Below are 61238 nucleotides of genomic sequence, written 5' to 3'. Positions count from 1 at the left end.
AGCTTTTATTTCAAGGAAAGTAACACTTGAGACCAGAGTAACATCCCCAAAAGGAATGTTATTTTTTTTGCCTGTCTTCATAAAACCATTTTCATTTGAAAACAAAATGATTTTAATTATAATCCTGGCAATCATATTCTGCAAGGCAAAGACCCTTCATTTTAACAGTTCGAACTGATTTGCATATCCAATGTTTATCACATGTAAACAAGACCTAAAGAAAATGGATTGACCAGGTGAGCAAGCTGCTGGGCAAGTCATGCTGCATTCATCAGAAAAGGCAAAGTGATGAGTCATGCCCAGTAGTAAAGTCTGAACCTTGCTTTAAGGGCAATGAACCAATGAGGTATTACACTCTTCCAGTGCAATCACAGCTCACTGAAAACCCATAAACCTTGGATCAGTGCCATTTCAGGCCTGTAGAAATCTTGTGATAAGCTTAATATGGGATTAGTCTTTGACTAGCTTAATGTTCACCATATTATTCAGCTCTAAGAGCGGACAAGGCTGCCAGTTCCATTTCCTTCTCATATGAATGAAGCCTCTTATCTCAAATTTGCCACATTAATCTGTTAATGATTTACATTAGGATGTAATCTGTCATCTTGTTGCGTAATACAAAATTGCATTATAAGTTGTTGACAGGTAATGTTTCACACCAGTTTTTATCAAAGTTTACACATTCCTTGTGAATGGTAGTATAATTTTACTGGATCATAGGTAGTATAGTCTTCTGAGGTTCGCTAGTTTGGCCATACAACCAGAGAGCGAACGCTACCTTCAAACGGAATCTTCTAACCTCTATCACTGTTTTTCCTGAATCTAGCCTCAGGTCACCCTGTCTTTTTTGGCACAGCTACTTCACTTTCAGCTAATGTATTTGCATAAGGAAGGGGAAAGTTGAAACACTACTAACAAGCAAGTTAAAACATTATGAACAGATGCAAAAAAAATCTAAACGCCTAACAACCATGCAAGACATGGCAGACCAAGAAAACGGACTGTCTGACAAATGGTGCTTGAAGCTTTCATTTCTGAGAATTCACAGATGTTTCTGCTTATCCTTCCACTGCGAGAAGACAACTCAAAACTATAGGTCTGAAATGATGTGTAACTGTGAAGAAAGCTGTTACTGAAAAGAGGAAGTAGAACAAAAAAAGACTTCAGCATCAGTAAATTGTTTGGGATAACAGTAAATCTTTGGGTACCGCAGCCAAATGACTTTTTTATTTCTGAAGTGAAAAGAAGAAAACACGATTTCTGCAGCAAAACTATACACAAAAAACTGCAAGTGCTAATTTGAAGTTACTTGATGTTTAGAAGAACTTAAAAAATGCTCTTTTTCTGGCTGCTACACGTCTTGTTCTAAGAATTTTCATTCACTCTTCCAAGCACAATGCTTGTAGTTCAGTGACATTCATGGGCTGATTTGCATGTACAGCATGTCTGAGATCTACCCACAGATTTTCGATCAAGTTATGGGACTATGAGCCATTGCAAAAGCATCTTGGATGATTTGTAGGCATTTATATATATATTTTTGTATCTGTTAATAATGTTTTAACTTCCCTGGTAGTAGTTTTTTTAACTTTCCCCCTCCTGATGCAAATGCATTAGCTGAAAGTGAAGTAGCTGTGCCAAAAAAGACAGGGTGACCTGAGGCTAGATTCAGGAAAAACAGTGATAGAGGTTGTCGCTGTAGACAGTCATGAGCTGGAGGTTAGGGAATCAGCCCTGTGACTAGAAGGTCGCTGGTTCAATCCCCAGAGCTAATGGTACGTGTCTCAGGTGCCCTTGAGCAAGGCACCTAACCCCCTACTGCTCCCTGGGTGCTGTGGGTAGGGCTGCCCACCGCTCCAGGCAAGTGTGCTCATACTCATTAGTGTGTATGTGGTGCTTCACAGATGGGTTAAATGCGGAGGTGAAATTTCCTCGTTGTTGAACTAATAAGGATGACACTGTGTAAAATGTACATAAAAACAGAATTCAGTTATATGCAAATCAAATCATGTAAGCCATATTTACTACAAAGACAATATATGAAATGTTGAAACAAAAAATATTATTGTTTTTTTTGAAAAACATATGCCCATTTTGAATTTGATGCCAGCAACATGTTCCAAAAAAGTTGTAACGGGGGCAGGTTTACCACTGTGTTTCATCACTTCTTCTTTTAAGTGATACTTTTTTTTGATCCCACAAACGGGGAAATTCCACCTCCGCATTGAACCCATCCGTGAAGTGAAACACCACATACACACTAGTGAACACACACACTAGGGGGCAGTGAGCACAGTTGCCCGGAGCGGTGGGCAGCCCTATCCACGGCACCCGGGGAGCAGTTGGGGGTCAGGTGTCTTGCTCAAGGACACCTCAGTCATGGACTGTCAGCCCTGGGGATCGAACTGGCAACCTTCCGGTCACAGGGCCAGATCCCTAACCTCCAGCCCACGACTGCCCCAAATTTATCAACACTATGTAAGCGTTGGGAAAAGGAGGAGACCGACTGCTGTAGTTTTGAAAGTGAAATGTTTTCTCAGTCTTGTTTGATATAGGATTTCAGCTGCTCAAAAGGTTGGGTCTCTTTTTCTATCAGTGGTGACAGGTCTGGACTGTTTTCAGAAGTGTTCCTGAGCCCATGCAGTGATTTCCACTACAGAATCACGTTTGTTTTTAATGCAGTGCCACCTGAGGCCCCAAAAATCACAGCTAGCAAATACTGGTTTTTGGCCTTGTCCCTTGCATACAGAGATTTCTCCAGATTCTCAGAATCTTTTAATGATATTATGTACCATAAATTATGAAAAGTAAAAGTTCTTTGCTATTTTATGTTGAGAAGCATTATTCTTGAATTGTGGCACTGTTTGATCATGCAGTCCTTCACAGAGTGGTCAGTCCCTTCCTCATCTTTACTTCTGAAAGACTCCGCCTATCTGGGATGCTTTCTATACCCTATCATATTATTGACCTGTTGCCAATTAACCATCAGGTGTTACACAACTTTACCAGCCATTTGTTTCTCCTGTCCAAACTTTTTTGGAACATGTTGCTGGCAAATTTAAATTGGGCAATTTGGGGAAAATTAGGAAATTTCTCAGTTTCAACATTTGATGTATTGTCTTTGAAGCATTTTCAATGAAATATAGGGTTTAAATAATTTGCACATCATTGCATTTTGTTTTTATTTACATTTTTCACAGCATCACAACTTTTTTGGAAATGTTTTTTTGAGGCATGTTTTGGATCGCTGTCCTGATGTGGAAACCAGCCTTTTTTAGAGTCAGTTTCTTGACTGACTGTGTTTCAGAGTTTCCTGATATTCTCTTCAATCTACTCATGCAATGTTTCGCAATGTGCCACAGGCTGTCACACAACCTTTGATAATGGCCAAAAGATCCTTTTACTTCATGGGTTCACTGCATGCTAGTTTGACACACTTCAGATGTTGACTTTTGTGATGAGGTTACAGGTAATTGTTTATAATATTTGTCAAAACCTTCATGCAAGTCCTTTGCTTTTGAATTTCTGGCCAGCATATGAATAATTGTACCTGAGAGCTTTGATTTACATGGTTCCCCTTAATCGCCATTTCTCTATGGCATTTTAGAAGGTGGACATTGTGAGCTGGAAGTGGTCTGATATCTTTTCATAGCCCTCCCCTGCTTTGTAGGTATCATTTAGCTTAATTTTTAGATCCTTAGCCAGATGCTTGGAGGATGTTGGTTGAGTGTTAGCACAAGGTTTGAAGAGTCAGAGAATTTTTTATTCTAATAACAATTCCTGATCTGCCTAACCAGCCCTTACAAGTCAATAGAGGCCTATTGAGTTAAATATGTTTTGAGTCTTTAGGAAAGGTGTCCAAGCTTTTGCTCATGCCTCAATTAACTTCATTCACTGCAGAGGTTATGTTTACTTTTTTCACTCCAAAATATGTCATTTGGCCAGTGGTGCTCAAACAAAAAGTGGATCGTCAGAAGCAGAAAAAGTAACCAAAGACTTCTGGGGTGTGGAAAAATTCTGCACATTCCTTTACAGAAAGCAAGTCTTCCAAAACTTTTAGATCTAGAATTATGTTAGCAATTTAATTAACAGTACAATGCAGGCAATCGACAATAAGCGTTAAAAGCATTAATCCAAACCTTTAAAAGTGCATTCAGACTGCTACTTTAAAAAGCCTGACAGACTGTCGTTATACAAAATGTGACTTTATGGATTTTCAATTTGTAAACTGGCATGCTCATGTCACTGTAAACAGACCTTACATCGGCTTGCCTAGGCACAAAGCCATCCCTAAATAATTATTACAGCAGAATCAGACCTATCTAATTAGTTAATGTTCCTGTTTTTAAAATATTCCATTTGATCTTTGACCAAAAGATGCATCCCAGTCAAATTTGCCCATTGTGTTTATGTTGATATGATGAGTTGGTTTTAAAGAAGGGCCTTTCCATTTACCCACAGAGATTATTTAATGAGCAAAACTGTTCACACATGTTCTTAGAGTGACTAAGGGATCCCTCTCAAGGGATGCTGTGTGGTCTCCATGACAGCATCTACTTTGTTTGATGTTCATTAATACTCAGTTGCACATGAAATCCATGCATTAAATAGAGGTAAATAAATATAGATCCCAAACTCATATTTAAGTTAATGTATTTATTGCTTCAATCAAATAGTGACTCGGGTATACATAACAGTAGCACAGAGGACAAAAAGTACTCTCAGGAGTACTGAGGTCCCTAGTGAACTTCTTAGAACAACCAACATCTGTTGGCATAGGAACAGAAGTGTGCTAGGTATCATCTTGTCCCCAATAGATCAGAATGAAATTAAACATATAAAGAGAGCCAGTTACTCAAATTGTTTAAATAGAACCAGAGACCTTATAAAAGAGTTCCATTAGTTGAATGGGAATGCTTGAAGTGCAGTACTTTGCATCTGTCTGTGGGGGAAGTACCAAATAAGAGCCAAAATGCTTACTGACTAAGCGACTTCATTATGGGCGTGGAGGGTGGGGGGGTGGGGGTGGGGTATGAAATGGATTTTTACATTTTTACATGTGCTTTTGTCAAATGTTATCAGTGACTTCAGATAAAAAAATAAATAATACTAGTTCCACTGTTTTTAGTTTAGAGCTAATAGATGAGGCCCTGCCTTGCCCTAGAAATAAGATAGAGCATTTGCTTTGACTGTGCACAGGCCTGATTGAAGGAACTGGGAATTCTGTTCTGTATCTGAAATTTCTTTAGGAGAGTGTCTGTTCATCTATCCCTGACCTGAAATCAAAACACAACTGGGTTGAACAGTAAGACAGCGATCTAAAACAAAATAAGTAAATCCACCTATAAATGGCTGAAAAGAAACATAGTTTATGTTCTGGGGTGGCTACGTTGAGCTCTTGAACCCAGTGGAGATGTTGTGGGAGCCTTAATTAAGCAGTTCATACAAAAAAATATTAAAGAAAATATTAAAGATCATGAAACACTTTTAATTTTAAAGCAGGCAATTATTTTCTCACATGGCCAATTTGTATGCTGGAGAAATTTGCTCCTCACATAAATCTGAAGAAACTTTTTAAATGTTTGCCAAGGTCCTTGTTATCTAACATCACATGTTGTTTAAACATCTAAAATCATTCACCGTGATAAACACGCAGTATGTAACGCCGGGGAGCGAGGAGGCGGACACGTGCTGAGATAAGCGACTTTTATTATGGGCAAATCCAGGGTCGTGGTCGAGCCAGTCCAGGTTCCAGTAATCAATACCAAGCTTAGGGTGGACAGACATAACTAAGAACACCAAACCAGACATCCCAAGTCTCCCGGAAGTTTTTTCGTGATCGGGAAAAAAAAGTCTGTGTCGCCTACGTGTGCGTTTGTGTGCGCTCTTGGCTGCTCGTTCTAGATTCCAGGAGATTTTATCTGACTTGTGGGCATCAGGGAGCCGCTATGTATAATCATATAATATGCGGGAGACTCCCAGAGCTTCCGGGACACTTGGGATGTCTGCCAAACAACAAACATCTAATGACAAACAACAATTCCAACAAATATTCAAACAGTTCAGACAAACAAAGACCAGTAACCAGACAGGCTTTAAATACATAAGGGTAAACGAGGGACAGGTGGAAACACAGGTGGAAACAATCAGGGGTGGGGTCATGAAACGAGGGGGCTGGACTAAAAACCAAAACAAATGCACATGGACCTGACTGGGAGGGGCCAATCGTGACACAGTAAGATAATTAGGAAGGAGGCAAATACTTTTTAATGGTGATTTTCATCATCACCGTGTAAAACAGTATCTTGGGCTGTGCCCCTTTTCCAGAAGTTCCACTTGGGCTATTGAAAGTAAGTTAAATATCTCTAATACAGCTACAGTTATTTAATAACAAAAAACATGCAAATTACATATTTATTCAAAGTAATTTTCATTATGCCACTGCTCATACATGTTAATACCCTTGGCCATTCCATTACTGGCCTTCTGCTGACTGTCATTCTGTGGCTTGTGAGGTTTCTTTGTTTTCGACTAACTTCAGATATTCTCTGGCTGTTCTGTGTGTGCAGTGTACCCTAAGCTGAATGGTGTAACCCTCTCCAGTGGGAGTAGTAGGACCAATAACAGGATGTCCAAGTGGACCTGAAGGCAGGAAGGGCTGTTTGATCTCCATTTACTTGCTTCAAACACACACACTCACAGCTACGCAGGCACAAAGCACATACACACAAATCGGAAACTCAAATACTCTCATATGCTTGCAAAACAAAGCTCTCTCTTCAAAATGGACATATAAAAGTGAAGAGGGACACCATTAACCTTTGCCTGAAGTGCAATAGCTTTAAAAGACCTGTTATTTTGAGCTGCTGGAGAAGAGCACCCTCAGGAAGCCTGTCTGAAACTTTAGACATGCTTCAGTGTTGATATTTTACATGAGCCTGATCCACCCATCTCTCAAACACAGGTCAGTCATTCAGGACTGTTTATGTTGCATTCTCCACTAGACCTGCTCGATTTACACTTATTTTATACAGGATAAAATGTATTACTTTCATTAAAAATGATTAGTTATTAATGACAAAACAATTTGCCTGCAAAGAAATGGTTGCCAATTAATATATCAATCAAAGCTTATTAGATGAACAGCATTATGTCCTGAACTGCTGTGTGAGGCCATATGTGCTCTGAATATTTTATAAAGAATTCAAGGTTTAGGTTTTAGAATTGTAGCAACAGTGCTGTGTATTTTTCAAAATTCCAGTCAAAACAGCCAGTGACAGTACACGTTTTTCATTTTTGGGAAAAGAGCAGGAAAAAAGGAAATCTTTAACAGAAAATATTTAACAAAAAAAATTACATAGAAGCCTTAAGAACTAAATATAATGTTTTCTTCTTTTAAGGTTTCCTTTTCCTGGTCATTTCCAGTTATTTTTTCAGCTTGGTTTGCTTCTGTCTCTAAAAAATGAAAGCTTTCAGTTCTGTTCATTTGACGGCAACGGTTTTGGTGGTCTACCAGGTTTTGCATAGTTAGTAGGAGTCCCATTTTCTCTTTCAATAATTTTTGAAAGCATGAATAGACTGAATCACTTAAAAGCGTCACCTAGTACAGAAAGCTGGGGTTCGAAAATTCTTGCCTATAACTGGAGATCTAACCACTAAACTGCTAAGGCCCACAAATGTTCTCTTTTGCATGTTTTCTGTTTTTGTTGAACATTGCCAGTTTTCTTGTCTCTATGGTCTCGTTACTATTATCTGGACAGTCATTTCTCCAATATCCGCTGCAGGCACAGAAATTTCAGGCACTTCCAATAACATCCACCACTGATGTACTCACCTACTGACCTCTTACGCCTTAGCCATTTGCCTCAAATCATTCTTGTGGAGTGATATGTGTGTGTGTATGTGCACCACTGTGCTGTGGTGACATAGATGGCTAATATGGATACAAAAGGCTATTGGTCAGTCGTTGAAAAGGTCTAAAAACAAAGCCCTCCCTGTTGTATATAAAGCAACCAGACCCACCTCCAGGCAGCTCTATTCCGAACATCCCCTTCAGAACCACACATTGGAAATGCTGCTCTCTTGACCACTCCTGGCTACTGTTCTCCTTACAGAGATCTGACTGGAACATCATTCATACTTTCAGGTGACCTGGCTTTTGGTCTTGGAGAACAATGACTAACATGGTAACAGAGATTGTTGCTTTTCTGCTTACCATATCTGGCTGGGTTCTAATCTCCTCCACGCTGCCCACTGACCACTGGAAAGTGTCCTCCGTAGATGGAACTGTCATAACTACAGCAACCTTTTGGTCCAATCTCTGGAAAACATGTGTTACAGATTCCACTGGAGTCTCCAACTGCAAGGACTTTCCCTCCATGCTGGCTTTGGATGGTTGGTCATTGCTCTTGTGCATGCGCTGCCAAAAAGTATATGCATGCTTTGTAGTACCCTTGTAGTAACACTGGCAGGTCGCTGAATGTATCCTGTTTTTTCCTTATTAGCCCAGGTTTTAGTCTTTTACTTCCTCTCAAAAAGAGCAGGCAACTGTGATTGGTAACGAGAAAAGTGCAGTGAGGTATCAGATAGCTCTAATGTGGTTTTGGCTTAAGCCATGTACTGCCATGGCACAAATTATCCAGGTGCTTACTTAGCTAACTGCATCATTTCAACAGGGCCTGTGCCATGGTTGTGCAAATTGTGCCAAATGCACTTAAAGTACCACTAACACTAGATTAGAACATCAGAGAAATTGCAATAGGTCATGCGTAAGTATGCAGAGAAAGTCGAGTCTTAGTAGCTGTGTAATATCTTGACAACTGAAAACCTACTGACAGTACCAAGCGTTGCCTTCTGAAGTGCTCTGACCTGCACTCTGAGATTATTTCACAGCTCAGCAACATAACCTATATATATATAATTGTTTTCCTTTAAGTAAATTCCTGCCACTTTGTCTGTCTGATCCTGTAGCTTATATTCAGGTGTGCCGTGGACTCATGATCTCAGCTGTGTGTCTGGGTTTCTTTGGAGCCATTTTGGCCCTGGTGGGGATGAAATGCACAAAGATAGGGGGCTCCGAGACCACCAAGGCCAGAATAACCTGCCTGTCTGGACTGCATTTTATCCTCAGTGGTAAATGATGTTTTTACTACTTGATTGTTTGTTATGTTTCTAAAGAATCTGCCAAGAATACAATATTATGGGAATTAAGGAAATATGTGTATGAAGTCCCAGTAATGTTAAGCAAACACAAGGGGAGCTTCTTCAAGCTGCGTGTTGTAGCTTGATACCTTTCACTGGAAAGTGTAACAAGTTCTGGCTTCTCTCGTTCCCCTTTCCTTTCTCTTTGCAGGTGTCTGTTCATTGACGACATGTTCATTATATGCACACAGAATCACCTCTGAGTTTTTTGACCCTTTATTCGTGGCACAAAAGTAGGTGATTCCACCACGGCACCAAAGCAAATGTTGTCTGAATGAGCCTATTTATCATCATCCAGTTATCAGCTGCTAATTCATGTTATCCATGTCTAGGTTTGAGCTGGGGGCTGCTCTCTTTATTGGCTGGGCAGGATCTGTGCTCTGCATCCTGGGGGGCTTTATTTTCTGCTTCTCCATGAGTGAAGGCTTCAGCATGAGGTAGAGTGTGGTGCCTGTTGTACAGCATTGTTGCAGATTTCAGTGGGATCACAGCATGTGCTGCTTTAAAGTTGGGTTCATAGATTTTGGCAGAAGTGAGCTGAAGCTAGAGTTTTTGAAACTCAGCAGCCAAGCAAATACACACCCTGCCTTCAGTGTTTACTGATCCCCTTCATGCTGCCTTAGCTCTCTCTATTATTAGCATACCAATGTTCACTATTGTATTTGCTCTAGACTATTTCAGTTCTGTTCCACTTTTGTTTTCACACCATTTTTTCTTGGCTTGTTTGAAAGTGTTAGCCGTCACAGGTAATGGCAGAACTGACCATTTTGGTTTTATTTTCTCTTTTTACCAGTCAGGTTTGTAGCTAACTAGCACTGATCCTAAGGGTAGGCTACAGTTTCACCCTGTATGCTTAGCAGAACAGGAGGTGACTCACAAGACTAAGACACATCCTTGTCCTGATTGGTTGGCCAAACATTACAAAAACTGTTCTCATTTAAAATCAGTGACCCCACATTTATAACACGGTCAGACAGCAGCCCTGACAGGCCACAGCGCTGCAGATTTTAGAAATCTGCCTCGCGGAATTCTAAACCTTTTTTTACAGTAACCATTAAATGCAATTTCCTCATGTTTGGACATCGATCAGTTTTTGCCCTTGCATTTTTTTTCTTCACTAATACAGATGGAATATTTTGATAAAAATGCGCATGGCTTACGAAACCGAAAGCAAACTCTACTTTCATCTTTGTAGGTGAGCAAGCAAGTCAGAATTTCAAAAACTCTTTTTTATTGTATTTAAATACATTTTTTTAATTATGGCAATTGATTTTTTTTTAAATATCAAGACAGCTGTAGTTGTGCTGCCCCTTTAACGAGGAAACTGCGCTGCTCTGCTACTTGCGATTGTGATAATGTCTCTTCAGGGCTGCAGCCATGGGTGGGCCTGTTTAAGCTTGGTCCTATCCAGATTGAACGCAGGTCTACATAAAGAAAGTATCAGCAAAAAAAGAATATTTTTAAGATGACATTTGATTTGTTTTGGGTGAGAGCTGTCATTAGGGCACTGAGAGATTAGGCCTAGATGAGAAAATTGCAGTTACGATGTGTACTCATAACATACGACAACACTGGCATGAGAAAGTTCACTGTTAACTGTGTTTTATACTGATGGCACAGTATTATGTAATGCAAATTGAGAAATCAGCATTTACATTTACAGCTGGGTTCTGGCTGGTCGTCTTCCATCCCATTAGCTGGACTTTTACAGTGTGTTTTTAATGTATGCTTTTTCAGGACAGAGACGGAAAAGAGCAAAACCTATGACTTAGTACATAAACGTTTCAGCATGGATTTTTATCTAAAAATAAGTGGCAAAATAAATTGTTAAATGATTGAATAAAATTAAACAGAGTAGCTTGAATTTATGGAACCGGTGTCTCACTCTTGCTCGCTAGCAGCTCGACACATACGCACAACATGTCATAGTCAAAGAACCAACAGTGTCCTTGTTAACATGATTCAGCTGACAGAATGGCCACTAGGGGACCTGCAGAAAGAGGGTAAAAGGGCCTTTATGAGTTGAATTCAGAAAGTTCAGAACACAAAATGTTGCAGAGCTGTGACCCTTTGGGCCCTCACTTCTGACACCCCTGCTTTAAAATAAAATGGAAACAGAAGGAAAGAGGAGACAAGACTGCGGTTCTCAGCCTGTCTGCTTTAGAGATAGTGAGATCTCCCCCTTCACACAGCTTTCTCTGTAGATGAAGAAGACATGACAACACAATGCCAATACACAGATGACTATGGACTGACAGAACACAAATGAACGTAAATTGGCCACACACAATTATTTACAAATTGTAAGTGCCATAGCAAGAACATATTCTTAAGTCTAACTATCTCTGAGAAGCTTAAAAACCTCTCTGTTTCTTAAAGGGAATACTCCTACAATGGAGCCACTTCATTCTTACCAACTCAAAACAAAAAGAGCCCTGGTCCTCATAAAGATGCAGCTGATCAAAGCAGCTCTGCCAGACAGTTTGGGAGGAACGCCTATGTGTGAAATACTCCCACGGGAAATATCACAATAAAATCATTCTACCGGTAAGAGACATATTGTATGTCATATTGTATGTGCATAATGGATGTCCAACTGCTGTTCTTAGGGCATGTCAAATTTTCTCAGTAATGTAATAATCTAATGTTCTCATTCAGCATTAAATACCTCAGATTATTGTTCTTTATTTCATGCCACCCGTCACAAATAGTGCATATAATATGTATGTCTTTGTTTGATGGTCAATTTCTGAGAACTGGTCAATGTCATAGCAGGAATAACTTTCTAGACACATGATTTAGAAGGAATTAACAGAGAACATCTTTCATGGGTGTGCCCCTTGCTGAACTGAGGCCTGACAACCACCTGAATTGATGACAGACATTTTAGATGGTGGTTCCTGCTGCGCTCCACCGTTTGTGGAACATGTTGTCTAGATGTGGAAATTGGATCGGAAGTCACTTCCTCAGGACCTGATGTCTGTCTCCACCTTCTGATCAATGGAAACCCTAGACCTTGACCTCTGTTCCTCAAACATTTCTGGAGTTCCTCTGTACTGGCAACAGTGGTCCAACTTCGTGTTCCAGCCAGGCGTAAAACATGCGTTAGGTATCTCAGTGATATGTGATGTCTTGTGGAATTTACTGACAAAATCTAATAAAGCACTTCTATTTCTTTATATATAGGCCAGCCTGAACTAGGAGTAGCTCTATAATACTGCTGAAACAGGCCTGCAACTGACTGAACACTGGACGGTCTAAATAGGATGGTTATGTTTTGAAAGGACATCAGGGAATGCCATTAGCAACAGCCATGCATAATCAAGCTCACACACCTTTAAGAAATCTGCATTGTGGTTGTTCTGCATATTAGCTTTGCTATTATTTCTTGTTCACACAGTAATTACCTGTTTTGTTGTATTTTGCATTTGCTTGGCTTGGAATGAGCCATTATTCTTAAGAGTGTGCGGAAATATTAATCGAAACCACACACAAACTGATAATGGGAGGATGGCAAAAATGAATAAAGCCACCTAAAAGTTCCTTTTCCCTGTACAATTACTCTTTTATTGATAAGAAGTACATCCTTCTTCACCAAGTTTAGCACCTACAGTGCTTCATAAAATGCATTCTACAAAGGCTGGCATTAATCTTTCAGGAATTGTCCTCCAATGTGCAAAAATAACCACCAGGGGGCTGCATACATTATCAGTGTAAAGGCTAAAACTATACACCCGTCTACTGCAGTTGCTGGAGATTTTAAAAAGTGGAAACTTACAAAAGAAGCATGATGCACGAATGCATAATATGAATATGATCTAACTGTAAGAACTAAAACCACGATTTAAAGATCAATTTGAGATTTTTAACAATATGGTTTACATACAGGTTATGCAATCCTGCTTGGAGTCATGATGGAGCATGATACTTCTAAAAGATCTAAAAATAGGATCCTAAAAAAAGGATATCATCAGAAAGAATAAAGAGGTTTCACCAAGTTTTCTGTGTGCTGGGTTTGACATCATTGCCAAATAGTGTAAACAAAATCATCTAAATGTCATCAGCATGACTTTTAGTCTTGTTTCTTGTTTTTTTAACGCTCTGGCATTAAAAAAATTCAGCACTGTGGTTCTGGGTTCTGTACCATTTCTGCGGGATTGTGGAAGACCCTCAATCATGCGCCCTTGAAGGTGATACAGGTCATGAGTCATGACAGAGACTTTCTCTTCTTTGATCTTCCTCTAAGGACAAAGGATGACCTTCTCAGCCTTGAGCAGGTTTAGGCTTGACAGGGAGTTCATTTGAAAACATCAAACACTGGACACTACTATATTAATAAATATAGACCCCCACACACCAAACTCCTAACCTTGTGCTAATTAAATCTGATACACACACACACACACACACACACACACACACACACACACACACACACACACACACACACACACACACACACACACACACACAGACACACACACTTTTATGAAATGACTACTGTAATAAGGTTTCAAAGCCTGAGGCAAAATTTGGAGTGAATGAAAGCCCCACTCTGGTGTTTGAAATTCCTTTAAGGTTTGACCTATTCAGTGACCTGTTCTTCATCTGATCCACATGTTTACTTTGAAACTATGCAATTTAAAGCCAAACCGTGACAATGGCTATATAAGGAAACTATAAAGTGCTTGAGTAAATGCCACTTTGGTCTTATTTTCTGTGCCACTACCTAGATAGCTAACAATAATGCTAAGGCTAAGCTAAGGTGTACTGTGCAAGACAAGGTGGTGTCTCACAACGTTGACTTCAGCCCTGGTGGCCCACAGCACTGCAGATTTTAGCATTCTACCTCAATTAACCCTTTTTGTCAGAGATGAAGTTTGTCAGGATCATTAGCAGCTTTATGAATTGTAAAAGTCTACTGCACTTAGGAAGGTCCTTGTTGTAGTGTATGAGCCAAGCAATGAGTTTGAGCTGGAGCTTGAGCTACCTAGAGGACAATACTTTAGGATGCCCATAGCTAAGAAAAAACCTCCTGAAATCCCACTCAATGATTTTAATCCTGCGAGGGCCGATGCTGTATGTCTGTATGTTGAGAATGGTTGTAATGGTTTTTTGTTATACTGTGACAGAGGAAGAACAAAAACATATTTCAACTATTGTTTGACAAAAATAATATTTTATTTTGCTCTACACTGTTGTAAATGTACTGTACAGGTAAATGTTCATTGGTTCAAACTGTAAATGTAGCCTCAAAGATGCAACAATAGTCTTATGGCCCAATTATACACCCTGAATACATTTTAAAGATACTACAATCTCTGCATATTTGAATACATTTTAAAGATACTGCAATAACTGCATATTTGTACCTTTTCACAACATTTTAAAATAGAAAAATTAAATAAAAAGTCAAGACAAGGTGACATGAGGTACCCAATGGCATAAGGGGTACCTCTATTTAATTCTACTGAAGGCAAATCTGCTTTCAAATCTGTGATAATATTTTAGTGAAGCAGAAATATGAGCTACATGCTCACGTAAGCATTCTCAATGCCTTGCATTTCTTATCAGTGAGGCCCTGGGAACGTGTACTGAGACATGCTCACACTGAGAATAAGGAGGACACCTTATCTTTAAGCCAGTTGTGCTTTATACTGGTTTGCAAGATGACCTGACAAGGACTGAGGCAGCATTTTGACCATGTGAGATGAAGACCAATTACATACTAAAAGAGTTGTGTCAAAGTGTCAAAACTAGACAAGTGCATGGAGGGTTGGAAATGTAGACAAATAGGAAAGGCAGGAAAGAAAGGAATAAAGGGAAAATAGTAGTGATAGAGACTAAAAACAAGGAGCAGGGTGAGACTCTGAGTCTACCTTACAGCAGAGGACAGCGCTGAAGATGAACATCCGCACGCTGCAGATTTGGGGGTTTCTTCAGACCATGTTGGGCTGGACCTTCATCGCCTGCTCTTTAGCCATGGAGGGGTGGAAAGTAGCTGCTACTGGTGGCCAGGGCGGCAGCGCCGTCTTCACTGTGGCCTGGTATTGGTCCAGTCTGTGGAGGGCCTGCTCCACTGATTCTAACGCTGTCTCCAACTGCTACGACTTCCCTGTGCTCTGGTCTGTGGAATGTAAGTGCAAACTGAGGGTCTGGTAATACTTCCACAATGTATTACTGCTATGCTAATGTACCTGAAGAAGAAATGGAGCACCAAATATTTTGGGTCCCCATTCATGCTATGTAAAACAGCAATATGAAGTAATGATATCTTAACATTTGCTACTTAAACATGCAGATACAAAAACCTAAAAAAATGTTGAATATGCATATAAGGCTTTGACATGTATTCAGTCATGAATTTAGGCAATATTACTGTCTTTTGATGTAAAAGAATGATAATATTTAGTCTATATAGATTTGTATCATCAGTGTATATATTCGTTGTCACATAGACATGTAAACATTTCATTCAAATATAATGTAAACACATATTACATATATGTACGTCCACTTCTGTCAGTTATTGGAGCATATATGGCCATATATCATGTTTTTTGTACTGGACATATTTTGGCACTTTGGTACATCCCAAAAAAAATATTTGCAAAGTGAAAATTCTTCTGTGTGCAGATCATGTACAGATTGTGAGAGCTCTGCTGATGAGCGGAGTAGCCATTGGTGTGCTGGGGTTCATTCTAAGCATGGTGGGAATGGAATGCACTTACATTGGAGGCAAAGAGAAAGAGAAGAACAGAGCCATGTTCATTGGAAGCCTCTGTCATAACACGAGCGGTACTAATGTAATTAATTAGTGCATCATTGTATTTGTAGACTGTGATCACGAGCTCCTCAGAGGTCAAATTTGTGTTGCTTTTCTCTTTTATAAGGTTTGTTGGCTGCGGCAGGCTATGCAGTCTATGCTTGGCATGTCTCTACAGAATATTTCAACCCTGCTTTCGAACTGAAGTAAGTACAGATCTTCTAAGAATAAATGTTGGCTATACATTGTTGCCTGTGTGTCCCTACCAAATGTCCAAAACATTAAGACGATAATCTTAAGAGTGTAATATTATGGTGGCTCTTAAAGCTGCACTATGTAAGATTTTTTTGTTAAATGAAAAAGAAATAGCATTTCTATATCATGAACATACAACATGCACAGCTGCAAGTCACTCAGTAAAGTCTAAAATACTTCTTTAAAAGTCAGAGGTGTTTCAGAACTTGTCATATGTCTTCATATATTAATGTTACACGCACAGTTACACACACTTTAAAAAGAATGTCTAGCTTAATGTTTATGTCTCAAGTGCAAAATCAACATTATACTGATGAATATATGATGACAATATTCACTTACCTTCTCGGTTTTGACTAAGTTCTCTTTAAATATTCCTTCAACATGGTCATAGTGGTTTCTGAATCACAACTGATGTTACAAAATGTTCCTCTGAGCTTCTCCATATTCCCAAAACTTAAATAATAGCTTTAATTTGATTGGAAATGTAACATTTTGTCATCAGTGTTTTATCAGTAACACATAACAGTAGCAGGATAACAGTAAATGAAGATATGTAATGTTACCAACTGTTATGTTACCAACATCGTTAACTGTTATGACAGATGCCACAATGTCATGTCATGACAGCTTATGTGATGCAAATTTTTGCTAAGTGCCCTCAAGTTAGCCCTCATGCCATCAAACATTATGACATATGTTATGATAGCTATTACACAATGTAAACTGTCATGACCCCATATGACACCTGCCATGACACGGTATGTTTATAGTATGGTTATGTCAATGTTATGTAGCAGGGTTCAAGTAAAGCATAACTGTATTCTTTTCCTTTTATTGTCAGGTATGACTTGGGAACACCATTGTTCCTTGGATGGGTTGGGTGTGTATTTCAGATCACTGGAGGGCTGTTCTACTTGGTTTCAGTTTTTAGGCTCTGGTCTCTGGAGGACAGGTGAGTTCACATCTGGAGATACTACGTTACGTTCTCTTAGCATCTTATTAGTCAAAAGCATCCAACTGCATTTCCAGACAGTCACAGTACAACACACATAAGTATTATCCTTGGCCCAACTTGAGATTGTATTGAGTTGAATGAAGTGTGTTATAACAGGAATAAAACAAGACTACGCAAGTCTGTGACCCTCCAGTACCTGAGGCATAGATGAAAGACCGCTTGTTTCACTCATAAGTTCTGTGTGATTTATGTGCTTTTAATGCTTAATCAAACCTGTTTCTACAGTACCCGATATCTGATGGATGCTGAAGAGAGCAAAACCTTGCGTTCCACTCCCACAAACCTCTCTGTCATTTCTGAACTTTCCAGCAAATCCAAAGTGTCCACTGTGTCTGACCTCTGCTTACATTCACCTTCCACTGTGTCCAAAATCTCACACAAGACTCAAACCCTTCTAGCACCTGATGTTCCTCTCAACGTAGTAACAGAGTAGAGGGCTCTGTATTTGTATTTTTCTTACTTGAGATGTTCCATCAGGGTTTCTAGGTCTTCCAGGTCCAGCATTAAGACAGACAGAGGATGATGCCTGGACAAAATCTGTGCATTAGGAATTTCTCTTAAACACTCATGGCTTGAACTGTACTATGACCATGGCCTGTTATTCCTGTTACCCATCTATCATTCACTGGCTGCTGACAACAAGCCCTTCTGGTTTTTGGTGGACCATATAGTGAGATAAACATTATAGTAAACAATAGTTCACAAGTAGTCATATCTCTTAAGGTTTAGCAACTACTATTTAGATGCCCTGAGACTGGTTAACAATTGGATCTCACAACAAAACCATGAGAATATTGCAGTTTATATTGACAAAATTCTGCTAAACAAACTAAGCTGAACTAACTCAGTGCATCATGTCTATTTCACTTGTATTTGTTGTTGTTTTAGAAGGAAATGTTTTATTAAGAAGCTGTATTTTATTTTATTTTATTTTTCATGTCCAAGTAACAAATTACATATGGATGGCAAAGTATTGCTCAGATGGAAATTGAATTGTCTGTCCAATAAACTAATTTCCCATATTGCAGATTGTAATGTGTCTCTGAATCACTGAGGTTCTGACTATAAGCTGCACTGACACAGGTGGTGCAGATTCGTGTAACAGCTCAGATGTCTACCAAGACCTTAATGTGTTTTCAGGGGTTATGGTCACCTGATTTGGCACCCTTGGTCAAATTACATGCTTTGCTGATTTGCTGAAGTGAAAATAAGTACACTTTACACCACTGCACATTTCAATGCACATTTACTGTTTATTTTCTGAATTTAATGTATTAATTAAAAAGATAAAACATAAAATGTGCCTTTTGCAAAAGTTATGGCACATTTTATTTTTTATGTGTTTTTTTAAGCTCATCAAATAAAGAGTTGTGGAGGAAATTAGCAGAAAAAAATGCCATATTCAAATTTATTTCCTGTAGACATTAACGTGCTGTTAACCTATTATTAACACATATATAATTTGATTGAGGATGTTCAAACTTTTTCATATTGTTGCACACAGTAAGTATTAAGAATGGCTGTGTGGTAATAGCCTGAAATCAATAATGAACAGTGATGAAAAACAATTACAGTATGGGTAAAAATAAAAGTACGAGATGAAAAAGCTACACAAATGCTGAACCCTTTATGGAGGTGAGTACAGCAGCAGCAGTCTGCTCACTGAAAAGTATTGTTACATTGGGGAAATAATGAACCAAATAAAGGTAATCCAAGAAAAAAATAGATGTACAACAGGAGCAGGTCAAAAACTAAAGAGCTGCAGTGGAACGTCTGAGTATATTCAGCATCTGTAAGCTTCAGAAAAATACATAATTGTTTCTGTCTATCCTTCCTGTTTAGGACTACCTGGACCATAAAAAGCATAAAATGTAACTGAATGCAAGTCTCCCAAAAATCATAAAGGCAAAGACGTTATATGACGTTGTTGAGGCTTCTGCATCATTTCATATTAAACATACAGTACTGTGCAAAAGTCTTAAACACCTAAGCAAATTTATTTAAAACCAGCTTAAATTACAAAAAAAACTCCAAAAAAAACAAACAATAAAAAGGAACAACCATCTCATAAAAATGAACATATATATTGTGTAAGCTTATTTGAAGTTTGGCTTTAGATGTCACCTGCACTCCTGTCGGATTTGTCCAAATCCTTCACAAGCAGACCTGATTTAATTTAAGTGCTGAACTACTGCTGCTAGGAATTGGGAGAAAACTAGAAATAATCCTGAACTTCCTTCAGGAGAGCTTTGGACATGGTTAAGCGAACACATTCACTGCTTTTTTCTTGATGCTGTCAAACGAACAGCTTGTACTTAATGGCCATTTTGGCTGTACCTCAAAGAAATAAAGGGTGGTCTCTGACTTTTGCACAGCACTATATCCAAACCAAAAACAAAATCATTTACATTTTTTTAGAGTTTAAACTAGACAGCTGAACCTTATTTGATGCTGATATTTCTGACAGTGCTGCTTATTGCTTAGGCATAAATAGCATCATATCTGCAGCTCTCCTCACAGCTCTCCATACTACTCTGCTGACGTAAATAAAATGAAGGCCCTGTGGGCACACCTGCTTAGAAACATGTCAGTTAAGCTTCTTCATTTTGAAAAGATGCACTTTCTTGCAGATAAAGATCTTCAACATTTCTACTGGTTTCTTTTACAGAGCTGAGGCGACAGGAAAGAAGGACAGGAAGAATCTTGAGTCTGTCCTTGGTCCCTCCTCCAGCACTTGTGGCAACTGCACGATCCTGTCTATGCAGTACACGAGTGCAGTCATACGTACGAAACTACCCGCATTGGAATTTCAATGTCAGTTATGTTTACAAACACTTCTAAGGACGTAAAACTGCTTACTATGCAAAACTACAGAAGCCTGCCTAGTTTCAGTGTACAACTCACTGAGTATTGGAATTTCTCTGAAGTGGGAGATGTCGTCCTTAACCACAGCCAACTATTCCAATCTGTAGACGGACTGTGTCTCTGACACCACTGGCGTGTCTGATTGGAAGAACTACCTCAATATGGAGGGTAGTGCCTGCTTTCCAACAGTACATGTTCTTAGCATTTCTGTTGAAGACAGACAGCAAATAATATACACTGCTCAAAAAAACAAAGGGAACACTTAAACAACACAATATAACTCCAAGTAAATCAAACTTCTGTGAAATCAAACTGTCCACTTAGGAAGCAACACTAACAATCAATTTCACAGCTGTTGTGCAAATGGAACAGACAACAGGTGGAAATTATTGGCGATTAGAAAGACACACTCAATAAAGGAGTGGTTCTGCAGGTGGGACCACAGACCACTTCTCAGTAGCTTTCTGCTTTCTGGCTGATGTTTATGTGATGCTTTCACACTTGTGGTAGCAGGAGACGGACTCTCCAACCCACACAAGTGGCTCAGGTAGTGCAGCTCATCCAGGATGGCACATCAATGCGAGCTGTGGCAAGAAGGTTTGCTGTGTCTGTCAGCGTAGTGTCCAGAGGCTGGAGCCGCTACCAGGAGACAGGCCAGTACACCAGGAGACGTGGAGGAGGCCGTAGGAGGGCGACAACCCAGCAGCAGGACCGCTACCTCCACCTTTGTGCACGGAGGAACAGGAGGAGCACTGCCAGAGCCCTGCAGAATGACCTCCAGCAGGCCACAAATGTGCATGTGTCTGCAAACGGTTAGAAACCGACTCCATGAGGATGGTATGAGGGCCTGACGTCCACAGATGGGGGTTGTGCTCACAGCTCAACACCGTGCAGGACGCTTGGCATTTGCCAGAGAACACCAGGATTGGCAAATTCGCCACTAGCGCCCTGTGCTCTTCACAGATGAAAGCAGGTTCACACTGAGCACATGTGGCAGACGTGACAGAGTCTGGAGACGCCGTGGAGAGCAATCTGCTGCCTGCAACATCCTTCAGCATGACCGGTTTGGCAGTGGGTCAGTAATGGTGTGGGGTGGCATTTCTTTGGAGGGCCGCTCAGCCCTCCATGTGCTCGCCAGAGGTAGCCTGACTGCCATTAGGTACCGAGATGAGATCCTCAGACCCCTTGTGAGACCATATGCTGGTGCGGTTGGCCCTGGGTTCCTCCTAATGCCGGACAATGCTAGACCTCATGTGGCTGGAGTGTGTCAGCAGTTCCTGCAAGATGAAGGCACTGAAGCTATGGACTGGCCCACCCGTTCCCCAGACCTGAATCCGATTGAGCACATCTGGAACATCATGTCTCGCTCCATCCACCAACACCACGTTGCACCACAGACTGTCCAGGAGCTGGCAGATGCTTTAGTCCAGGTCTGGGAGGAGATCCCTCAGGAGACCATCCACCACCTCATCAGGAGCTGCCCAGGCGTTGTAGGGAGGTCATACAGGCACGTGGAGGTCACACACAATACTGAGCCTCATTTTGACTTGTTTTAAGGACATCACATCAAAGTTGGATCAGCCTGTCGTGTGTTTTTCCACTTTAATTTTGTGTGTGACTCCAAATCCAGGCCTCCACTGGTTAATACATTTGATTTCCATTGATTTTTGTGTGATTTTGTTGTCAGCACATTCAACATTGTACAGAACAAAGTCTTCAATGAGAATATTTCATTCATTCAGATCTAGGATGTGTTATTTGAGTGTTCCCTTTATTTTTTTGAGCAGTGTATATTATTACTTTTGTTCGTAATAATATTTATTGTACCTTTTAAATATTATTTATTATACTTTTCATTCCTTACACACTCATTCAAAAAGATTTTCTTCAGAATTTCACTGAAATTTAATGCTGCATGCAGGATATTTTAGCTCTTTGGAGTTAATTATGAAGTTATTTTTAAAACGAATGAAATCCACAAGCAAAATATTAAGTATCAAGCCATATACATATCATTGCTCAAATACTGATATTTTATGGCTGCAAAGACTTAATTCCTTTTTTCTTCTTTCTTATCTAAACACAACATATAACTTTATCACAAACTCCTCAGAACACTTAACACAACACTTATAAGATCACTGGACACGTTTGCTTAGAAGAAAAGTCTGAGCAGTAAGAGACTTAAGCAAACATCTCCTTTGTCTTTCCTACTGCTAAGTAGGGGAAATTACAGAGATTCTTTTTTCTTGGGCAAACTAAATTTTCTTTTTATAAATATATATTCAGTCCCTTTTCTACTCTTTTAGTACCACTCTTTGCTCTTATATCTGCAATCCCTGCTTTTCTAATTAAATCTTTCATTTCATTTTGACATATTTTAAGGGTGGATAGGTCTTAGTAAAAGTATCTCATTGGTCAACTGATTTGGAGTGAGAGGTTCTCTTTAAGTTTACATTATAGTAGCTAGTTGTTAAACACTATGGTTAGGAGAAGCTAACATGTTTTGGTTTGCCAACAGGTTGCCAACAGTTCCTTGCCAGAAAAACAGCACAGACCAGCATAGCTGGTCACCAGCAATATCAGCATATGTTGTGTTTTGGATGCTGGTATGCTGATAAACCAGTATGACCCACATTAACAGAACAACCAGAGCCTTGTTATGCCTGAATATGCATTGATATGTATGACCTCATATGTTGGAGTGCACAAAGCAGTACACTGAAAAAAAGGCTGGACTGTTGGTTCAGGGTTTGATACAGTCATAAAAGCATCTTGACACTGGCATCAAGAAATGAGAAAGACTGAGACCTTTTGGTTGTCCTGGATACACTAGATGACATTTAATGCTGTGGTTATGATATTTTCTATTTCTATTATTAACACACTTTGATAATGACATATCAGTCAAATGCTAAACATGTAGCATTTACATGTTCATTTTAAGGCTGGATCATCGGTGACAGTCAAAGACAAAATGTTAGAAACAATTACATAATGCACAGCACTGAATGACCAAACACACACACACACGTCTTCTAAGCCGCTTCCCCTCCTGGGTCATGGGGTGCTGGAGCCTATCCCAGCTGTCTGAAAGACCAATCAATACTTCAATAATAGAAGAAAACTGGCTGACCAGAGGAAGAACCTAATAGATCAATAAGATACCTAATAAGATCAAGATAAAGATTATCCATGCTATAGTATTATGGTCTTTTACCTTACTGTTTTTGGTCTCTAAAGGTCAAAATTAGATTCACATCTGGAAATATTAAAAACTAAAAGAAGGAAAAACTAATTTTTAAATTTGCTCATTCAGCTCATTCCAAGATCAAAGGTAATAATAGGGAGTTAGTCCCACCTTTTGGCTGTAGTAACAACCTCTTACTCTTTTAAGAAGGCTTTACACTGGATATTGGAACATTGCTCTAAGGATCTTAATGATGGTTAAACAAAAAAAATGAAGATCAAATGGTTTCTGCTGAAGAAAATAAAGACTTCCATTACATTCCCATAAATCTCTCCATCATCACTGTCTGACCACTCCTTTCTTATCTTACAACATCTGAACTGATTCTTATGTCCAATATGTAAACTGAAGCTACCGAAAGATGAGAAGGTGCTTCTCTGTTCTGCACTGGTTCCTGACAAGGTGCCCCCTTGTGGTTTCTGGTGGGCCTTACATGTAGTGACAGGAGCCTCACGATAAAACAGGCAACGCTGCATTTAGTACTTTGTGCACCATCCTGTTCTCAACATATTAGCACTCAGTACATTACTATGAAGCCGGATGAGGACAGGGAACAGACAGAAATGGATCTGAGACCATTTATCCAGACAAAATCTGGATAATTATCTCAGATCCATTTCTGTCCATTGATGCTTTATAATCCTTGGTCCTCACTTGTGGAATCTCCTCTTCAGTTTACCTTAAAAATTTCCATGGAATGTGAGTCAGGGGACTGGTTTGGCTACTGCAAGAGCTTGATTCTGTAAATACAATTTTGTATATTCTTGTTGGTATGCTTTGGATAACTGTCCTGATAAAGGAAGCGGTCTATTTTTATTTTGTTTTAACATTAAAATGTTCATATGACAAACACTGAATGATGAGGTATTAGTTTTTAAGTCAACATTAAATGATTGCAAACTAATGATATAGCTCTAAATCATTATGAAGATATTTATATATATATATATATCGCTGTCTTAATTTCATGAAGATCCTGGTGTAATTTATACTGGCAGAAGCTGTGCAATACTGGTTTGAAGGGGAATTCCACTCACATCCACCAAAATGACCAGTGAATAAACACAGGTCTTTGGAGGTATATGTAATGCTGATGATGGTGAAATAGTGGTAAATTCAAAGAAATATGTTTTCCTTATTTTGCCTTATAACCATATAATAAATGCACATACCTCTCTGCCACGAATAAATCTTATCTCAAATCTTCCGTAACACAATGCATCAGATGTCAGGCAGCACATTTATAACTGTAGCTTTTAGAGGCATTAAACTCTTCAGACATTTGGTTCCTATCAATACTGCTGTGAACATTTCTGACACTAAGTTTCTCTAGAATGGAGCGTTTTGCACCAAACCAGTCAGAATGACTGTTTACCACTCTAAGCAATTATACAGACTTTTTAAACACTGGTGGATTTTCTTTATAGCCACACATGCTTGCAGTGCTGAGAAACTGTCTGTGCAGTGATATTCATGTGATCTTGCCTGCATTGCTGTGTGGTCATACAGTCAAACCTGTAATGAAACTTTATCCACAGTTTAACTTGAAATTATTATTAAAATCCCCATTTAAAATACTTATTTATATGCTACATATTCATGTGCTCTAATCTTTTCAGAGAACAGCTCAATAGTCTTGCCCCCTCTCTTGCTGCTGGTATTACTGACAGTGCTGCTTAGACATAAACAGCATCATATCGACATTACTCCAGACATAGGGAGGTCCCACCCTGCTAATCTAAACAATTATTCCCTGAGGGCACACGGTCTTAGCAGTGAAATGGCTTGGCCAAAAAAATATTTCTCTTAGTTGACCAGCCAAGATATGTCTGCTGTCCAAAGTTTGCTAACTAAACGATTAAAATGTGACTTTTGGTCTAATGAAAGAAAAGATGTCTTGGCACGTGTCATGTGCTGCTTGCAGTCTAATGGGGCTGTGTGCTACAATGGATTCAGTATGCAGAGGGATATTGCCTTTTTTGAATCCTGCTCCACTCCCATGGAGATAATAATCTTCATGAGATTTTTTTTTTACGCTGAGGGCCTGGGAAAAGAGAAGAGGGAGAACCTTAGTCCCTCCTTGGTCCCTCCTCTAGCCCTTATGGCAGCCTGTTTAATATGGGTAATGTCCTTTGTTCAGAGAGAAATGGTAATTAGAGAAACTGCCCCCATTAGAAGGTCTTAGTTGTGGTTACCTGAACCCTGAGGCATGAGAAGCTGCTTACTGGGCAAAACCACAGAAGACAATGAGGAGAAGGCAAAGAGGTTTAGAAGGCGATTTTGTCTTCCAGATTCAAATTGAACACCTCTGTGTTTTTATTTTCATACTGACTTCAGCTTTGGTGGCAATTTTTGCACATTTCTTGTCATTTTTAATTGGGATATTTTTTTCTATCGCTCCCTGCAAAGCCTGAAACATGAAACGCACTGTAATTATGTATATGGAGATTGGTTGCTTTATTTGTTGTCTTTGTGGCTGGATCCTGAACTGTTCTACTCTGGCCACTGAATACTGGAATTTCTCAGAGATAGGAGAAGCCGTCCTCAGCACAGTCAACTACTTTTCCAATCTGTGGATGGACTGTGTCTCCGACACCACTGGTGTGTCCGATTGCAAGTATTATCCCTCCATGATGGATCTGCCAGGTAAAGGTTATTAGCAAAAATTCTTCAAAAATAGACATAAGGTGGAATGTTGCTTTGGTAATAAAGTATACGATGAGTTGTGAAAATATGTTGTAAAGTTTAGTGACTTCAAAGAATTTGCATTGTGCAGCATTATTAATTAAGCACCGCATGTTTCTCTAAGTTTTCTTGCACGTGTGCCGTGCCCTGGCCATCGTCTCTGTAATCCTGGGCTTTTGGGGGGCTGTGCTCGCCTTGATTGGAATGAAGTGCACCAAGATTGGAGGCTCTGAACTTGTCAATGCCAGGATAACATTTGCAGCTGCCCTCACGTACCTGGCATCAGGTGCAATGCCCCTCAATTCATTTTGGTTTTTGCTTACTTCACTGTGAAATATATACATATTATAATTATAATGCTTTTTATACAACAGGGTTCAGTGGTATGATACTGTACTCCTGGTGGGGGCAACGAACACGGGCACAATTTGTGGATCCAAATTACAAGCCACAGAAGTAAGTGATTTCCACAGTTTTCATCTGGTCTTGTATCAGTGCTCAATTTCAGACAAGCTGGTTGTTGATCTTTTCATTATCTCCTGAGCTGCGCCTTAATGCAATGGTTCAGTCAAAAATCAGTTAAGCGTTTTTGGTGTATGAAATTTGCTTCTTGAGTTAGCTCTCCATATATTAAATAGAAGAGATTACATAACAACTCAATATGGTTTGAGGCAGGTGTGCAAGTCATGCCGTTTACATGATGCTAAACTGGTGGCGATAAGCTTCCATTACTTGTTAGCTACATTAACCTTAAAGCTGAAAAAACAAATAGCAAACTTCAAACACCAACACATCTTGGCTGATCAAGTACATTTGGAATAAGGGGAAAACTGAGGAGTTATGAAAATTAACTTTAGGAGACTATATCAGAAACCCCTCCCTCCTGACATGCTTTCCATATATTTCCATCTGTCCCTTTCCTGTGACAAAATGTTTACACTGTGCTGCACCAAAATTGCTTGTGTCAGGTGTCAGTAGCTCCACTGCATTCATTTCTAAACATGGAACTCAACACCATCATTTCATCTGCAGCTGCATGTGCTTGTTTTAGAAAGGAGTTTTTATTTATTTTTCGTTGTAGGTTTTTAAAGTGTATGGCTGTGCACTGGGTTCGCAATACAGATGGTTGAATTGCTTCCCTTCACAACAGGAGCTTTGGGAACTTCTCTAAAACAGATAAAAGGTTGTGGTGCAAAGAGAGAAAGTGTGTTGAGAGGCCCTTTCTGAACCCCAAAGCAGCCTAATACTGTTCTTAAACTTGCAAAAAACATCTAATGCAATAATAACGTTTTATCAACCATCTTATGCTCACTATGTGTTCTCATTGCGACATTCAGGCCGCGTTGAATTTAAGGTATAAGTGAATTTAAGGTGGAACTACATTTAAGGTAGCAGTGAATTTGAGGTATCAGTGAATTTAACGTGGAACTGTATGTAAGGTATCAGTAAATTTAAGGTGCCACTGTATTTAAGAAACCAATACATTTAATGTGGCAGTGAATTTAAGGGTTATAATAGTTAAGGCAGCACCTAGCAACACCTTACCATTCAACTTGGATACTGTAGCAACCACCTAGCAACATTTTAGCAACACTTTAACAACCATCAACAGTCTTCCACCATTCCAACGTTTTAATGCAATTAACTGGCTTTTTCAAGTCAATTTCAAGTTTGTTCACAAACTTTCCCTTTCTAATATTGTCATCTGTTGCCTCATTATAGTGCAGTATGACACATGCTGATGTAAATTATATTAAAAATTCAAATGGGAAAAAGTTAAAATTAATTTAGCATGATTTAGCATCATTCATGTACATGCTGATAGAAATCTCAACACCCTCAACTTAAAATAAATAGGTTTATTGTTAAGTTATGATGCAGTTATCTTTTCTTCATCAGATACTCAATGGTGGACAGTAACTAAGTAAACGTAATTCATTGCTGTACTTTAGTAGTTTTTTCATGCATCTGTACTTTACTGAAGTTTTTCCATTTTGGGTGACTTCTTACTTTCACTCCACTACATTTCATAGTCAAATATCTTACTGTTTACTCCACTATATTATGCAAAATCTGTTCCTTTAAGTTTCTGTGTGCATAAAAACGTAACATGTCAAAACGAAAGAAGCGCAAAGCCAGAGCACCAATCAGGGCCCAGCGGTCACTTTGTTTAGAGCTGGTTTTGACCTGTTGGTCATACCGACCCAGTGCAGCACGCGGTTCAACGTCAGCGCAGCAGCGTAAAACTTTGGGAGAGTCTGTTCAACATAAATGATGAACTAACCTAACTTTGTGTAAATAGAGCTCAATATAGAAATATGTCCACATATGCAGTCGAGACTGACGCGGCTTTTTTCTGAATTTCTACAAACACCATTTCATTTTATAGTAAATGAGTTTGGGCTGGTTTATGTTTATGAACAGAGGCCTACAGATGCAATATAGCAAAGGAAAACTATTTTGTGATCTTGTGTTTAAAGCTAGTTTTAATTAAACTTTCTTCCTCCTCCACTGCTTTTTTTTTTGGCCCATGCCATGTGAAGCGACCTTGGGTTTGTGAAAGGTGCTAAATTCTTCTTCTTTCGGCTGCTCCCTTTAGGGGTCGCCACAGCGGATCATCTGCCTCCATCTTGCCCTATCCACTGCCTCCTCTACTTTCACACCAACCATCTCCATGTCCACCTTCACTACATCCATAAACCTTCTCTGAGGTCTACCTCTTCTCCTTCTACCCGGCAGCTCCATCTCCAACATTCTTTGCCCAATATATCCACTATTCCTCCTCAACACATGCCCAAACCATCTCAACCTGGCCTTCTCTGGCTCCAAACTGCTCCACCTTCACTGTCCCTCTGATCTGCTCATTTCTAATTTTGTCCAGCCTGGTCACTCCCAACGAAAATCTCAGCATCTTCATCTCCGCCACCTCCAGCTGAGCCTCCTGTCTTTTAGACAGAGCCACAGTCTCCAAACCAGACATCATAGCAGGACGCACTGCTGTCTTGTAAACCTTCCCTTTCACTCTTGCTGCTATCCTTCTGTCACACATCAGCCCTGACATCCGTCTCCACCCACTCCATCCTGCCTGCACCCTCTTCTTCACCTCTTTTCTACACTGTCCATTGCTCTGGATGGTTGACCCAAGATATTTGAAGTCATCCACCTTTACGACCTCTACTCCTTGCATCTTCACCTTTCCACCTGCCTCCCTCTCATTCACACACGTGTATTCCGTCTTGTCTCTACTGACCTTCATTCCTCTCCTCTCCAGTGCAAACCTCCACCTCTCCAGATTCTCTTCCACCTGCTCTCTACTCTCACCACAGATTACAATGTCATCTGCAAACATCATGGTCCATGGAGCCTCCTGCCTGACCTCATCTGTCGACCTGTCCATCACCATTGCAAACAAGAAGGGGCTCAAAGCTGATCCCTGATGTAACCCCACCTTCACCTTGAAACCATTATTCACTCCAACTGCACACCTCACCACTGTCTCACTATCCTCATACATGTCCTGCACCACCCTAACATACTTTTCAGCTACACCTGATTTCCTCATACAGTACCACAGTTCCTCTCTTGGCACCCTATCATCTGCCTTCTCTAGATCCACAAAGACACAATGCAGCTCCTTCTGACCTTCTCTGTACTTCTCTACCAACACTCTCAACACAAAAATTGCATCTGTGGTACTGAAACCAAACTGCTGCTCACTGATCTGGACCTCTCGCCTTCGCCTTGCTTCAACAACTCTTTCCCATACCTTCATGGTGTGGCTCATCAACTTTATACCTCTGTAGTTACTGCAGCTCTGCACATCACCCTTGTTCTTAAAAATGGGGACCAGTACACTGCTTCTCCACTCAGGCATCCTCTCACTCTCCAGGATTTTGTTAAACAACCTGGTTAAAAAGTCCACTGCCTTCTCTCCTAAACATCTCCATACCTCCACAGGTATGTCATCTGGACCAACTGCCTTTCCATTATTCATCCTTTTTAAAGCTGCCCTCACTTCCACCTTACTAATTCTCTGCACTTCCTGATCCACTATCTCTCCCGCCGTTGTCCTCCTCTCTCTCTCGTTTACCTCATTCATTAGTTCTTCAAAGTACTCCTTCCATCTACTCATCACTCTCTGTTCACTCACTAGTACATTTCCCTCTTTATCCTTTATCAGCCTAACCTGCTGTACATCCTTTCCAGCTCTATCTCTCTGTTTAGCCAAACGATACAAGTCCTTTACTCCTTCTTTACTGTCCAGCCTCTCATACAGCTCATCATAGGCCTGAGCCTTTGCCTTTGCCACCATTCTTTTCGCTATGCGACTAGCCTCACAGCACTCCTGCCTACTTCCTTCATCTCTCTGGTTATCCCACTTTTTCTTAGCTGCCTTCTTCTTCTGAATACTCTCCTGGACTTCCTCATTCCACCACCAACTTTCCTTGTCTTCTTTCCTCTGACCAGACGAAACACCCAACACATTCTTGCCAGTTTCTCTCACCACCTTAGCTGTAGTTTCCCAGTCCTCAGGTAGCTCCTCACTGCCCCCAAGGGCCTGTTGCAATTTTTCCCTGAACTGCCTGCAACCATCCTCCTCCTTCAGCTTCCACCATCTAATCTTTGGCTCTGTCTTCACTCTCTTCCTCTTCTTTGTTTCTAACCTCATTCTACAGACAACCACCCTATGCTGCCTTGATACACTTTCCCCTGGTACCACTTTACAATCTCCAATCTCCTTTAGGTGGCATCTTCTGCTAAGGATATAATCCACCTGTGTGCACCTCCCTCCACTCTTGTATGTCACCCTGTGTTCTTCCCTCTTCTGAAAATGTGTTCACCACAGCCATTTCCATTCTCTTAGCAAAATCTACAACCATCTGACCTTCCGCATTTCTGTCTTTCACACCATACATACAGCACCTCTTCATCCCCTCTGTTCCCTTCACCAACATGTCCATTGAAGTCTGCACCAATCACCAATCTCTCCTCTCTAGGGACACCATCTACCACTTCATCCATCTTACTCCTAAATTCCTCTTTCTCCTCTAACTGACAACCAACCTGTGGTGCATATGAACTGACCACATTCAAAATTACACCATCAACCTCCAACTTCAGGCTCATGATCCTGTCTGACACTCTCTTTACATCCAGAACACTTTTCCCAAGCTGTTCCTTTAGGATTATCCCTACTCCATTTCTCTTCCTCTCTACACCGTGATAGAACAGTTCGAATCCACCTCCAATGTTCCTGGCCTTACTTCCTTTCCATCTGGTCTCCTGAACACACAGAATATCTACCTTCCTTCTCTCCATCATGTCTGCAAGCTCTCTGCCTTCACCAGTCATTGTCCCCATGTTCAGAGTCCTTACTCTAAACTTGACACTCCTGCCTTTCCTTCTCTCTCGCTGCCATGTAAATAAATAAATGTAACTTATTATTATTTATTATTAAACTTAAACTTGTAACTAAGTTGCAAATAAAAACTAAATCTATCTAAATAAATCTAAAAAATAAATCTTAAACTGAAACTTTGCTTGTTTGCAAAAAAAATTCAGAGCCACTTGGTTCTACCTAATGGAAACTGTTAGCCTTCAGTGTTTTGTGCGTATAACTTTAATAGACATCACTGTCGGACTAATTAATGACATTGTATTAAAAGATTGGTTTATCAAGAGTGACACTGGAGTATTTTTACCTAAAATGAGTTAACGAAGCAAGAGGCTTGCTACAAAAATGATGATACTCAAGTGGAGTTCTAAAGGGAGGACTTATTTTAGGAGTACTTAGGAATATACTTAGGAGTAATATTTTACCTTAGTTATCATCGTTTCAGCTAATCACAACGGCTACCCCAATTTAAGGTGGAACAGGAAAATCTGAACAAGAAGCTGGCGTAAAGAAGCTAAATTCAGCCATAGTTTTAACACTGGTAGAATTTTTGGTAAGGAGTTTTTGGCCATCAAAATGTCTTACCAAGAGGTTTTATTTATGGGCATACCTATAAATACGCACTGCGGGAGGACATTGTTATAAGCCTTACCATCCGGGATGTCAGTCACATGAAACTGCTGTGCAGTAGCATTAGCTTGCATGTAGCAATATTAGTATTTTGACTCTTTTTCGACGTTGTGATTCAGACGCTCCAGTAATCTTTGGAAGAGAAATGCACACAGGACAAAAATGTATTGGGTTTCTTTTGGTTTCCTTTCTCGCTGGATTCCAATCACTTAATGCTGGAGTTAGTTATGGTACAAATTACTGACTCGTCAAAAAAATCCCAAAGCTATAGCCAATATTACCCACTAGCCAACTCCGACCTTGAAGCTCCTCCACTGCTGCTACCTCTGTTTGTAATCACTACTAACGCTAGATTCACATGTGAGCTCGCAAGCTAAAGAGAACTCCACCATTATGGTTCTGTACATTAGGAAACAGACACTCAAGTACTCAACCAGGGTACGAATAGTTCTGGCTTTGGAATACAAGTATACCGTGCTGTACTGTACTGTTTGGTGTTGCCTACACTTGTAACACATCAGAGTTTTTGGTTTGAGAGAAACATTAATGGTAATAAATGGTATTATTTTGTTGCTCATTCTTCAGATTTGAAATAGGTGCAGCGATCTTCATAGGCTGGGGAGGATCATCCCTGATTATTGCTGGAAGTGCTGTTATGTGTTACATCTCTGGAAAAGAGGGACTCCGTTCCAGGTAAGGCCCGCATTACTCCACAGTCACTGAACAGTATATGTACAGTATTTCACAGGCTAAAATTGTAGCAAATAATAAGAATAAAACAGATGTGCTTGATGACTCCATATATGACAAAAACAATCCATAATGCTATCCTTTCCTCAGTTCTAACAAGAGACAGCAATCAACGGAAAGTTATATGACATCTCAATCCAGAAGGAGCTATGTGACAACCCAAACCAGAAGGACCTATATGATGCCTATCTCCAAGCCCACTACAGTCATCATGCCCCCCGTATCCCAGTTAGGCAGGGAGAGCCAGGCAACCCGAACTCAAAGGACACACAGAGCCCACACTATCAGGACGACTGGAGCCTCCGTACGCCTGAATATGGATTCATATGTGTGATTCTATGTGCTAGAATATCTGCACATCGTCAAAGCCTGATAAAAGTGGTTTATGAGTCATAAAAGCATCTTGCCAGTATGTTATACATGGATATACACAAAAGTCAGAGACCACCCCCTATTTATTCAGTTTCAAAGCAGCCATGAAGATGAAGTTATTAACTTTTCTGGAGATGTTTCTGAGGAGAGTGGATATGAAATAATCCACTTGCATAAATAAAGGAAAGGTCGAAGGAAAATGTGCAAAAAGAAAAAAAAGTTTTAAAAATCTGAAAAGAAAATGGACTCCTAAGAACCTAGCAAGACCTGGTAGACCACCAAGACAGTCTTATAAACAGTACTTAAAGCTTTCATCTTGGAGAAAGAGGAGAAAATTAAGCTGTTGCTGGGAGTAGACAGGAAGAAAAGCTGCTGCTGTTCTCTGAACAAAGAGAGAGTCGACACCTCAACGTCCCTGAATTTGTTTGGGATTTTTTGGAGCAGAATAAACAGAAAATGCAACCAATTTGTAAGACTGACTTTTGGTGGTGTGGCACAGAATTTTTTGAAAAGCTGAAAGCAAGTCTCCTGGAAAGAATGGAAGCTTTAAAAAAGCCAAGAATGGCACCTCGAGTCAAAACAGAACTTCTCTTTCAGTCAATGAAGGTTTAGATGGGCCTTACCTACTGTCCAACTAAAGTTAAAGTACTGACCGTGCTCTTTGGAGCAGCTCCCAGTGGGCTGGACCTGTTTTTGACCTGTTTTTTTGGTTTCAGACATCTTTTGGGTAATTAAACATGTACCGGGTCAAATTGACCCGGGAACACCATGGCTGTTCCTGACAAATGAACATAACAGGAGGGTTAAAGTAAATAAAAACAATTGTCTAAGGAAAGTAAAGAAGGAATTTGCTAATAATGTTTCATCATTTAATAATAACGTTTCAACTCAGACCCCAGAGGGATAAGCAATTAAGAAAATGTGTGTGTGTAGAATTCAGGGCTCCTTTATTCCCAAAGTTCATCAATTAGAAATCAAAACTTTATCCAGTATGTAGGAATAAGACTGCCATAGCACACCCACCTATCCTCAGTGGGTTTATCACCTGTTGTAAATCACTGGTAAATCATGAGAAAAGAAAGCTCAGGTTAATTTGCTAAAAAGTATAATGACCCAAAAAAATAAAGGGAACACTTAAATAACACATCCTAGATCTCAATGAATGAAATATTCTTGTTGAATGTGCTGACAACAAAATCACACAAAAATCAAAGGAAGTCAAATTTATTAACCAGTGGAGGCCTGGATTTGGAGTCACACACGAAATTAAAGTGGAAAAACACACAACAGGCTGATCCAACTTTGATGTAATGTTATTAAAACAAGTCAAAATGAGGCTCAGTATTGTGTGTGGCCTCCACGTGCCTGTATGACCTCCCTACAACGCCTGGGCAGCTCCTGATGAGGTGGCGGATGGTCTCCTGAGGGATCTCCTCCCAGACCTGGACTAAAGCATCCGTCAACTCCTGGACAGTCTGTGGTGCAACGTGATGTTGGTGGATGGAGCGAGACATGATGTTCCAGATGTGCTCAATCGGATTCAGGTCTGGGGAACGGGCGGGCCAGTCCATAGCTTCAATGCCTTCATCTTGCAGGAACTGCTGACACACTCCAGCCACATGAGGTCTAGCATTGTCCTGCATTAGGAAGAACCCAGGGCCAACCGCACCAGCATATGGTCTCACAAGGGGTCTGAGGATCTCATCTCGGTACCTAATGGCAGTCAGGCTACCTCTGGCAAGCACACGGAGGCCTCCAAAGAAATGCCACCCCACACCATTCCTGACCCACTGCCAAACCGGTCATGCTGATGGATGTTACAGGCAGCAGATCGCTCTCCACGGCGTCTCCAGACTCTGTCACGTCTGTCACATGTGCTCAGTGTGAACCTGCTTTCATCTGTGCTGTGATTCCCATTTTTGTAAAGCTGCTTTGTGACAACATCAGTTGTAAAAAGCGCTATATAAATAAATTTGATTTGATTTGATCTGTGAAGATCACAGGGCGCCAGTGGCGAATTTGCCAATCCTGGTGTTCTCTGGCAAATGCCTCCTACGGCCTCCTCCATGTCTCCTGGTGTACTGGCCTGTCTCCTGGTAGCGCTTCCAAACCTTCTTGCCACAGCTCGCATTGATGTGCCATCCTGGATGAGCTGCATTACCTGAGCCACTTGTGTGGGTTGTAGAGTCCGTCTCCTGCTACCACGAGTGTGAAAGACCACCAACGTTCAAAAGTGACCAAAACATCAGCCAGAAAGCAGAAAGGTGCTGAGAAGTGGTCTGTGGTCCCACCTGCAGAACCACTCCTTTACTGAGTGTGTCTTGCTAATCGCCAGTAATTTCCACCTGTTGTCTGTTCCATTTGCACAGCAGCTGTGAAATTGATTGTCAGTGTTGCTTCCTAAGTGGACAGTTTGATTTCACAGAAGTTTGATTTACTTGGAGTTATATTGTGTTGTTTAAGTGTTCCCTTTATTTTTTGAGCAGTGTATAATGACCCAAAAGAAAAGATACTACTGAAGACACAATGTAATGTTCTGAAGATACCCTCAAATAAAAACTGACATTTTGCCCTTTAACCTCATATACATGCTTACATGTATACACACAGTACAGTACAAATGTTTTAGGCACTAGAGAAAAGCAGAATTTAAAAAATTATTATTATAATATACTATATTATACTACTATTATACTATAGTAAATGTCTATTTACTCAGAAAAAAATAATGCAAAAATAAATACAAATAACATAAAAACAATAAGCAGTGATTTGAAGTAAAGTATTACCAGCAGTCACCATCTGTTACCTGGTTTGGCTTATTAATGGTTCATTATGTTAAACTAGTTAAGATCGTGATAAAGTATAAGAAATGCTTTTTACTATTTAGATCTATTCTAATGATATATTGTGGTTTACTGGTAACCACTTATTACCAAGATATGTTCTTTTAAAGCAACATCCTGAGGTGCCTAAGGCTTCTGGACATCAATTTTTGGACATATAAAATTGTCACTATTATGTAAGAACCTTCTGTATTGATTTTTGTCATTTTATTCTTTCTGCGTAATTTTAATTAAAAAATCTAAAGAAACTTCTGTGTGTACAAGTGAAGACTAACATTCTCAATTTTTATTAAAAATGTTTTATTATATGAATGTTTCTTGACATTTGTTTGTTTAGAAAAAATAGAAACTACATACTCAGACATTCATTAAAAAAAATACATGGATAATTTTTCAAAGTGCAACATCACATGACAAGATCTAAGATATTTTAAGACAAATCTTTAACACTGAATATATTAAACATACTGACAGATACACGGAATGGATGATTATTGCTCTATGTCCCTGAATAGACTGTAAAAAGGCCAGAGGTCCTATAGTTGATTATTACAGCTAATGCCATACATCTCTGTAGAAACTTCAGGAAATTAGCACAAAATCATTACAAAATTTGCAGTTCTCAGCATTCAGAATATAGAAAGCTGTGAATTACATTCTGTGTTGTTTTTGGTATTTCATTGTTATTGCTTTTAAATATTTGCTACTTTATTTAAATGTCATCAGAATCATCCCAGTCACTAACGGTCACAATACTGCTCTTCAGAGTGCTGCCTGTGCCTGCGTCATTCAGACCTGGGAAAAAGAAACACACATGCATATCAACACAAATGGAAATGTCTTTAAAAATACAATAAAGTCATTCATTGCTTTTCTCACTTGGCTTACTGTAACACACACTTTCTAAGCCACTTATCATTCTGGGTCATGGGCAGTGCTGGAGCCTATCCTAGCAGTCATTGGAAGTAAGACAGAATACAACCTGGACAGGTCGCTAGTCCATCGCAGGGCAGACACACATATACCTTCTCTCTCTCACACACACACACACACACACACACACACACACACACACACACACACACACACACACACACACACACACACACACACACACACACACACACACACCTAAGGGCAATTTAGCATGCCTTTGGATTGTGGGAAACCGACGCAGAATTGGGAAGAACAAGCAAACTCCACACAGAAAGGACACCCAGGCCGCCCAGCTGGAAATCAAACCCAGGCCCTTCTTGCTGAGGCAACAGAGCGAACCACAGCGCCACTGTGCCTCCTGTCATTTGCTTCAACCAATTTGAAAATCGGAATTTCCACTATTCCTGCTTGACTTTTTATTTGATCAGTTATATCTAAATACATGTGCTACTATGAAGACTGACCATTGTGATTGCTTTAAATTATGCATAGATTGAATACATTTTTATACTTTACATGCAGTGTTATTATCAGCCACATTCTTTGGTTTTCCACAATCATTTGATTTGAAAGCAAAATGATTCATGGAGCAACATAGTATACTTCATTTTTTTGCTGTTTGCCTCAATAAAAGGAACAGTGGCTCAGGGCAAGGCAGTACCTGTTTTTCAAGAAATACAGGGTGACCCCTGAGCAAAAAGCGTTTTGCGTCCTCCACTTCAATAAGACTGAATCCATCATAACTGCAACGTGATTTTCGGCGACAGTGAACCTCCAACAGCTCAGAGTGTTCGTCATTGGTTACACAACACTGCATGATCTCCGAAATCGCATTGAAAGAGCTGTGAGTACAGTGAGACATGCTCAATCAAGTAGGGGATGAACTGCCATTTGACTATGCCGTTGATGCTGGAGGAGCAGCTGGAGGAGGTTCGTATTGAGCACTTAAAACTACATAATAAACTTAATGCTCACTTTAATTGTGGACGACCCCATCCATCCCTCACACAGACCTTTTTCACTGCTGCCGTCTGGCATCTGTGCCACCACTGCCAGACTCTGCAACAGCTTTGTTCTGCAAGCGATTAGGTTTTTAAACACATAAGGACTGATCTGACAGTCCCCCTCACCCGCATACTCTACACACACACACACACACACCTCTTTTGATGCTCTACTTGCACTATCTGGCACATTGCTGCTAACAATGTTTGTTATCTGTGTGACTCACAGATCACATCATGTTTAATATCTCTGCACCTTATTCTCACTACCTCATGTCCAGAAGTGTGTGCTGTGGTGGTGCTGCGCTGTCCTGTCTATTTACTGTGTCTAATGTCTGTTTAATTTATCGTGTTAATTGTTTCTAGCTTAATTCTGAACTTTGTACTTTGTGTTCCTTGCTGCACCGTGTTGTTCCTGGAGAAACATCATTTCTCTCCACTGTGTAATTGTACATAGATGGAATGACAATAAAAGCCTCTTGACTTGAACCATTTACAATTTACTGCATTGTATGAATCTTTTTCAATCGCCCTGTATATATACTCACAAACACTGACACTCCGAACATTGTTTCTCTGCCACCAGCTGTAGCTGACAAAATTGATCTTTTATTACATAATATTAAAAGAAAACAAAATGTTGTCAATTAAAAGCAAAGCATAACAGCATGTATGCTTTTACGTGTACTCTTATGTTTTTACCTTTTTGTTAACTAACCCCCTGCAATTCAACTCTGAGGGGCCAGCTCTTATAGTTCGGCCTCCTCCTTCTTCTTAGCTCAGTTCTTACAGCCTATACATTTGTAGCCTGTATAGCACAGAATGTTTAACTAGTTTTTCATTTAATAATGACCATAAATGATATAATTCATGAAATAAAGAGTGGAGTATTTAGTCAATATTTCCAGGGCACAAAATAAAATCATATATTATATATCAAAATAATCAGCTACAGACTGCTTCATCTTTGGAGCATGGTAACTGGATTGCAAACTAGACTGTCAATTTATTTTTTACATTTTTTGGTTGTAGTCTGTGTAATTAAACTCACTGATGCACTCAGAATGTACCTCAATACTACAGCTCTCAGAAATCTAGCACATCTGATCCAGATAATGAAGGCCTTCAGGAGCATCTGAACATTAGAGCCAAGTGTGTGTTGGATCTGAACTCTCCACGGTTGTAGATCTCCAGGACCAAGATTAAACACCCCTGAGCTACGAGTTCTGTGATTGGTTTCTGCATGTCAGTCAAATAGCCCATTCCTATCAGAGATGATGATTCTCGAAGCCTAGCTATATTCAGAAACAAGCCTGTATTCCAGCATTTTTAGTTATATATATATATATATATATATATATATACACGATGATTTGCAAATCCTTTTCAACCTATATTCGATTGAATTCACTACAAAGACGAGATATTTAATGTTCAAACGGATAAACTTTATTGTTTTTTGCAAATATTCACTCATTTTGAATTTGATGCCTGCAACACGTTCCAAAGAAGTTGGGACAGGGGCAACAAAAGACTGGGAAAGTTGAGGAATGCTCCAAAAACACCTGTTTGGAACATTCCACAGGTGAACAGGTTAATTGGAAACAGGTGAGTGTCATGATTGGGTATAAAGGGAGCGTCCCTGAAAGGCTCAGTCGTTCACAAGTAAGGACGGGCGAGGTTCACCACTTTGTGAACAACTGCGTGATCAAATAGTCCAACAGTTTAAGAACAACGTTTCTCAACGTGCAACTGCAAGGAATTTAGGGATTTCATCATCTACAGTCCATAATATCATCAAAAGATTCAGAGAATCTGGAGAAATCTCTGCAAGTAAGCGGAAAGGCAGAAAACCAACACTGAATGCCCGTGACCTTCGACCCCTCAGGCGGCACTGCATTAAAAACTGACATCATTCTGTAACGGATATTCCCACATGGGCTCAGGAACACTTCAGAAAACCACTGTCAGTGAACTCAGTTCGTCGCTCCATCTACAAGTGCAAGTTAAAACTCTGCCATGCAAAGCGAAGCCACATATCAACACCACCCAGAAACGCCGCCGGCTTCTCTGGGCCGAGCTCATCTGAGATGGACTGACGCAGAGTGGAAAAGTGTCCTGTGGTCTGACGCATCCACGTTTCAAATATTGGCCTCCGGGCCAAAGAGAAAGAGCACTGTTCGGATTGTATCAGCACAAAGTTCAAAAGCCAGCATCTCTGATGGTGTGGGGGGTGTTAGTGCCCATGGCAGGGGTAACTGGCACATCTGTGAAGGCCCCATTAATGCTGAAAGGTACATACAGGTTTTGGAGCAACATCTGCTGCCATCCAAGCAGCGTCTTTTTCAGGGACGTCCTGCTTATTTCAGCAAGACGATGCCGAGCCACATTCTGCACGTGTTACAACAGCGTGGCTTCATAGTAAAAGAGTGCGGGTACTAGACTGACCTGCCTGCAGTCCAGACCGTCTCCCATTGAAAATGTGTGGCGCTTTATGAAGCTCAAAATACGACAACGGAGACCCCCGGACTGCTGAGCAACTGAAGCTGTACATCAAGCAGGAATGGGAAAGAATTCCACCTACAAAGCTTCAACAATTAGTGTCCTCAGTTCCCAAACGCTTATTGAGTGTTAAAAGGAAAGGTGATGTAACTCAGTGGTAAACACGCCCCTGTCCCAACTTCTTTGGAACATGTTGCAGACATCAAATTCAAAATGAGTGAATATTTGCAAAAAGCAATAAAGTTTATCCGTTTGAACATTAAATATCTCGTCTTTGTAGTGAATTCAGTTGAATATCGGTTGAAAAGGATTTGCAAATCATCGCATTCTGTTTTTATTTATGTTTTACACAACGTCCCAACTTCACTGGAATTGGGGTCTCTCTCCCTATGTATACATACATACATACATAAAAACTGCTTTGGGCTTTGTGTTTAGCAGAAAGACTGATCTTGCTCTCTCTTTCTTCTTGTTCACCAGTTTTTACCATTGCTGTATTACAGGCACTTTCCTCAGCTGCTAAATTTAGTGAATTAATTATTTTTTATTTTCCTACCCTTTATTAGAGGGCTCCAAAGTTAATGTAACATTTTCAAACAACTTGCCGATTTGTATCAAGCACTCAACGTACCAGGCTTCTGTCCTTTGCCTGTGGAGGTGCCCCACACACTAGTGCTGGTGTCGACACTCTTGTCCGTGCTCTTTTTCACAACAGCAGGATCAGGTTTGTGTGTGGCAGGGACATCCTCCAGAGAAGAGATATCCCAGTCATCATCATCATCGTCATCAAGCTCTGTGTACTGTAAGACAAACGAGAGTAGCCGTGTTTTGCCTGACAATATTTTAAAGAGCCTGCAGAAGCCCTGCATCCTCTCCACAGCCACCAAGTGTATGATCACATTTTGGATTTCCATCCTCCATATGCCTGTAACAAAACTATGAAAGATTACAATTTTTACAGTTTCTAATCCTCTTCAAGAGAAATGCAGTATTACATTATCAGTCATACTGCTTACTGCCCTTCACAGTTCATAAACGGAGATGCTCTCCTGGCATAGGTGATGTGTATCAGTTACACACAGGAAAAAAGGCAGAGGAAAATGGGAATTTTTCACCAAAATATTTAGCAAAATAATTTTTATTAATCATTTTTCTAAAGAACATTGAGCTTAAATGTGAATCTTCTCATCACATGTAGACATTAAGTTGTTATAAGATTTATCATAAACCAGTTTTTTTCTCTCCCTTGACTTGATCTGACACTGCCTAAGGGCTTCTTTTTGCTAGTTGCCAATAATCTGTGCCCATTACCAAAACATTCTGCTGTCTAACTGCTACGTACCCAGCCTAGCTCTACTGCCTAACTGCTCTGTACGTAGTCTACCTGTGTTTCTTTATTTATTGTTGTTTTTGATTTGCTATTTTTGTTTGATTGTTTTTAATGAATGAATGTACTATTTTACCTACTTAATTACTTACATAGTTATTTGCTTTATGTGTGTTTACTTAATTCTTGTTTGTTCTTCCGTGTTTATTTGCCATAACTGTAATTGTTTAATTGTAAAATTGGTAAAACTCAAATACAATGTTACTTTCTTCAGAAACTGCTGGAAAATGCTGTGGCCTGCATATTTCTGTACAACAACAAACAAACAGCTTGAACATCAGATGATGTCATGTAGAAAGCCTTTCAGAGGTGATGTCAGCATGCCTTCATTCTTAACTGGGGTAAGCAGAAAGATTAGCAGTCTTTAGGGATTTTAAGGCTGTTCGTGTGAATAATTTCCATAGATCATTTCGTTTTTTCATCAAGCACTCTTTCAGCAATCTTTTTGTTTTGAACTCTATTACATTTGTAACCATGCTTTATATTTTTGACAAATTATACATAATTTATAAATAATTATAAATCATGTATAAAATAATTAAGTCTACAAATACAGTGCATGCATATAAAAAGGTACTAAGCTACAAATGTATAGGAAATTTGCAACTAAAAAGTGGTAAAATATTACTTTAGACATTTCAGGGTAAACTAGGGGTTGCAGCATTATCTGTTTAAGGGTGTTAACAGGTCTTACTTTCAGATCTCGAACCACATCATTTGTGATGGTGACTTCGGTAGGTTTGCCATGCACTGTGTTGATGCCCCCTGCTGGTTTTTTCAGGCCTCGCTCTGCAAGCTGTTGCTCCAGATTTTTGGTCAGAACCTTCACATTACCTAAGGACAGAACACTGGCTGATACACCGAAATACACATACACAGGAGTCATGAACACTACTGTACAAACATTTGGAATCACTTGTCTTATTAAGAACTGCTATTCAACATTAACTTAGATGTTACAAACTACACACAAACAAAACCGTTGGTCACCAATGTGATGCGTTCTGAAACTTATTAAGATTCATTCACTACTGATGTTAAATAGTAGGGCTGTCACAATCATTACATTTTAGCTGATGATTAATAGTCATGCAAGTAATTGTGATCACCGATTTAATTATTTATTTGTTTTTGGTTCACTGATTGCAACTATTAAAATACAGGCCTAAAGTGGCCAAACCGGCTGATTAGCTTACAACCCCATTTCCAAAAAAATTGGGACACTGTGCAAAAAGAAAACAAATATAGAATGCAATGATATACAAATTGCCCTGCAATGTACTGGCGTCCTGTCCAAGGTGTATCCTGCCCGCTGCCCAGTGACTGCTGGGATAGGCTTTGTTTTTAACGCAATCATCTCATCATCTTTATTTCTGAAAGACTTTTTTAAACCCAATCCTGCTACTGACCTGTTGCCAGTTAATCACCAGGTGTTTTTATAAGCATTATACAACTTTACCAGTCCTTTGTTGCCCCATCTCAACAGTTTTGAAAAATGTTGCTGGCAGCAAAATCAAAACTGGCCAAAAAAACAAACAAAAAAAAAAACAATAACAACAAAATGTATCAGTTTCACATTTGATATATTGTCTTTGTACTGTTTTGAATTAGATATAGGGTTTAAATGATTTGTACATCATTGCACTTTGGTTTTATTTACATTTTGCCCCGTATTTAGGAATTTTTGTAAACAGGGTTATACTTACTAGCTATGTTTACTTAGTAGCTAATACTGGTTGTTCTGTCAAATCTATCAACAATGTATACAGTTACACAGAATCATGTGAGCTAAACAAAGCTACAAGCCCTGCATGACACTGAAAATATAAGCAAATAAACCCACTTGTTTGCATTTACTGCTTTCATTTATTTATATTTTCGTGCCTCAAACACACAAAATTCACATTTTGTTTGTTGCAGCTTAATATTATTATTGAGTGTAAAAATGTGGCACTCATTTTAAATAGCTGCTGCAAAGTTAAATAAATAAATAAATAACAGAATTATTTCATATCTGCAACAAAACTGGTTTTATATTATTGAAGACAATAGAGTAGCAACAAGAACATGCAAACCATGAAGAAAAACTAGACTGACACTTCATGCTAATTAAATAAAAATCATTGGTGTCACACTTAACTGAGAGAACTCTGAAACAAGACTCTTACTGTGAGAGGCCTTCTGCACATTTCCATTCTGGTCTGTGTGTGTCTGTAGCTGATCCAGGGTAATCTCCTCCATTTCACTGCCCTCAGTCCACTCGCTCTCACTCTCCACTACAGTCACTTCTGTTCTGTTCACGCTGACCACAGGAGCCTGGTGAGCTCCAGAGCGCTGTGCTGATGGCTGAAGTGCTGCAGAGCGCAAGGCTAAAGCCTGGGAGGAGCTTCCTACCTGGAGGGCAATGCGTGGCTGGGCTCTTGGTGGCTGAGTTTTCATTGTGGCTGTGTTCACTTGTGGGCCTTTGGACTGAGAAGTTTTCTGCGCCTGAGGAGACTCTTCCTCAGATTCCTCTTCCTCTGAGGAGGTTTCATCTGAACTGAATGGAGGGGTTCTTTTAAAACAGGAGCAACAATAATAGATTAAACAATCACTTTAAGAGCATTGAAATCCTTATCATCATTATTACTATCTACAAATCAGATAAATGTGTTTACTACATGACATTTAAAATCCTAACACTTTCAGTAACAGAGTGCATCGGTCTTTTACAGAATTCTGTCTTTTTTTCATGGAGAACCTGAAGCTGAAACCTAGTCAGCAACCCTGTCTCAGCTGAACTAGCTTCATGAGACCTGAAGAAGTGAGAAGTGGATCACGTTTTGTTGAGCTGCATCACTCTGGCAACTGATGCTGCACACCAAATGTGCGCAAGGCCAGGTAAAATTTGGCATTTCTGATCATAAATGGCTCTTACACCAATCAGGCCTGAGCTTCGGACCAATCAAGGAGTGGTGGAGGTGGTCACTTTATTTCTTTGCAATGTTTCTGGCTTGAATCACATGACAAATATCTCTTTTTTAGCAGAGAAAGCAAATCAAACTACATGAATGTTAAGGAATAAAATTTGTATTACTCATTATTACAGGGGCCGTGCTTCACTTTCCACATTTAATTTCTTCTGCTATCTTTAGAAATAAGTGCTTAACTCCTCAGGTTTTGCGTGATTGACACTCATAAATCCCAAGCTTCCTTGTGCATATGCATGAGGATTAATGGTAGCGTTAATATTTAAATTGTGGTAACAAACTAAGTTGTTAACTGTCTTCCTGAAAAGTTCCTTCCTGCACTGTTACATTTTTTAGGTTTCGTAAAGCTCAAACATAGTCAGGAATCCCGTCTTGCTTTGTGAGACAAACCCCCGTTTGTTCTTTTATTCCCATACAAGACATGTAGCAAAAACACAAACTTGGAATAAATTTTAGTTGAGAAACACAAATATGAGTTTGAGCCAGAGAAATAATTTACTACAAACTGGCAGCTGACTTGAAATTGTTAAGAAAATTACTCTGCCTGTGTTCAACTGCTGCACACATGGACTGCATGTGTGTCTCTTTTCCTTTTTTCCCCCGTTTCCTAGCTCAATCACTGGCTGCTGCCTGAAGCACTCATTTAGTAACATTGCTGATGTTCTCATGCTACAGGACTCGTCAATGTTTTGAGTTATAAAATATAACATAATACAAAACATGCTTGAAAATCCCCGAGGGCCTTCGATCTCTCCAGCGCTCGATCGAAAAACTAAAGATTGACTCGCTTCCCTTAACATCAATCATGTTCTGAAAAATCTATTTTAGATTGTGACAGAAGGAGCAAACTGTAGTTAAAATCAGCCTAAAAGCAGGGTAGTGCGGCCCCATGTTTGAACCATAATCTTTTTGTATTTCTGTCATCTCTCTGCAGAAACTTAAGGCATGCAAACAATGGAGCACACTGTGAGAGGATGCTTACTTCTGATGCAACACTGGCGTGGAGGTCTTGGGCAGAGTGCTGGTCTTGTTCCGATGAGCAGGCTGGGGTGTGTGCTGTGGTCTGGCAGGAGGGCCTGATATTACTCTGGTGACTGTGGTGGGTAAACTACTAGACCGTGGCCGGGACTCAGCTACTGTCATTAGTAAAAGAGAGAATATATCCAGTACACTAAGCCATGTCACCAGCCAAAAATGGCTGTACAACATATAATTTGCTAATGGGTTTTGTAATATTTGTCTTTATAATACTGATATTGAGGAATTCAATTCAATTCAACTTTGTCGCTACACCAACTCTAACACCTATATACTTACATACTGCGGCTGTCAGAGCAAAAGTTTAATCATTTGAAAACACCTGTTGTCTTTTACATTGTGTGTAAATTTCACATAACATAAAACATAAAAAGTATGTTTTGTACTTCTTCCATAAAGTCATCATTTTGGAGATTCAGGTTTTCGTTCCAACAACAGCAATATATTAATTTTTTAATTATAGTATAGTAATTATAGGTTCAGTTCTACCTCTGCCTTCTGACTTACAGTTACTGTTGAAGGACATGTCTGTATACGTTGTTTACGCACCTACTGTCTTTGTGTTTTTGTTTACTGTCTTTGCACTACTGTCTTTTTTTAATCACTGCATTGAGAAATAGCCAGACAGTGTTTTGTTATACTGTACAATAGGGCTGCAACAAACGACTAATTTGATAGTCGAATAGTTTATCCATTACTGAAACTAATAATTGACTATTAGGATTATGAATCACTACATTACCAAATCACTTTTATGTAGCTTTAAAATTTAGCTGGAGGTTCTTTTATGCATTTGCTAACTAACAATGAAGACAATATAGATTAATAACAGATTAAAAATGACTGTTAATGAACTTTCCTGCTAAGACAAAAGGTAATAAAACAAAACTAATATACACTCACTGGCCACTTTATTAGGTACAGTTCAGTTGCTTGTTAACATAAATAGCTAATCAGCCAATCACACGGCTGCAGCTCACTGCATTTAGGCGTGTAGAGGTGGTCAAGACGACTTGCTGAAGTGCAGACCGAGCATCAGAACGGGGAAGAAAGGGGATTTAAGGGGCTTTGAACGTGGCGTGGTTGTTGGTGCCAGACGGGCTGGTCTGAGTATTTCAGAAACTGCTGATCTGCTGGGATTTTCACTCACAACCATCTCTAGGGTTCACAGAGAACGGTCCGAAAAAGAGGAAACATCCAGTGAGCGGTCAGTTGTGTGGACGAAAATGCCTTGTTGATGTGAGAGGTCAGAGGAGAATGGGCAGACTGGTTCCAGATGATAGAAAGACAACAGGAACTCAAATAACCAACCAGAATCTCTGAGGAACGTTTCCAGCACCTTGTTGAAAGTCACGAAGAATTAAGGCAGTTCTGAAGGCAAAAGAACCTTTTACTACTTTTACTACCTAATAAAGTGGCCGGTGAGTGTAGTATCTCATGAAAGTGAGTACACCCCTCACATTTCTGCAAATATTATAACTTTTCATGGGACAACACTATAGAAATGAAACTTGAGTATAACAAACTAGTCAGTGTCCAGCTTGTACAGCAGTGCAGATTTACTGTCCTCTGAAAAGAACTCAGCACACAGCCATTAATGTCTAAATAGCTGGCAACACAGTTGAGTCCACCTCACAGTGAACGTGTCCAAATTGTGCTCAAAGTGTCAATATTTTGTGTGACCACCATTATTATCTAGCACTGCCTTAATCCTCTTGAGCATGGAATTCACCAGAGCTGCACAGGTTGCTACTGGAATCCTCTTCCACTCCTCCATGATAACACCACAAAGGTGGTGGATTTTAGACACCTCGCGCTCCTCCACCTTGCCCGCCAATTGGGCACAATTTGGACATGTTCACTGTGAGGTGGACTCACTTGTGTTGCCAGCTATTTCGAGATTAAAGGCTGTGTATTGAGTTCTTTTCAGAGGACAGTAAATCTATAGTGCTATACAAGCTGCACACTGACCACTTTAAGCTGTATCCAAGTTTCATTTCTATAGTGTCGTCCCATGAAAAGATATAATAATATAATTGCAGAAATGTGAGGGGTGCACTCACTTTTGTGAGATACTGTATATATTGTCAATCTCCAAAAGGATGTAAAAAAATACATACATATATATATATATATATATTGCCCAGCCCAATTTCTGAGCAAAGCATTAATGCAATCTAAGAAATGCAAACACCTTAAGCTAAACTATTAGTATATGTTAGTATATGATGATGGCATGCGTTTTAAATATATTGCAAATCAAAATTTAGCAATGTAATTACAATTTACATTTATACAGGGCAGGCCGGACACAAATGTAAACTTAAAAAAGGCTTCACTGTATTTTTACATCTTAACCATGATGATGAAAATAATTTTAACTGACACAGCAAATTATTTTCCTCCCTGACATACAACAGAAATGCAGAGGCCAGACCTTGTACTGATTGTTTAGGCTTGGAGGACGGTTCCGTGTTCTTCTCCTTGAGCCTCTGCTCCAGCTTTCTGCTGACCTCTTTCTGCACTTTTTGGTATTCTGGGACTTCTTCTTGTCTCTGCTGTCGCTCAGACACCATCTGGGCCACGGCACTCTTATAAGTCGTTTTGGAGAGCTGATTGGCCCCCTTGAAAAAGCAGGAATCATAAACATTGGGTAAAAGTTGTCGCTTTACGTCTACACCAGAATGAAGATTTTGAAAAATCCAGCATGTGAATGCTCACAGAAGGGAAAAATTTTAAAAAAGAAGACATCCTTATTATTGCTGTAGTTTCTACTTGACAACAATAAAATCAGACGAAAAGACAAAGGACACTTTTGCTTTAGTCCACTGCTGCTCAAGTATTTCTCCTGAGCAAAAGACTCCAGTAACCTCATGGGTATTTTCACTTTAGGAGGGAGCATTAGTAAAGATATCAAAGTCATACAAAAAACTTAAGGAAACCATCGGTGACAAAGTTGATAACAAATGAAATGAAATGACAAATCAAATGTAAGAAGAATCCCTACTAAGTCTTACTGAGTCATCAAAGGCCAAAGAACAATTTGAGCAATAAAACTTTTCTCTAGCTGATAAGCACAGCAGACGGCAGGTAGAATTGAATAAAGAACTCACAGGTTGAATGCCTAAACTGAACAACTTGTCATGGAGGCTTTGCTGAACAGCCATTCGCATGTCCTTCTTGAGGCCAGGTTTTTTCAGCAGCTCGTCTGCTTTCTGCTGCAGTGACTGAGTGTCAGGAAGGCTTTCTGAGATGCTTGAGGAATCTGGAGACAAAAAACAGAACTTAATACATGCGTCTATCAGACAACACCCAGAGCAAAGAACACACTTTTCTTTCTCACATGCTCTAAATGGGGGCAATATGGCAAAATTATAACACCTTGTTTGCAATGAAGCTGCGGCGTAAAAAAAGCAATGTCACGTTTAAAAAAGGCTGCTGAAAACTATGAGTACAATCATTTTTTTGTTCTAATTCAGGAATTCTCAAAAATCGACCTCACTCCTCTATGTAGTTTGGAATTACTGCCACATGCTCACTGACTGGACAAGACAGACAACACAGCGTCCATGCAGAGAGTGTGCAGGCATGCCACAGATGTCTACAAGCATCTGCTTTTTTACCTTTGTCCTCCTCTGACAGCTCCACTATAGGATCCAATTTATAGACTGAACTGGACTGCTCTACTAGGACATCACAAAAGGGGTCAGACAAGAGTGGGTATTAGGGGGTGCACTAAGGGAACCTAAAACTGAGGTAAGGCTTTTTTATTACTACATGATATGCACATATTTGCCCACCCCTAGCCAAATGTTCCAGTTACATCCTAAGTGGACAAACCCTAATCTGAACTCCAAAACACTACATTTAGTGGCATTTTCTGCAACTTGTAATGCAATTTCATTTGACTTTCTTCAAAACAATAAAAATACAAACACAGGTTAATACTAGATTATACTGGACATTTGATTACATACTACTGGAATGTGAATATTAACAACAAACTATTTACACACAAACACACACACAGACCCACATTTTCGACTATACGGATATTTGTTTGCTGGGTTGATATGTGGTTTTCAATTCTGGGATTCAGATATTCCCTAAATAGCTTTATGGTTAATTTGCTAAAAACAGCACCAAACACGGCAAAAAGAAACACAGCCTCTCCAGCGCTAACAGGTAAAAAACTGAACCTGCAGAAAGGAGAATAACTAAATTCATAGTTTGTAAATACTTAATGATTAAGATAAAACAATGCATTCATATGCTGAACACAGCTGTATTTCTAAATGCTTCTGGGCTTGAGATATAGGAGTTTAAAACAGACGTCATTGAGCACAAAAAGCCAATGAGCTGCTCCGGTCGCCAGCCAGTCGGCACTCAGTTGCAATAAAGCTAGTATTGTGCAGCCCAAAACCCATTTGCTGTAGAATAAAGGAAACATATGTTTTCTATTCTTTCTTATTGAAATAAAGTGCCTTGAGTTAGACCACCTCGGTGAAGCGATGGTTAACATTTATTAAAAAATAAAACAATTTTCTTGTAATGATTTGAGATTTGTAATTATTTGAGTATGCCTCATGAATACTTCAGTATTTTTTAACATGCAAGTCTGTTTTCTGTATTAATTTACTCAAGAAGAACATTTATTCATATGATTTTACCGCATAATGTAATTTATGTATTTAATACGATGCTACACTGTCTTTTTGCTTTTCTTTTTTTTGTATTTTACATCTGCCAAATCATGAATTTCAGCATAAAATATTGTGGTTACAGCCTATGGTCAGACAGTGGCACTGGACTTAATACAGCTCATCTGAGTGCCGGATAAATGCAAGCCTCTGACATACCCAGATATATTTAGTTTAAATTATCTAGAGTTAATCAATGCATTATCCTACCATGTATGTAGCTGCAGATAACAAGACAAAATTTTTAATCTAGGCTATTTAGGCCCATAATTAACATTATCACACCTAGCATTTCATGTTAGAACATGTATGTGTTTGTTATCCATTTTCAGAAAAATCAGGCTCAGTTGCTGCATCTTCTCTTACAAGCCTTATAGACGAAACAAGTTTCCTGTTTTTTCATTTTTAATTCAGCACAAACATATTTTTTATATTCCTTGTTGATGCCAAGAAAAATCGCATACCAGCCAGCATGCTGTCCATTTTCGTTTTATACTTCAAATCAGAAATTGGAGCTATTTCCCATGTTCCATTTTCCTACTTGGAAATAAAATCCGTTTATGTGTTTTCCTGCTTTAACAAACCCACGTCAGCTCAGAAAGGGCTTGATAATTGGCTGAGGAATTAAATCAGGTTTGTCGGGAGCAGGGAAATCACAAAACTGTGCAGGGCATGTGGAACTCCACGTCTACGGCTGAGAACACCAGATTTAGACTATAATCAGTGAACACATTCACATGACTGATCAACAGTCAGAAAGTTGTCATCAGTGTGTGTTAATGGATATGAACATTGACAGATCTCTGAAGATTATACTGGGAGGGCAGACAATGTTATTTCACTCTCTGGAGGTTTTTGATGAGGACTATGGCAGACAGAAAAAAGGAAAAACAACATCTAGGGGCTTGTTGGGGGTAACATACCACTGACTACCACTTTGGGTTTAAGCTCCGGAGCTGATGGCACAACCACTAAAACAAAGTGAGAGAAAAATGCTCTTTGAACATTTAAAACACAAGAATGCAGTTATAATTAGATTGTAGATATACAGCTGAATCAATACCTTCTTGCTGGAGTACTAGGGTAGGTGGATTTGAGTTGACCTGTTTCATCTGTAAAGCAAACACAATCCAACCCTGTTGAAAAACAATCTGAGCAGTAATATATTACATTTCACGTCTTCTATTCGGCGTTAATGCATTGCGAGCACCTGCAGTGGACAAGGCAGTCAATAAACAGGGGGAAAGTAAGCAGGACGTATCCCTCTTAAGTTCATGATTGAGCTTCTGAGCTCCATAAAAAAGGATGTCACAAAATTGTTTACAGCTTGATCAGGACTACACCACGGTACTAATTCTTGGTTCTAAATCCCAGCAAAAAACGATCAGGGAGATATGAGGCCGTTTTGCATCACGTCATATCTTACCTGCAAAACGTGCTGTTTTTTCAGCCTCTGGTGTTTTTTTAATCCCATCCACCCCAGAGTGATGTGGAAGAACGTGTATATGACTTTGTTACAAGCAAAACTGACTACTGTAATACTCTTATTACTGGGCTTCCCAAAAAAGAAAAAAAAAATACATTCTTTACAACTTGTACAAAATACAGTAACATGGATCTTAAAGAAAACAAGACAGAGAGCATATATAACTCCTATTTTAAAAAGAACAATACTGGCTACCTGTAACTTTTAGAATAGGTTTATAAACTCTTACTAGTTTTAAAACCTTTTAAATGGTGTAGAACCTGTGTACCGCGCTGATTGCCCGTTTATGCTGCAACATAAAATTTTAGATCTGCGAATGCAATTAAGTAAAATTAATATTGTTATTATAAAACTCATCTATTGATTACTGGGGTCAAACAATGCATAGTGACAATGTGAAAAATGTGACAACAAGCATCACTGATATATGATAATAAATTGTGTAATAATGGACATTTTGGCTCTGAATGCAATTGCATTGTTTGACCAGTATGTTTGCAAATAGTCAGCACCAATTAACCACACCAGAATGTTTGTTAGCAAAGACATCATTTTCTTCCATTTGAATTTTGTTGACCGTGAGAATATGAAATTGTGAATCCAGCATCATGAATTGAATTGTGGGCCAAGTGTTAACCGCTAATCGATTAAACTCAATTAAACAATGAAACCAACAGGCTCTACCATATATTTCATGAACGGAGTTGGGTGGCTGTCTTATATACAGCTTCACACATACATATTGAAGACAATACAACTATTTAGAGACTGTTCACATAACGGAAACAGCAGGATGTGCATTGTACTGTGATAGAAACTTCTGCTTTTAATTTAATGTGGCAAAGCAACTACATCTTCCATTGTTTTCATGACACGCCCCCAAATTAATCTATTGAGACCTATTTGCCGATTATATCTTTCCTCCCTCCCTCTCCCATGACTGCATAGCTGCGGCTCTGCAAATACAGGAAATCCTGAACAAGTGTCGGACTTCCTCTGCTTCTCTGCAGCACTGACCTGCTTGTCCTTGGAGGTGATGATCTTCTGCTGCTCCTGCAGCATGAGCTCTAGCTTCTGCCTCTGCCTTTGTGCCATCTCCTGCCCATCGGCCAGTGTGGCCTGTAGCTGAACCGAAAGCAAACAAAGTGCACATGGAGGTCAAGGCAACAGTCATTAGAGGAACGGGACCAATCAAAGCTGGGCTGACTGAATAGCATATGTAAATAACATATACCTACCTGACTCTTCTCGCTCTCATATTCTTCTTTCATTTTTTGCATTTTCGCTGCCCACTTCACTTCCTAATAAAAAGAAAAACCTCAGTACGATGATAATGAGTTCATAAATACATGTGCTTCCACTTGAGGAGGCTGACCTGTTTGTGGAGTTTCTGTTGGAGCTGGATGACCTCCTGCAAGTGCTTGTTCTCAGTGTTTTGTAGTGAACTTGTCTGTGCCTGTATAGTCTGTGTGCTGTCCTGCATCTTACTGCTCTGCTGCAACTTCAGTACCTCCTGAGGAACAAATGCAATAGAGTACACTTTTATTACACACTTTTGCGAGATCCTGTACCACTACAACATTTTAAACAAGCCACATTCTAGCAGACATTTCACAAACTTGGGAAGCGCAACGATGCAATTTTGTCACGTACTTATGTGGCCATACTTGTACGAAAACATTTATTAAATGTAGAAATTGGGACCACTTTGGGAATTGAGAATCTATCTGGATTAGCAATACAGAGAAATGCAACTTTCATTTATTTTTATCTTTTACTTTCTTTTAAATTAACTCCTAAGTTGTAAGGAATGCAGGAAACTGAGTACACTATCAAAGTACTGTATAATGTAATGGTCAATACCCATTTAACCCATAACAAGGTTAAATGCATATTGAATTTTAAATGCATATATACTGCATTTTAACACCGCTGTTGTGAATTCAAAAAACAGAATGTAAATTCACAAAAACAAATGATCACCTTTATTTCATGGACACTTTTTTTTATGGGCATTACTGTAATCATTAGGGTAACATACTCTATGTCAGAGTAACTAGTTTAACTGGCAAAAGGCAGAATTGCATTAGTTTTTCTAAGAAATCAAATAACTAATATTAACAGACTGTTACCATCACTAAGATAAAATACTTCTAAAGTTAATTAACAGGTATGGCACCCCTACTGCCAGACCTTTTACAGTTTTATACTGATTATTTGTACAGTGTACCTTATCAAACATCACTTTCAATTTTCAGTGAAACCTAAACATCTATCCGACGCCAAAGCAATTATCCACCAATACTTATTTGGATATCATTGTGCATCTGTAGATTTTCTCAGTTTTTTCAGTCATAAATATGAGGACTCACTTTCTCTAGATTTCTGTTCCTCTGGTGCAGAGAGTCCATTTCTCTTTGACAGGCCTGCTTGACTTCATCTATTTTGCTGTTCATGCGCACTCGCTCGTCCTCCTTCCACATATCCAACTGTTTCATAAACTCCTCCTGTTTCTGATTAAGATCTTTCTCCTGAATTGCAGAGTAATAAAATATCATCGTGAAGAAAAAGATATTAAATAGCCCAATTATTTGAGACATGTATGAAAGTGAAAACTATGACACGGAACTATGAATAAAGTTTACAATAACCATAAACATAAGATACAACACCATTCCTCCTGCATATTTGGAAAAAACACAGTGTCCTTTCGTCTGACCTGCTTGGCAGAGTAGTCTTTCTGCTGCGTCTCCATTTGCAGTCTGGCCAGGGTTAGTTGCTCCTGCAGCTTGTTGATCTCTTCCTGTAACTTCACCGTATGAACTTTCTTCTGATTATCAGTCATCAGTTCTGTCAGTGTTGAAAGGATATGAATAAACACAAATAGAGTCAATACACAAGTGACGTTCAACGTGAGAACTGGCAGTGGGACTCACTGATGTCATAGTCCATAGGATGTCTGCGTTGCATGTGACTTTGCAGGAAAGAGGCATTCATGAAGGCTTTTTCACAATGTTGACACTGTAAGATGAGCAAAATGAGATGGGTAAATCAGTGACAGGTGCACATTGCTTAAGACTCATAAAATATATACATATTCACTGTGTAAATAACAAGTACTTACATAAAAGTATATGTTTAAAAGCTAATACTTAAAGTAAGTGGTAACTAAAATATATTAAAGATAATATAATATACAACATAACATTGTTTACAAATAACAGTAATACCTTAAGCAACGTTTTCACGTATATCATTGTTCGTTTAACCATTTCCAAACCTCCCAACATGAAAGTCCTATATTAATTGTAGTTACCATCTAAAACTTACTTTCGCTAATCAATCCTTCATGACATCAAATCCACAAACAACACTCCTGATTTAATGTAACGAAGGACTGATCAGCCAAATGGAAACTACAATGAGAAGCAATCTAGAACTAAACACATGTTCTTCTATGTGTCCTGGTCTAATTACATCTTCTGTTGTTTTCTAATTGAAAGTAGACATCCTCTACAGAGAACCTACTCCTGCACATTACGCCATATTTAAGTCTATAACAGGATTTGCAAACTTATTTTCACTTAAACGTCTACCACTTTTTTTTTTTAAAAAGAAACTTGTCTTACTTTTTTAATGCGCTAACATTTGTTCTACTGTATATAATAGTAATGTTATTTTCTTCTGAGACAAACAATTTACCACAGACCTTTGCACAGTATTATAATTGGGGTAAGGAACAAGGAAGAAATTAAGGGAATATGAGCAAAGCAGAAAAAAACAATGACTCCCACTATGAAAAAAGTCACATCAAGTCAAGCCTGAGAGATGAGTGGGTCACAGCACGCTGCTGTAAAGCCGTCACTTGCAGACCACACGCACAACAGTGAAGTATTGAGTGAGGAGCCTCTGAGGGCTGTTGCCATGGAAATGTGCAGTGGTGCTATCCTCATCTTGCCACTCAACCTAAGCAAGCTTCAGTTCACAAAGAGACTGACAGGAGAGAAGTAAACCAGCCTCTGCCCTTCACACACCACATTTAGCAATGACACACACATCTGCCCATTTTTGTAATTCAAACTGAACCAGAGTCACATGTTCCGTATCTGTGCGCTTGAGTGTGTGTATTTGTGCACAATGCTAGAAAAGCAGAGAAAATGTGCAGTGCCTGCCAAACTGCCTCCATAAGGCACTGCTTGTGTGACATAATTGCATTGCTGGTCTACCATAAATTCCCGATTCAGCCATAAAATTCAATTACCCCTTTGAAGAATCTCTGCAGCCAGAGATCCATTTCTACCTATTTATTCGGCAGGTGTAATCAAGTGGTAATGCTATTCAGTCGAACTCTGTGTTGCAGAAATCACGACCTGGTTTATATAGCCAGTGTGCCAAAAGAACCACTCCAATGCTGTAGACAGCTAGGCATAGTAAGCTACTGTTCTTGGACATAGTGTACTGCCCTCCCTGGCTCTCTGTGAAACGAGTCAGCGATTTCAATGACCATCAAGTCTGAGATTAAAGCACTGTACAATTAATTATAAAGCCACATACAGTGGTGACAGTTTAATGCTGCCAAGCCTTCAAGCACCCAAGCAACCACAGGCATATGAAACATTAGGTGTTGCCTTGGCAACAGCTGGTCATGGTTAACTGTGATAGCAATAAGCAGCGTGTCTATTTCAGCAGTAGGCCAAAATGTAGAAAGGTATAAAGGGCAAATACTGCTGCAAGGGAAATGATGATGGCAACCCTTAGATTTAATGGTACATTAACCAGTAAGACAATGAAGGGGGGGATGCCTTTGTTTTGGTTACTGCTCTTGAGGCTTTTTATAAGTGGATTGAGAGAAGTCATTGTCACCAGCTCCCACCATCTGCTTTCAGCTCCAAATCCTGAACAGTGCCTCAAAAAAAGGGACGATTAGCTGAACAAATTCAAACAGCCCAGATGGCACCAGTAATGTAGAATCTGCATATTCTTACACAGTTCATGAGACATTGTTCCTCCACACCACAGAAGTAACAAATTCTCTAGCCCTCTCCACCTTCGCTAGATGGGAACAATAAGTAGTGAGGCAAAAGCTTCAAATGGGGGAGGGGCAACATCACACCACCAATGAGAATGATAATAAGGCATGCTCACATCTCAGCATGGTTCACACCAACCTTATGGTAATTAGCTATGCCTGCGGTGATCATGGCTTGCTGAGAAGCAATAATCTTCTTCCTCTGCTTCAGCTCTTCCTTTAAGGACTTGGCATCCTGAATCTGCTTCTGCAGCTGCGCTTTGAGCTGCTCCCTCTCCTGGGCTTCAGCCTGGAGACGCTCCTCGGCAGCCTGCAGACTGACGGTCAGGCAGTCCTGGGAGTGCAGTAGGTATTCCACAGTGAGCTGGGCCAGTCTGAAGAGCTTGAGTAGGGCTGGATCCACTTGGCTCTGGCAGCGGGGGCACCGCTCACCTTCCACATTGCAAAACGTCACTGCGGTGATGTGGTCTTGCAGAGTCTGGAAGTCCAGCTCGCAGGCAACCCGTTCCACATCGATCGCATTGATACGACGCCAGTCCACACTCTCGCGACGGGCACGAAACTTGAAGGGCGCAGCGACAGCAGCAGCTCCACAGCTGAGAACTCTGGACATGGCTGAGCCAGTAGGTCTGCTCTGGCTGCCTGAGGACAGCTGGCTCTGGGGGGAGTTGAGCAGGGATGGGATCCCTGCTGAGGAATGAGCCCCTAGGGGCTCTGATGGAAAAGGGTAGTAGACGTTGTTGTAAAATGGCTGCGAAGGAACAGAAATGGTTAGCAAATAGACTAAATCTAATCTAAATTCAATTAAATGTTAATTATCTGACAAATTTAACCGTCAAGGTCAAACACAGATGTTGCAGCATAGTAACTATAGCTATAGCAGATCGAACAAGCATTCACGGCAAAAGGCTGAGAAGATCAGGAAGAGACAGCAGGAATCACCACAGACACAGAGAAGCAGGGAAAGCGATGATCAGTATAAAAGTCAGCCATCGACAGGAATCCACCTTACGCCGCTGGTTCGGTGTCGGTGTTCTCTCCTTACCATCTTGCGTTTTTTCACGAGGCTTCAGAAATAAATAGGAAGGACACTCAACAGCGGTTCCTCCTCCCTGCGTGTGGAAACACCGAATCAGGGCGTCCTGGCAGTCTCCATGGAAACAGTACCGCGTGTCCCACTTTGTTAGCCGTTCGCTAACGCTAGCTGAAAGAACAAACGAGAAAGCTCAAATCACTGCAGGTGGGTTCACCTACATCTTCAGGTACATCAGGTACATCTTCACGCGCATCTGGCTGGGCACGCCCTTGGGTCAAAACTTTCGGTGCTCAGAACTTCACGTCAGGAAGGCTAAAACCTTTGCAGAGGGTCGATCTTCAACACTAAGCTCAACATCACACAAGCCTGGCTTTAAATTAAGCGCAACTGTTTGGAAAAACTTCCAGTGCTAATTTCTTCTCTTGATCCCATTAACGTTACTGTATATACGCGTATTAGCTAAAGTTAGCTCCTGATTAGCGACACTTCTGAAGTAAAAGTTGTGTAGGTTATCACTCTTTTTCTCACAGTTTGTGACTTATTTTAAAAGCAAGGGCGTCGAAAATACATACATTTTATGTAACCTAGCTCAGAACTGGTTCTAGACCAGCCGGTGTCCTGCAAACATTTCCCCGTTCAGCCATTCGTTCCCCAGCTGGCCGGCTAGCTTAACTGACCGACTCCTTCTCAAGTTACTTCGCCTTCAAAACATCTCAAGTTGGGGCAAGTTCCCCCGCTGAACAAAGGCGGAGCTGAGCACTTCGGGCAGCAAGGAGTTTGGGAAGGGTTTTAAGACCTGAGAAGCAAACTGAGAAGTAAAAGCCGCTGAGCTTCACGGCTGTATTCACACCACACACCACACCGGCTCCCGTTACACCGTTAGTTATCCTAAAGCTAACTAGCTGGGTTAACTGGAGAAGTAACGGTGTTGGGAAAGCTAGCCAAACATTTTCGCCTTAATCTTTGCGAAGAACAAAGACTGATTTAGGACAGAACTGCGATGCAGAATTGATTTGAGTTTGTAACTGGAAAACGTCGAAAGAACCAAAAAACGAAGACTTACCCAACTACTAAGTGAACTCGTGAAAAAGTGGCCAAATTCCCCGAGTTTAACATGCAGGACGACGTGACGTCGCAGCTCCACACATTCCAGACGCGGCTCATCACTGCAGGGAGAGAGAGTGCGCGCGCGCGAGGGATGGGGGAGGGGAGGGAACCCCAGAATAGACGCCCCCCGCTGAAATGCAGGGCTTTTGATATTTTAAATTATTGCAATTAATTAGTTAAGCGTTGCACGATGGCTCCATTTTTAATGGCTGTCGTTTTAATGTGAACAAACTGCAGGATGCCCTGAATGGCCAATAGCTCTCTAAGTAACTTACTGGGCCACCACTAAGCGGGAATGTCCAGTTTTAACCGTGTGTATGTTCACTGGTCAGAACATCATTGCTGTCACTTTATGACCAGCGAGGGCTGTAAGGTGGCTACGTTTTATTAGTCTGTAGCGCCGCCTAGTGGCCATAAAAAGAGAGAACCGAAATTAAGAGGTAAAATTACAGCTTTGAGAAATGATTATAACTATAAATTAAATAAATTAATAATGCTATAATTAAAAAAAATCTCTGAATCTGTTTTAGACCTAGCCACAAGAGAGATACAAATAAAATACATGTAAATATATGAATAAATAAATGAATAGATGTATGTTGTGTAAAAAAAGATGTGCTGCTTTTTATAGTATCTTTATTTAATTAAACCACTTCAAGAATTTTCATTATTAAATTGAGATTAATTCTAAGTATAATGAATAAATATGATTAAAACATTTAAAAGTAGGAGAATTTCCAGAAACCACATTTTTACTACTGTTACATACTTACAATGTAATAATTAATGTATTGCTAAGGGCAAATTATGTGTAAAAATCTCTCCAGATGTTAAACAGTGTCTCCACTAACATCCTATTTGTATTTTAAGTAGGCCTATTGTTTCATATCATCGCCAAGTGTGCTGTGGCTTTACAGTATGTCCTTAAATGTAAATATAAATGAATTGCAAGGAAGCAATCCAACTAAAAACAAAGTAATTGTAAAAAAAGTTTTGTCATGTCATTTGTTGGTGACATTTCAGAGCTTGACATTTATAATTCTTTATGAAATGTAAACTTGACTAGCTGAGAAATTCTGTAAAATATTTTCATATTTTATAACCAAATCACAGGATATCACTGAATATACAACATTGACTTGACTAGCCGAGTGTAACAGGTGGTTTTCAACCAAATAACATTTAATTTCACATCACATTTACACAGGTGGAAAGTGAGTGAAGAAAACAGGGCTACGCTTCATTGCTCATGGCAGAATGGTCTCTTTGCCAGTGTAAAAATGACCTCATAGCAGGAATAAAACACTGTACATATCGCTGCTGTTGGAAGAAAACCTCATATCTTCATTTTTGTTGTTTTTCAGTTTTTGAAGTAATCTGAAAATGCCCGTTGTCCTTTAAATACTGTGTAAATTTCATGGTGAATGGACCAAAAGAAACAACCCAAAATGACTTGGAAAGATGTCTGGTTCCCTTGACTTACAGTAAAAGTAGAGTGTGTTTTTTCCTTCTCCTGAAAAGTCACTTTTTTGGAGATATGAGGTTTTCTTCCAACAAAAGCGATATACTGAGTCATATACTGAATTTATTAGATACAGTTACTGACTGCAGCCACCTATTGTGCCACAATTTATGCCCCTCCTCACCCTGTCCAACAATGGAAGTGACCACTACGGGACCAGCGATGACCAGATATTATTTGGTCGGTGAATCATGTTCCTTATAACAGTGTTACTGTCATGATAGTGGCGGCAACATTATTGATTTTTTCCTTTAACATCTGAGTGTCAGTGCAAATCGAGGATGGACCAGCAATCAAAAATATCAACCCACAAAAATTGACCAGTGGTCAGAAACTGACCACTGATAAATGGCCAGTGCACGAACAGTGCATGCAAAAGGATTATGGCAAGCTGTGCACATACACAGTGCACCAACAAGAAAATCAGTCTAATAAGATGGTCATTAAAAGAAAGCAGCATGAACTGTTCACTCACCTCTGATTTAAAGG

The 61238-nt window shown here is 39.7% G+C and overlaps 4 protein-coding genes across 9 annotated transcripts; 3 read left to right on the top strand and 1 right to left on the bottom strand.

Moving 5' to 3' along the window:
• Nucleotides 1-8168: 8168 nt before the first annotated feature.
• Nucleotides 8169-11707, top strand: cldn10a (claudin 10a). The gene is made up of 5 exons (XM_017712855.1): nucleotides 8169-8394; nucleotides 8971-9132; nucleotides 9353-9434; nucleotides 9534-9638; nucleotides 11581-11707. The coding sequence occupies exons 1-5, from the start codon at nucleotides 8175-8177 to the stop codon at nucleotides 11705-11707; spliced, it is 696 nt and encodes a 231-aa protein (XP_017568344.1). The 5' UTR covers nucleotides 8169-8174.
• Nucleotides 11708-15105: 3398 nt separating this feature from the next.
• si:busm1-52i16.2 (claudin-10) lies at nucleotides 15106-18267 on the top strand. Its single transcript, XM_017712922.2, has 5 exons — nucleotides 15106-15337; nucleotides 15838-15999; nucleotides 16095-16173; nucleotides 17067-17177; nucleotides 17466-18267. The coding sequence occupies exons 1-5, from the start codon at nucleotides 15106-15108 to the stop codon at nucleotides 17671-17673; spliced, it is 792 nt and encodes a 263-aa protein (XP_017568411.1). The 3' UTR covers nucleotides 17674-18267.
• A 7283-nt stretch (nucleotides 18268-25550) lies between these two features.
• si:ch211-181l5.2 (claudin-10) lies at nucleotides 25551-33338 on the top strand. The gene is made up of 5 exons (XM_017712921.2): nucleotides 25551-26001; nucleotides 26165-26326; nucleotides 26415-26496; nucleotides 32651-32758; nucleotides 32906-33338. Exons 1-5 carry the CDS (start codon nucleotides 25773-25775, stop codon nucleotides 33147-33149), a joined length of 825 nt encoding a protein of 274 aa, XP_017568410.1. The 5' UTR covers nucleotides 25551-25772; the 3' UTR covers nucleotides 33150-33338.
• Nucleotides 33339-36366: 3028 nt separating this feature from the next.
• dzip1 (DAZ interacting zinc finger protein 1) lies at nucleotides 36367-59287 on the bottom strand. 6 transcript variants are annotated; one of them, XM_037536536.1, is made up of 19 exons: nucleotides 59184-59287; nucleotides 58097-58288; nucleotides 57224-57835; nucleotides 54992-55076; nucleotides 54775-54905; nucleotides 54428-54586; nucleotides 53431-53568; nucleotides 53294-53356; nucleotides 53073-53180; nucleotides 51633-51681; nucleotides 51493-51540; nucleotides 49493-49555; nucleotides 48983-49134; nucleotides 48307-48493; nucleotides 45814-45967; nucleotides 44031-44416; nucleotides 42557-42696; nucleotides 41107-41275; nucleotides 36367-36828 (listed from the first exon to the last, which is right to left on the bottom strand). In XM_037536536.1, the coding sequence occupies exons 2-19, from the start codon at nucleotides 58130-58132 to the stop codon at nucleotides 36746-36748; spliced, it is 2763 nt and encodes a 920-aa protein (XP_037392433.1). In that variant the 5' UTR covers nucleotides 58133-58288; nucleotides 59184-59287; the 3' UTR covers nucleotides 36367-36745. The 6 variants fall into 6 exon arrangements, with proteins under 6 accessions (XP_037392433.1, XP_037392434.1, XP_037392430.1 ...); XM_037536537.1 differs by having other exon boundaries at nucleotides 58130-58288; XM_037536533.1 differs by lacking the exon at nucleotides 59184-59287 and having other exon boundaries at nucleotides 58027-58157.
• Nucleotides 59288-61238: the final 1951 nt, after the last annotated feature.

This window comes from Pygocentrus nattereri, chromosome 30 (genome assembly GCF_015220715.1).
Source record: "Pygocentrus nattereri isolate fPygNat1 chromosome 30, fPygNat1.pri, whole genome shotgun sequence".
Classification (NCBI taxonomy): Eukaryota; Metazoa; Chordata; class Actinopteri; order Characiformes; family Serrasalmidae; genus Pygocentrus; species Pygocentrus nattereri.
The sequence above is the reverse complement of the archived record's forward strand: the minus strand, read 5'-3'. Positions and strand labels throughout refer to the sequence as shown.

Excerpts from the sequence above, each read along its gene's own strand:
- cldn10a (XM_017712855.1), top strand. The coding sequence starts at position 8,175 with ATGACTAACATGGTAACAGAGATTGTTGCTTTTCTGCTTACCATATCT. Across the intron at positions 8,395-8,970 it reads CTCCATGCTGGCTTTGGATG|CTTATATTCAGGTGTGCCGT; the intron begins GTTGGTCATTGC and ends CTGATCCTGTAG. Across the intron at positions 9,133-9,352 it reads ACTGCATTTTATCCTCAGTG|GTGTCTGTTCATTGACGACA; the intron begins GTAAATGATGTT and ends TTCTCTTTGCAG.
- si:busm1-52i16.2 (XM_017712922.2), top strand. The coding sequence starts at position 15,106 with ATGAACATCCGCACGCTGCAGATTTGGGGGTTTCTTCAGACCATGTTG. Across the intron at positions 15,338-15,837 it reads TGTGCTCTGGTCTGTGGAAT|ATCATGTACAGATTGTGAGA; the intron begins GTAAGTGCAAAC and ends TTCTGTGTGCAG. Across the intron at positions 17,178-17,465 it reads CTCTGGTCTCTGGAGGACAG|TACCCGATATCTGATGGATG; the intron begins GTGAGTTCACAT and ends CTGTTTCTACAG.
- si:ch211-181l5.2 (XM_017712921.2), top strand. The coding sequence starts at position 25,773 with ATGAAACGCACTGTAATTATGTATATGGAGATTGGTTGCTTTATTTGT. Across the intron at positions 26,327-26,414 it reads CCTCACGTACCTGGCATCAG|GGTTCAGTGGTATGATACTG; the intron begins GTGCAATGCCCC and ends TTTATACAACAG. Across the intron at positions 32,759-32,905 it reads AAAGAGGGACTCCGTTCCAG|TTCTAACAAGAGACAGCAAT; the intron begins GTAAGGCCCGCA and ends TCCTTTCCTCAG.
- dzip1 (XM_037536533.1), bottom strand. The coding sequence starts at position 58,077 with ATGGCTGACTTTTATACTGATCATCGCTTTCCCTGCTTCTCTGTGTCT. Across the intron at positions 51,682-53,072 it reads TCACCTCCAAGGACAAGCAG|ATGAAACAGGTCAACTCAAA; the intron begins GTCAGTGCTGCA and ends TTTGCTTTACAG. Across the intron at positions 36,829-41,106 it reads AGGCAAAGGACAGAAGCCTG|GTCTGAATGACGCAGGCACA; the intron begins GTACGTTGAGTG and ends TCTTTTTCCCAG.